Source organism: Thamnophis sirtalis, unplaced genomic scaffold (genome assembly GCF_051295495.1).
Source record: "Thamnophis sirtalis isolate CommonGarterSnake01/CBP01778 unplaced genomic scaffold, rThaSir2_p1.2 scaffold_5, whole genome shotgun sequence".
Lineage (NCBI taxonomy): Eukaryota > Metazoa > Chordata > Lepidosauria > Squamata > Natricidae > Thamnophis > Thamnophis sirtalis.
This window is the reverse complement of record NW_028261385.1, coordinates 70,965,021-71,037,109: the sequence shown is the minus strand read 5'-3', so window position 1 is coordinate 71,037,109 and position 72,089 is coordinate 70,965,021. Positions and strand designations below refer to the sequence as shown.

The window sequence follows — 72,089 nt, the reverse complement described above, 5'->3', positions numbered from 1 at the left end:
TTTTTGTTGTTAGGGTTGAATGTATATTTTTGTTTTGTTAAGAACAATATACTTTCCACCGAAGGATTCAAAAAGAGGAAGAATATTTTTTTAAAGCACTATATAGAGTTAAAATGGATGAGAGTTTTGGCAGTTTATTGATTCTCCAGTGAAAAATGCAAGCTATATAAAAAAAATTTGAAAATATTTGAAGACTATCAAGTAGCCATAGTTATTTTTCACATTCTTTAGACTCTGAAAGACAAAATTATAATTGTAAACAAACCGCTAATGGCAACAGCAGCACCAAATGTCAATATTTCTCGGTTTTTATTGCATGCTTGGATTACTGCCCCATAACCATTTTTAGGCTTTCTAGGGAAAAACAACTGGAAGAATATTTAATAGGGTACTTGTAAGAGTTCATTCAGTGCAGAATAAAATTGTTTCAATTTACCCAGAGTTAGACATTAGCTGGGCAGAACCAGCAGAGGTGATTGAGGGCCTGTCGGATGAGGCTACTTGCAATCATTTTGAGTCTCTTGGTCCTTAAAAAATAGAGCTCTTTCCGATCTCAGATTTGCCACCTGTGGATTAGATCACTGCCCCCTTACTGGTTCCCGAAAGCCTCCAGAAAGGTGGCAGGTGCTTAGGTGAGAGAAATAGTTAATGCATCCTTGGGAGATAAGCTGGGCTGTGTGTGTGAAAGAGGAATGGCCTGACTTCTCCTCAAGAAACCATTGCTCAACCAGGTGTGTTAAATAATTATTGATACCTTTCCCCTTTGGAGGAAGGTTGTTGAGCAGGAGAGTTCTGCAACTACAGGGATATCTAAACCCATCCCAGTCCTTGACTTTCAACTGGTGGCTTAGCAACAGTTCGAAGTTATGATTTACATTTTTTTCAACTATTTACAATTCGGTTTCACAGCTCTGACAGCCACCCACTCCACAGACATGTGATCCTATTTTAGACACTTGGCAACTGGTTTCCATTTATGTCCATTTACAGTGTCCCATTGACCCTGATTTTTTGTTGGTTTCCAGCATTTACTTCCAGTTTCTGGCTAAAAACATTAATTGGTTAAAATGGAATTGCTTAATGACTGTGGCACTCACTTAATGACTGTGGCTTTTAATTAATAACTGCTGTAAAAAATGCAAAAGCTTGGGCCTTGACTTATATCTGCAGTGACTTATAACTGTGATTTTGGCTTCAAGTACAATAGTACATTGTCTTTATAGTTAATGTTAGTTCACCTCTTCCAACACCAAAATATTTGCTTTGGGCCACTGTAGCACATTTCACCAACAAGGTAGATTGATGATCAACTAAGATCTCACCTGCTCCTGTTAGCTTCTTTAGAATTCCATGGGCCAGGCTGCTGTGAGTGGAGATCAAAAGCATTGGGAGTGCAACGTATTGCTTATCCTACCCTAAACTATAGTTAAGATTAATCAGAGTGGTGGATTTACACAAAAGAATAAAATATAGTTGGATGAAAATAAAAATGAACGTTTCCAAGCCTTTTCTTATCACCAGGCATGGGGAATGGGTGCTTAAAACTCACCCAAATAATGGTACATCAGGAATACTGCAAATAAGGATTAAAAATAAATAAATCATATATATTGTCACAAAATGCTGTCTTGACAGAACTTCAGAAGTTCACAAGATAGCTACAACAGCCACAAAACATTTTGCTGGAATATTAGGAGATGAGTTCAAAATTAGAAACCGGAACTTTTTACCTCCAGTTTCTATTTAGGAAATATTTGCAAATATGTAACCTCATTGTTAGTCATCTGACTTGGTCTGTAATTTGTTGAAGCCAGTGGTGGCATCAGTAGTTATAAATATGGGTATTGAAAAATATTGCTATATCAGTCAGGTGGTAAATATATGTTTAAAAACAAGTTTATGTCCAGTTGTTTGATAAACAAATATTGCCAAATGGAGAACGTGTAAATCCACTGTTGTAAATTCCTGACAGATTTCTTCTGGAACAATTCAACTTGCTACATGGCAGTCTAGGGAAAGGCAGTCCAGCTGTCTAAAAAGCTTCTCTAAAAACATTTCACAGTCTGAGTCTTCCTTTCCATCTGGGAGTAATTTAAGAATAAATGTTGGCCAAATGAACAAATCATAATACCACAAAAAGCTGCCTAGTCCCACTTAAATACTTGATCCTATGCATGGTTGCACAGAATTAAGTTATTCTGTTTGATTGGAGTTTATGCCTTAGCAGGGGTACCCGGAGCCTAGGTCACCTAGTCAATAGTTCAGATTTTTAGACAGTAGTGAATTGTACCACATAATACTGCAATTCATTTGATTTTCAACTCATTCCCAATATACTCTAAACCAGGGGTGTCCAACCTTGGTGACTTTAAACCTGTGACTGGGTAATTCTGGGAGTTGAAGTCCACAAGTCCTAAAGTTGCCAAGACTGGACACCCCTGCTCTAAACCAAACCCCCAGTTCTTCTGTTTGCTTACTGCCTTGCAGTGAAAAGAAATGAAGTAGCACACAATGAACTAGCGCAACAAGCTTGTATCAATAAACTGTAACGAATGTTGATAAACGTCTACCCAACAAACACACCTTTTTTCAAATAAGCAGTGGGTCAGAAGGAACTCCCATCTTTCTGAGGGAGGTTGCAAATTGGACCAGGAGTTCACATTTCTTGTAATTAGTATTCAACTTGACTAGCCACTGCCTGAGGCATGAGAATATACATTTACCAACCATTCATGTTTTTATTACTTCCTCCTCTAGAATTTTCAGTGCTCATTATTAAGCTAGCTGTTCCTCTTGGCCTTTCATAAAATAAGCTGAAAAAGTGATCACCCTCTTTTCCAAAGACATACATAGCAGTTCCTATGGTGTTTTTTCCCCCCAGCATGCAGGCATGAGCATTTTTCTCCCATGTTGAATGAAACATGAGCTGGGAGCCAGGAGGGTGTGGTAGGTGTTTCCAGAAACTGAATGGCATTGCAGGAAGCAAATCCCATCTGCACTTCATTCAGCTGTGAGAACCTTAGAGAATTTCTGAGAGGGGAAAGGCTGGGTATTTTTGCCATATACATTGTGCCTTCAGCCTTGTGTAACATCTGGGTATGTCTGAAGTAATGGAAGCAAGATTATTCACACTTGACATACCAAAGTATCAAAACCACGATGTGAGCCATTTTAAAGATGAATATTTTATAGTTTTCATTTGTTCTGAGGTATAGGGATCTCAAGTAGCTTTCTTAATTGTCTCTCTTGCTACATTTGTGTGAGGGTGACTGAGTTAATTTTGACTCCTTGTGACTGCCTAAATTAGTTCTTTAAGTTTTCTTCACAACACTTTTGGAAGTGGTTTGTCGTTGGCTTCTTCCTATGGCTGATACTGTGGGACTGCCCCAAAGTCACCCAGCTGTTTTTTGCCTAAGCAGGACTAGAACTTGTATAGTTTTCTGGTTTCTACCCTGATGCCTTAACAGCTAGACCAAGTTATTCTCAAAATGTGCTAGTCTTGTATGCATCTTTCTTAGGCTGGTATTGATGCCCAGCTTGTAGCCACTAAGGAATTTGAAGAAAGTTACTGAGCCCCCCAAAATCCATACTGAATTGCTTTCAGTTTATCAGAAACTCCCAAAGTGACAGTGGATAGATACCTGGAAGTGGCTAGGGATAGCTGATGGAAAGGTTCAAAAAATTCAGTTTTCCCTAAGTTTCAAGATGTGTAAATAGCACAACATCTAGAGATGGTCTGATAGCACATCTTTTCAAAGTCTGACTCAGAATTCAGTTGACTGCCAAAAATATCTGAAGTGAAGCATTATCTTTATTGTTGGCTACTCATCCTCCCTTCTTTAGATGTTGGAATAGTAAACAGTTGCAGTTCTTTTAATCTATTTTTTTAAAATACAGATAAGAGGCTCAAAAGTAAAAGTGATTATGAAATGGTAAGATTCAACCTGTTTTAAGTGTGAGCACAGAGAATATATAGGTGGAAAAAGAATAGATTTCCATACTACTACATCTTCTCACCATTTCTTCTGTGGTCTCATTACAGTTATTGCTGTTATGTTTGCTGCTGAGATTGCTGCAACTTTCCTGTCTTTTGTGTCTGACATTTGCTCGGTTCCTTCATTTGGAATAGTCTAGGGCTCTAGGCAGTTTTCCAAACTGTTTGACTACTAGAAAATACCTTGTTCTTGCTTCTCCAGTGAATGTCAAACATATTTTGTTTTCCATCTGTCAGATTGATACTGCTACCATATATTTTCCTCTCCTCAGCCTTACTTTCTAACATTTTGTCCCTGATGAAATATTGTGCTTCTTCCAGTTAAAAAAAATAATATGGACAGGATTGATGAATGTGATTGCCATGCACTTTGTTTTTATAGTCCTAATAAACAACATGTAACTGTGGAGCTATTCAATACGTTAATTTAGAATAGAATAGAATAGAATAGAATAGAATAGAATAGAATAGAATAGAATAGAATAGAATAGAATAGAATAACAAAGTTGGAAGGTACCTTGGAGATTTTTTAGTCCAACCCCTTGCTTAGGCAGGAAACCTTACACCACTTCAGACAAATGGTTATCTAATCTCTTCTTAAAAACTTCCAGTGTTGGAACATTTACAGCTTCTGGAGGCAAGTTGTTCCACTGATTAATTGTTCTAACTGTCAGGAAATTTCTTACTTCTAAGTGGCTTCTCTCCTTGATTAGTTTCCACCCATTGCTTCTTGTTATACCCTCAGGTGCTTTGGAGAATAGTTTGACTCCCTCTTTTTTGTGGCAATTCCTGAGATATCATAACACTGCTATCATGTGACCCCTAGTCTTTCTTTTCATAAGACTAGAAATATCCAGTTCCATCAGCTGTTCTTTATTTATTTTTATTTTTAAAAAGAATTTTTATTTTTTAAAGACAAAACACAAGGAAAACATATAACATAAAAACATCTTCCAGTTACATCTAGTGTGTCGGTTGGTTACAAAACTTTTGTGCTTCTTCTCCATAGTACATTATTATCATTATTAATCTTTTATTTGACTATAAATATTATTCCTTCATTTTATATGAGATATTCTAAATTCTAAATTAATTTATATTACAACAATTCATTACATTTCCTAAATCCATCCAATAATAGTACATCTTTATATTATATTCTGTGTCATTCCGTTGTCCTTGTATTGAAAAATTCTCAGTCATATTTCATTTCCATGTTCTTTTGTCTAACCATTGGTAAAATAAATCCCATATCTTATAAAATTGGTTATCTTCTTGTTCTCTAATTTCAAATGTCAATTTACACATTTCAGCACATTTCATTATTTTATAAATAACTTCCTCCTACGTTGGTGTTTTCTCATTTTTCCAGTTTTAGCAAATACAATTCTAGCTGCTGTTAACACATTTACAATCAAATATTTCAATTCTCTGCTGTATGTTTCTGGTAAAATCTCAAATAAAATATCTCTGGTTTAAAGTCAATATGTTTTTCTATTATTTTTTCCAACCATGTGCAGATTTTAGTCCAGTATTTTTTAGCTTCTGCACACGTCCACTACATATGAATGTATCTGATGGCATTTCCAACATTTTTCGAATTTATTCTTAAGCATTCTTGCAATTCTCGTTGGGGGTAAGTGCTACCTCTAAAACATCTTATACAAATTTTCTTTATATGCTGTTGACATTGTCATTTTGTAATTTTGAGACCACAATTTTTGCCATTTCTCTAAATCAAGCCCATATCCCAAAATTTTCCCCCAAGCAATCATTGTTTCTTTAACATGTTCTAGTAGTAGTAGAACAGTAGAAGTATTTACTTCTTCTAGTAAATATCCATATACTTTTAAAATTACCTTTTCATCAGTACCTGTCAGGATTTTATCTAAATCAGTCAATTTGTCATAAAAGCCTTATATTTTAAAGTCTTTATCATATCTAGAATGTATTTGCACATATGAAAACCAATTTATCCTTATACCTTGTTCTTCCAATTCTTGCATAGATTTCACACTTTGCATTTAGTATTTCACCATCTCTGTTTGTTTCTTTTTATATATTATTGGATATGAAAATGCTTCAATAGTTGATAATCATACTGGAATTTTTAAATAATTATGCCTTTTAATCTTCTCCCAGTTTAATAACAAACATCAGCTGTTCTTTATATGTTTTAGCTCCCAGTCCCCTAATCATCTTTGTTGCTCTTCTCTGCACTCTTTCTAGACCAGTGATGGGCAACCTTTTTGGCGTGGTGTGTCAAAAATCGGCAAAAAATCGAGCATAACTCGCGTTGTGTGTCACTTCAACAAAAACATAATTTTGCGCAATTTATAGTTTAAACTACAAAAATGTATAATAGCAATATATAATTGTATTTAATAAACCAAAAACAAATTATTTAACATACCTGCTTAGTAACTTCTTTGTTCATCAGTCGATTTCGTATGTTGCCCTTGATATTATTGAACTTGTTTGGGGTGCCGTGAACCAGGGCTGTGGAGTCGGCTGCTTCCAGCTCCACGTCCTCATCAACATGCCGCTCCAGCCCGCCCCTGCTATGAATATTCCTAGTGACGCGAGGGCGAAGAATATGAATATTCATAGCGGGGGCGGGCCGGAGCGGCATGTTGATGAGGACGTGGAGCTGGAAGCAGCAGACTCCACAGCCCTGCCGTGAACTGAGATAAGTGAGGGGGAGGGCGAATTCTTTAACTAACCAGGAGTAGACTCTCTATGCCGGCCTGACTGGAGAGAGGCGCGCACTGTTCCTGCGCTCCTCTCCTGCGGGTCCTCCCTCGCCGCGCTGATGACGTGTGTGCGCACAGCACGCACGCCTTACCAGCAGCCCCTGCGCTCAGAAAGGGGCGGCGGCGATACAGTAAGTGAGTGTGGGCGGGGGAGATCACATGTCCCGCCCCCCCTGTTCCTCCAGCACAGATTCTTTCATCCTCGGTGGCCGTGCAGGAGCCGAGGATGAATCGCATGAAATCCTGTGCGTGTCACCCCAAATGGCTACACGTGTCAGCACTGACACGCGTGTCATAGGTTCACCATCACTGTTCTAGAGTCTCCACATCTTTTCTACATCGTGGTGACCAAAACGGAATGCAGTATTCCAAATGTGGCCTTAACAAGGCATTATAAAATGGTATTAACACTTCACATGATCTTGATTCTATCCCTCTGTTTATGCAGCTTAGAACTGTGTTGGCTTTATTTAGTAGAAACAAGATTGTAGATACTACCAACTACTCTATATTACCAACTACTCCAGGCAGGGGGTTGGACTAGAAGACCTCCAAGGTCCCTTCCAACTTGCTACTGTGTTATTGTATAGTTACTGTGGAGAACACTATGAAAGATTGAATGTCACAGTATACCTAGAAATTTCAATATCCCATGAAATCAAGCCAGCATCCTTAGGGATAGAAATCTGCACAAGCAGATCCAAAAGTATTGATATGCTAGTTATACAGAGAGTACAATGCTTTTGAAAGTATAATGCTAGAATCATTAATTAGGATTGTTTATTAAAATTAGTATGACTTTAGTGTTATGGTTTTCATTTGCTGTCTGTTTACAAGAGTTGGAACTTTAATCTCACTTGGTTATCTAATACTTGAATGATTCTGAGTCTTTTTTTTTTGTTGCTTTGCAGTTTAGATTTCAATTTGCAACTGATTCATTTTTGGCTTTCTTACATGTTAGATCATATTTGAATCCATTCCAATGCTGCAGAAGATGATGAGAAACAAAGCAGGCTTTTTATTATTTGCAGAAAGGTGCTGGAAAAGTCTCTGTCTAGTTCAGTTCATGCTTATGTGGTGTCACGTAGAAGGCATGTATTTGTACAAGCTGTACTTTTTTATAAGACATATTGGAAGATCATCTTGGAATGGTGGCTGGTTATGAATGGTTAATAAAGGCTATCACTTAGGCAGAATATTCTGCTTTTACAACTTCACACTTTTCAATTGAACACACATCTCTGGCCACCAAAGTGTTGGAACATGCTGTACATTCTGAAATATTTCAGTTCTCTGGAAATAAGCTTTTTTAAAAATAAAAAAAACTCTCTTTAAGGTTAAATTCTTATTTCTGTGGGCATCTACAATAACTTTGGTAGACAGGCTGCATGTATGTTCCTTGGATGGCCTCCCACAGTGCCATCAATAGGGAGGAAGCTGTACTTTCCCAAAAGAAGCTATCAGTTGTAATCACCCATAAGACTAATTATTTTATTAATGCTTTGCAAACCATCACAGAAACCCACAAAAACACATGTAGGGAAGAAGGCGGGGCTTAGCAGTGAGAAGACGGAGTTTCAGGCTATTCCTGAAATTCCCCTATTCCGAAGGAAATTGGACGGTTTGTTTCAGACCCAAGCTGTCCCGGAGAGACAGTGAAAGGTTGAGGAGATCCAGTGACCTCAGAGACATTCGCAAAGTCTCTGGGGGGCTTGGAATTTAACATCCTTTGCCAGTTCCTTCTGGATTAGCTGTAAGAGAACCGAAACTGCAGGTTGCCCCTAAGAATGGTGTGAGTGTTTTCAACTGGTAAGTTGATTTTATTACTCAAAGAGACACGGTCCGCATAAAAATTTAAGCTAATTGAAACCAAAGAACAGAAGAATTTAGCGGCGAATTGATTTTTTTTTATGGGTTTATGGCCAGTGGTTACCCTATTACTTAAATGTTTTAAATGCTACTTACATGGATAAAGGAAAGATTACTTCAACATCTCCTCTGACTCTCCTTAAGTGGGCTGTAAACCAATTTACTATAATTTGGCTCCTTACAATTTGACACTTTTATTGCTTGGCTGTGTTGGTCTAAGATGAGATAAGATTGCACAGCTCCCAGCGTGTTCTTACCTGCAAGTACCTTAAAGCCTCTAAAGGGAAATATACTAGCTGCGTCACAAACATGGCATCTATGTAAGTTTCAAATGATTCATTTCAAATGATTTTCTCCGCGTTACAAAAGTTGTCTGACACGTATGATAGATTTGAAAAAAAGCTGGACTATTTGTTGTTTTTAACATCAAAATATGAAGAAAAAAGTGAGAATGTTGAATGTTTGAATGTTCCTGAAATACAAATGAAGAATGTCAGAAATGAAGTTTCTCAATTTGCTGACATTCCGGGCATCTGGTTTAAAGATTCTCAACTTGCTGATACTTCGGGCGTCTGGTTTACTTCGGAGGGAGAAAGAGATGCAACGTTTGAAAGGGGGGCAGCCATACAGAAGATTTATTTCAAAAGACAGAGCGCAGGAGGAATGAGAAGCATTAAAGAATTTATACTTTATGAAACATCATTTGCAAAATTTCCGATACCACCACTGAGAATTAAAGACAAGTTGAAAAGTGCAACAAGCGTAGGACAACGCCTAGGACATTATATGAGAGGCATCCTAAGCAAAAAGGTGCGAAGATATTCCTGTTTGGACTTGCTTATAAAGACGTTTGTAGAATTTGATCCACGAATGGTAATTGGATTAAGGAGGTTTTGTTATTGGAGAGACACAGGCAGATAGATGGAAGAATACAATTCAAAATTAACTAAACCTAATTATTTTTATTTGTAATAGACATAGCTGAATAATAATTGATATTGATAGTAATGTATATAATGTGGAGTTGATATGATAAATAATAATTGGATATGAGAAGGGAAGGTTGGAAATATTTTTGGACCATATACAAAGGTTATTAATCACAATAATTATCACTATTAAAAAATAAAATAAAACTATATACAGTTAAATGTTAACTAATATGGGGAAAATGTTATGATATACGATATAATTACATAAAGAAGGGAGAATGATAATAAACTATATGCATGGAAGATGGAATTTTTGGTATTAAATATTATGGATGTTCAGCTAAAACAGGATATGAGGATTTGATGTTAATAGAGGATTTTACAAACAAGTAAATGAAATGCTAGCATGTGGTTATGGATTAAATCTTTGGCATAGTTAAGGATGAAGGATGTTTAAATAACTGTAGTCAACTAAAAGTGGAGGTATGATGATGTCAATATGGTAAACATTTGAGTTAAGATATTTGAATTAATATGAATTAATGGAAGAGATGCACCAAAACATGTTGTAACCAGCTGATATACTTTTTTATAATATATACCTGTGGTTTTTTTCTTCTTTCTTCTTTTGTTTTTCCTTTTTTTTCCCCTGCCCTGTTTTTTGTTCTTTTTGTCTTCTCTGTGTTTTGATTTTTTCTTTTCCCACTGGTGTGGGCATGTGTTGTTTAAGTAACAAAAAAAAAAAAAAAATTAATAAAAAAAAACACATGTAAATGCATGGATTTATATGTGTGCAGAGAACCAATTCAATTAATCATTGTTAAGGTTTTTCTTCTCCATGAATTACTAGAATCTGGTGGAAACAGGATACACTTGTGCTTGAGGCAGAGAGAATGAGTATTTTCTGGCAGACATTTTCAGATAATTTGGCTGGTTGCTAATTTTGGATAAGTGGATGAAGATGTGGCCTGCAAGGATGAAAGTCTCTGCAATTTGCAGTAAGTGAGGACAATGTGATTGAAAAGCAGACTGGGGTATTAAAGGGCTTTTGGAATGAGTTATAGGTCAGATGGGTTATCACATTGTATAATTTAATAAAGAAACTCCCTGTGCATGTTTTCCAAATTTAATTCAATCCAATTTTATTAGATTCACCATCTCTTTTGGAAGCCAGGTATATTGTATGGAAAATTAATTTCTTTTATCATCCCCAAACAAGGAAATTTTATTCTTTTATTCAGCATTCTTTGTAGTTATCTTTAGCCTTGACATATTTCAGGGGATTCAGCATATTTAATAGTCATCAAGCAATTCACATTATACTGTAACTTGAATCCAACTTCCACCATCAAATTGGGAAAATACAGTTCAGAATCACAACACACTCCTGATATGTTAGATCTACCTCATCTGGCTCAAAAATCCCAAAGGAGAGAGAATCACAAGAGGTTTATGTGTGTCTTTGCTGCCATCTAGAGGTTGTCCAGAGTTTTGTGGCTCATATTTAGTATGTTTAATGTTTGCTTAATTCTGCCTTGATCATAAACTGAGTGACTGGGAAACGGAGCAGAAAGATCAATGGCATCCATTATCCTTAAAATCTGAGCAATGCAGAGGGCAGTGATTGGGTTTAAAAATCAGTTTTAAATACTGAGAATGGATGAGAATAAAAGTACAATCATATACAGCACTGAAAATACATATGTTTCATGGTTTCTGGAATTTGAAATTCTCTAAATGCAAACCTCGTTTGGCCAAGGTAAAATAATTTTCTGGCACTGGTATCAAATAGATGCATTAAACTTTGCATCCATGGCAACCCGTACACTCTCTCTGAAACTCAAGCCATTTCCCCCTCATAGAGTACAGTAGCTTAGAGCAGTGTTTCTCAACCTTGGCGACTTTAAGTCTGTGGACTTCAACTCCCAGAATTCCCCAGCCAGCGAGAGCTGGCTGGGGGATTCTGGGAGTTGAAGTCCACAGGACTTAAAGTCGCCAAGGTTGAGAAACACTGGCTTAGAGGTATAAACAGGGGTGCCTTTTGTTTCTGCAAGGCTAAAGGCATCTATTTAGACATTTGAGTCTTCACAAAAACAATCCAATTTTTTTTAACCTTATCCATTTTGTGGTCCCACGCTGAGTCAATTTGGTCTACAAAGTGGAAGAAAGTTTCCTGACATTTTTAAAAAATATTTTCTATGCAGCTGTGTGTAATATTGAGGTAATGCAGTCTATTTCAGGAGTAGGCAATCAATACATTTTTTGGGAGTGCCTTTGAATTGGTCTTGCTTCATGGCAACTACATAGATGGCTCGTGCACTTTTATTCTCTACATTTTTGGTGAGCGATTTGCCATTATCTCCTTCCTAGGGGTAAAAGAGAGTGACTGACCCCAAATCACCCATCTGGCTTTGTGGATAAGGCAGTACTCAAACTAAGTCTCCTAGCCTTTAACTGTGTGCCTTTACCACAACACTAGACTGTCTCTTAATACAGATGCAACAATGAAAAATGCTTTGATGGCTGCAATTGCACCAGTGATGGGATTCAATTTTTTTTACTACCGGTTCTGTGGGCGTGGCTTGGTGGGCATGGCAGGGGAAGGATACTGTAAAATCTTCATTCCCACCCCACTCCAGGGGAAGGTTACTGTAAAATCCCCATTTCCTCCTGGGGTGGAGCCAGTCAGAGGTGGTATTTACCGGTTCTCCAAACTACTTAAAATTTCTGCCACTGATTCTCCTGGTCAGAACCTGCTGAATACCACCTCTGATTTGCACATATGTAGGCAAATGCACATAGTTGTCCCATTAACCTACAGTGACTCAGAAATGTATTAATAGTATATACTTTGTCCTGTGTTAGGGAGAATAGTTATATTGCTGATTGCTCTTACCAAATTATTTTTATAAAAATAGTTTTTCTTTTGTTTTTATTTTGACTCTTTCGGGTGGAGGAAGATGAAGAATATATTGTACATTTGCACATACTTCCACCATCATTTCTACGTCTGTGAACAGAGAGCTTAAATCTCTTCTCTTTGCCAGCTGAGCTTGCTTGTCTTTTTGCTATCCAAGCTATGATTATTTAGCTTAGGAAAGAAATGTACAGTATAATTGAAATGTGGAAGATGGATACATTTTCCCAGACACTGCCTTCAGTTAAACTGAATACCTAAGAGACCAAAAACAACAATTTGGCAGGCTCTAGGAAGCACGACTGGGCCAAGCACAACAGAATAACACTTCTTAGTGCAGTCTTTTCCAACAAAATTGCAATAGCACTGGTGATGTAGAACAAAATCCCTGAACATCGGTATTGAGGTAACACATTGGGCAACTGACTCATGGTAGAATTATAGTCCTAGATGTCAGGATAATTGAACTCACCTATAATCACTTTTTTATTGCCACCTCATGCAAAAAGGTGCATTGGATTCTTCATCAAGTATTTTCAAAATGATTTACATGCACTCGTCCACATGTCTCTCTCTCTCTCTCTCTCTCTCCATCCCTCCCTCCCTCCCTCTGTGTGTGTGTGTGTGTGTGTGTGTATGTCAGGCCTAATCCAAGAATGATGTACTGTAACACAATCCAGCCAAAGTTCTTTATTTGTTTACAGTACATCATATAGACAGAATCTTGCTAGACTAAACCTATACTACGATAATGAACCATATATACCTATTGGGCTCCAAAACAAAAAAAATGCACACAGAGCAGTGGTGAAATTCAAATTGTTTTACTACAATTTCTGTGGGCCTGGCTTGGTGGGCATGGCAGGGTAAGGATCAGTGGTGGGTTCCCATCGAAACCGGTACGCTGCAACAGGGCCAGCGCTGTGCACGCATGTGCACCACCACCCTGCAATGCTCCACCTGCTCGGTGGAGCATCGCACAGGCGCCATACGTTGTGTGTGCGTGCACAAATACCCCTGTTGGCTCAAATAGAGATAAGGAGAGTGGGTGGGCAGGCCCTCCACAGCATCAGACCGGAACGGTGCCTGCAGCTCCCCAAAGGCATTGGTACGCCCATACCAGGGTGTACCAGCCAGAACCCACCTCTTGTAAGGATACTGCAAAATCCCCATTCCCTCCCCACTCTGGGGCCAGCCAGAGGTGTTATTTGCCGGTTCTTCGAACTACTCAAAATTTCTGCTACCGGTTCTCCAGAACCTGTCAGAATCTGCTAAATTTCACCCCAATGCAGAAGTACTTCTAAGCAGTTTCTTCTATTGTTTCTCTCCTATAAGCAGAAATCTTGCCAAATTAAAGCAACTATCTGCATCACTAATATTATACTCTGAGAACTTCTAGGGAAGAGCTATCTTGTCTTTCTCCTAACAAAACTATCTCAAATTTGCTGTCTTTAGGTCCTCTGGAATGCAGCCCCTCGCTCCTGGAAATTCAGACTACATTCCATCACAATACCCTGGGAGATTTGAGGGAATGGCTTTCTTAAATCTCTCCCACTTGCCATGATCCTGCTCTGTACTCTTTCTTGTTCCCCCACTCCTCCATGGAATGTGCTCCCTCCATTTTGCAAACCTGCTGCATTACTGTAATATATCACGACTTAGTTTAGTTTAGTTTATTTGGCTTGTATGCTGCCCTATTCCCGAGAGACTCAGGGCGGCTAACAATAAAAAGGGGAGGGTGTCCCCTTTATACATTCCTTTACTCTGTCTATGGGTGTGTTTGTATGTGTGTGCTCATTATCAACACTGCAACACCCATACTCTTTGTCTTGGATCTATTCCTTTTGCATAAATGCCAAGGAAATACTTTAAGAGCCGATCAGCTGTTACAATGATATAAGGCAGGGGATGAGTCAGCAAGGTTTTTGGGCTGATGTGACTTTAAGAGGCTGTAGTTGATGTATATAGTTGATGATTGTCTGACTTCGCCTAATACACATACATACATACATTCCTTGTAGATAAACCACTATTTGTATTTTACTCCTGGGTTGTCTCAAAATAGTCACACTGTGTGCACTCTGACAATAAATTTAAGCCTTTCCATGATGTGTACCAATCAAGAATATCATCACACTTAAGTTTTAGTGATGCCTATGATGTCATATTTGTTTTCCAGAATTAGGATCTATCACTGTACTTCCCATATTCTATGCATATATTTTTGTAAGAGATTGCTTATACATTTGATGTTTCAAGTATCATTTCTGTTATAGTGTCCTGTAGTGTCCACATCCTGTTCTTACAGTATTCTGCTTTTGTGTTCTGCTTTCTTGGCTTCATTCTTTGCTTGCATAGTTGTTTCTTCTGCACCATCCCTCTTTTTGTTCTAGCTTAACGCTCTTGTCCTGCGATTGACCTGATTTTTTCAATTAACACCTGGAAGATAAGCTGCTTAGACAAGCTAACTCTTCCTATTTATTCTTGTGAACCATGATATAATTTCCAGTGCTAACCCCAATCAGATAAACATTTTCCTCTTTTGTTATAGCAGGCACTCAGCGCCTGCTAGACACTTAATCTTCATTAGTGTGTGGAGTTATTGGCAGTCTCTGAGCTTTGTGGTTTTCTTGCAGACATTTCATTACCAAAGCAAGTAACATAACCAGTCATAATTAATTGGTATCCAATCTTCCTTTCCTGATGCCTAAATTGAACAACTCTGGGGGTGGACAGAAAAAGAGGTTGCAGGGCAGTTGTGTGTCCCTACCAGTTTGGCCAAACTGGTAGTGGCATGCCAGCCTGGGTCGTAGTACCGGCAGCGACCCAGGCTGGCCACGCCTCTGAATTGGTTCCCTGGTCGCCACAGTCACCACCGTCATCGTTTTTGAGTTCTGAGTATGCGCAGAACAATTTCTATTGAACTGTACATGTGCGTGCATTTAGTGCTATAGTATTAAATGGTTTCTCAAAGTTCTTCCCATATCTAAGACCTTCCTATAATATTTACTTGACTCATTGTCTATTCACAATTAAAATGTATTGCTTGCAACTTATACCTGCTTTATTTCAACTTTTTATTTTAGGTTAGGTGGAAATTTGTAACTTTTTTTGAATAGTTTTCTAAATTGTTTTAATTTTCCAGATACTGGTGAGTTGTTTTATGATTTCTCTCTCTTTTTAAAGAGGAAAATCATTCAGGAGAATGGATTCTGATAAATTCTGAGGAAATGTTGAGACGTTGAGACTTTAGAAAGAGTGCAGAGAAGAGCAACAAAGATGATTAGGGGCCTGGAGGCTAAAACATATGAAGAACGGTTGCAAGAACTGGGTATGTCTAGTTTAATGAAAAGAAGGACTAGGGGAGACATGATAGCAGTGTTCCAATATCTCAGGGGCTGCCACAAAGAAGAAGGAGTCAAGCTGTTCTCCAAAGTACCTGAGGGTAGGACAAGAAGCAATGGGTGGAAGCTAATCAAGGAGAGAAGCAACCTAGAACTAAGGAGAAATTTCCTGACAGTTAGAACAATTAATTAGTGGAACAACTTGCCTCCAGAAGTTGTGAATGCTCCAATACTGGAAGTTTTTAAGAAGAGATTGGATAACCATTTGTATAGAGCAGTGATGGCTAACCTTTTTCTAAAGGTGTGCCAAAAATGGTATGCTTAGGTGATATCGTGCAATTGTGCGTGCCCCACCCACCTGCACATGTGCATGTACCACCCCTCATGCATGCACGTGCAACCCACCCGGGGAGCTTTCATGGCGAAAACGGCTTCCCCAGATTCCCGGAAAGCGGAAACGGATCATTTCCGAACTTATGGTTGGCCCGTTGGGTCTGTTTTTCGCTCTCTCCAGGCTTCACAAAAGACTCTGGAGCCTGAGGAGGGCAAAAAAATGGGCCCCAAAGGCAAACTGGAAGTTCGGAAATGATCCATTTCCACCTTCTGGAGTGCCTCCAGGGGGGGCGGGAGAGCCCGTTTTTGCCTTCCCCAGGTTCCGGAGGCTTTCCTGAAGCCTAGTGAGGGTGAAAAATGGCCCAACTGGAAATTTGGGAACAAACATCTGGTTGGCCCATTGGGCCTATTTTTTGCCTTCTCTAGGCTCTGGAGACTTTCCTGAAGCCTGGGGAGGGTGAAAATGGCCTCTCCCAGCCCTCTGGAAGACCAAAAATCAGCTGACCAGCACACGCATGCGCCCCAGAGCTGAGGGCTGCCATGCCATCAAATATGGCAAATATGGCGTGCTATAGGTTCGCCATCACGGGTATAGGGATTCCTGCCTGAGTGGGGTGGGGGGATGTTGGACTAGAAGACTTCCGAGGTCCATCCCAACTCTATTATTCTATTCCAGTGATGGCGACCTTTTAGACACTGAGTGCCCAAATTGTGCGTGCATACCCAAACTGAAAGATGCATGCATGTGACCACATGCATGCATGCATGAACATGCATGTGAATATGCAGACATGCACACAGGTGTGCACAAATGTGTGCATGCACAGGCATGCACGCCTGCGCAGAGCAGAGACCCGAAGAGCAGCTGGCCGGTGGGAGATGGGACATCTCAACACTGGCAGTGTGACAAGAGGTAAGATCTTTTTCTTTCGTGAGTTTTGTCATTTGCAGGGAAACAGAAACTCACAAAAGAAATGCCATGGAGATCTGATGTGGGGCGATGGAGCGCATACCAGCAGAGAGGGCTCTGTGTGCCACCTCTGGCACGTGTGCCATAGGTTTGCCATCACAGTTCTATTTTATTCTATTCACATGAGAACAGGGAATATTGACTATTTTTTTTAGATCAACAGCAAATAATAAAAGAACATTGAAATATCTTAATTAAAAGACATTAAAAGCCACATACAGTATATATAAAATAGCAGGATTAAACTAACCAGTGGGTGCAACACTCTTACATTAAAAGTGCAACCTTGAGAAAAAAAATTGAATATAGCAGCAAATTAAGGCACCAGATAGCACTGTGTACTGTACATGTGCACCTCAAAGCATGGGATTACCAATAACAAATGTATACATCTATGTTTATATCTTACCATCTTCCTGTAATTCTTCAATTTACAAGAATTCAACAATGAAAATAATCATGGCCAACATCAAAATAATATTTAAAAAATAAACCAAATGCCTTCTGGGAGAACTTTACTGTATTTTCATCTGCTTCCAGATGGTAGTTAAAGAAGAAGATAACCTAATCTCTAATGAATGGGGTGAGGTCCACGGTAGACAGTTTAAGGCTGAAGCTGTGAGGGTTTGAGGACGTAACAATGGAGTCAGGTAGAGCATTCCAGGCATTGTCCGCTCTGTTGCTGAAGTTGTATTTTCTGCAATCGAGTTTGGAACTGTTTACTTTAGTTTGTATGTGTATTATTGTGGTTGAAGCTGAAGTTGTCCAGCCTTGGCGACTTTAAGACTTATGGACTACAATTCCTTAAGATTTTCCCAGCCATCCATGCTTACTGGGGAATTGTGGGTGTTGAAGTTCACAATTCTGAAAGTTGCCAAGGCTGGACGCCTCTATTCTAATGAGAGGCCATTCCAGAGGCATGGCACTGTTACTGAGATCCTTGCCCTTCGTCCCATGGGAAATTAGGAGCTGCTTTACTCCAGCAAGACTGAATTGGTTGAGCCAACCAATTCTAGTGGATAAATGTGCTCCTGAAGGTAGGCTGGTGCCAAGCCAACTACAGTTCAAGGCTATCTCTTTATATTGCACCCAAAAGCCATCTCCTGCACCCTCTAATGGATTCCTGCTGGCCAGTGGTGTATTATGCCTCTGGAATGGCCTCTCATTAGAATAGAGGCGTCCAGCCTTGGCAACTTTCAGAATTGTGAACTTCAACACCCACAATTCCCCAGTAAGCATGGATGGCTGGGAAAATCTTAAGGAATTGAAGTCCATAAGTCTTAAAGTCGCCAAGGCTGGACAACTTCAGCTTCAACCACAATAATACACATACAAACTAAAGTAAACAGTTCCAAACTCGATTGCAGAAAATACAACTTCAGCAACAGAGCGGACAATGCCTGGAATGCTCTACCTGACTCCATTGTTACGTCCTCAAACCCTCACAGCTTCAGCCTTAAACTGTCTACCGTGGACCTCACCCCATTCCTGAGGTCCGCAAAGGGGGCGTGCATAAGCACACCAGCGTGCCTACTGTCCCCATTTATTTGTATTCATTTCCTTTGTTCATGTCCTTGTTCATACTTGTACCTGATATCTTGTACTTGTTTGACAAAGTAATAAATAAATAAAGTCACATTTTTCAGCAATGTAAGGTTGAACGGTTACTAGGGGAACTGTTCTAAGTTGGGGACTACTTGTACAATGTTTTAGAAAGCCTGAAATGCCATATCGTGGATTTTCGCCACTTGTGACTCTAAATTTATGCCCTCTCCCCACCCGCCTCCCTCTTTTTTGCGTTGATCCATTATCAAACTGCATGTCCTGATGAAAGAAAGGGATCCCCCACAATAGATCCACCATCAAACTGCATGTTCTGATGGAAAGGGATCCCCCACAATAGATCCACCATCAAACTGCATGTCCTGATGGAAAGGGATCCCACCCCCACAATAGATCCACCATCAAACTGCATGTCCTGATGGAAAGAGATTCCCCCATAAAACTGCATGTTCTGATGGAAAGGGATCCCCCACAATAGATCCACCATCAAACTGCATGTCCTGATGGAAAGGGATCCCCCACAATAGATCCACCATCAAACTGCATGTCCTGATGGAAAGGGATCCCCCACAATAGACCCACCATCAAACTGCATGTCCTGATGGAAAGGGTTCCCACCCCCACAATAGATCCACCATCAAACTGCATGTCCTGATGGAAAGGGATCCCACCCCCACAATAGATCCACCATCAAACTGCATGTCCTGATGGAAAGGGATTCCACCCCCACAATAGATCCACCATCAAACTGCATGTCCTGATGGAAAGGGATCCCCCCACAATAGACCCACCATCAAACTGCATGTCCTGATGGAAAGGGATCCCCCACAATAGACCCACCATCAAACTGCATGTCCTGATGGAAAGGGATCCCCCACAATAGACCCACCATCAAACTGCATGTCCTGATGGAAAGGGATCCCCCACAATAGACCCACCATCAAACTGCATGTCCTGATGGAAAGGGATCCCCCAAAATAGACCCACCATCAAACTGCATGTCCTGATGGAAAGGGTTCCCACCCCCACAATAGATCCACCATCAAACTGCATGTCCTGATTGAAAGGGATCCCCCCACAATAGATCCACCATCAAACTGCATGTCCTGATTGAAAGGGATCCCACCCCCACAATAGACCCACCATCAAACTGCATGTCCTGATGGAAAGGGATCCCCCACAATAGACCCACCATCAAACTGCATGTCCTGATGGAAAGGGATCCCCCACAATAGATCCACCATCAAACTGCACGTCCTGATGGAAAGGGATCCCACCCCCACAATAGATCCACCATCAAACTGCATGTCCTGATGGAAAGGGATCCCACCCCCACAATAGACCCACCATCAAACTGCATGTCCTGATGGAAAGGGATCCCACCCCCACAATAGATCCACCATCAAACTCCATGTCCTGATGAGAGGAAGGGTAGTCATGACGAGGGTATTGCCAAAGTTCCTCAAAGTTGGCATCTGGATTCTGCTGCGGAGCATGGAAAGCAGCGGCGAAAAGGCAACCAGCCGCCTTGAGGCTCTCCTAGCAACTGGGAGCGTATATTCTTCGAGCGAGCGCCCGCGCGTCCTTGGGAGCTGTTGCCAATGGCTGAGGGAGGGGAAGATTTTACTCCATGTGGAGACTGCGGGCTTCCCTCACGGATTTTTCCTTCTTCTGTTGCTTTGAGCAGCCTCTCCCTCCCTCCCTCGGAGCTGGCTGGCTGGCTGCCTCCGAGGCTGTCCAAGCTCAGCCCCTCCCACTCTCCCCCCGGGCTGCTGCTTCGCTTCGGCTGCTCGGGCTTCTAAATTGGCATTGCGCGCAGCGCCTTCGGCTCCTCGAGACGGGGGATTGGCCGCGCGATGCTCAGCGAGCTGCTTTGTCCTCCTCGCTTCCTCACTCCCTGCGCGGCTATGATTTTGCGCTGCCTTCTCACCGTGCAAGGTAAGGCGGCGGCGGGAGGGGAGAGGAGGCGACGACTCGGTTCCTGCACCTGGAACGGTGGATGGGTGAGGGTGGCGTTGAGCTGGCTTTGCGGCGAAAACGATGGAGAGCCTCGGGGACAAATGGAATTTGAGCAGAAGCTTTACGAATCGTAGCTTGACAGATAGACAGAGAGTAATTATGAGGGAATAGTATGAACGCCCCTGTTGTTTGGGGAGGGGATTACTAGAAGAAAAAGTCCATAGAGAACTATGAAACTGAGAAAGTGGTAATTGCATAGAGAGAGGGGACCGTTCACAAAAAATGGGTGTGTCATAGAAACACACAGCGTATGTCTCACGTGGTTGATAACCTGGTCTCTATTGAATCCGAAAAAGTGTTAAGTCTCCTAATTAATTCTGTAGTGGTCTGTATTCGTGACTTCTTTGTTCTAGGATTGACATCTTGAGGTCTCCTAAGAGATGCATTAGGGAGCTGAACTGATTTTGGGATATTGCATTTTCCAGATTTTTTAAAAAAGTTTTTGATAGAGAAAGGCAGAGAGGACAGTGACAGAAGAACAGGTGCATGAAGCATGCAGTTACTGGGTCTTGTACTAGATTTTTTAGAGTAGCAAATAAGATGAAATTAGTATTGGAATCTGCTGTAATTGTGATGCATCTGTAAGACTGGGAGACAGTCTTGGTAACTATTAGGACTGCTACTGCAGTTTTCATTGCTTCTACTGCAGAAGTGCTCAGTTGATTTCCATTGAATTAAGCCAAAGGCTGCCCTGTACGTGCTTTCCTTAAATGCATATTTCTCACAGACTCCCTTTCACAGCAGATCCACTCTCTTTATGTTGCAAACTAAGTCAGCTTTGTCTTCTTTAGTTTTGCAGTTAGCCAGAGCCCTTGAATCATACTCTGCTGGCTCTTGTGCCTTTGAAGGCAAAACTTGTGGCTATGAAACGGACACCACCACTCTTCCGTGGATTTTGAATGAGGAAGGTAAGAAAAAGGTTTTTCTAGGATCATCCTAAACTTGTTTTCTTAAACCACATCTTTTCAATTAATGCTGTATTATCTGTTCCTTAGTTTTAGATGTTTAAAAGGCTGGATTTCCACCTACAAACTTAGTTGCAGGCCAAATTCCAAAAAATGCACACTCACACCTCCATACTCCACACAAACATTTTTACTGACTGACTTAATGACTTACTTGAATTTAAATTATTCCAGACATTCTGTCTGTCTATAAGTAGTTAAGCATTTTATCACTGTCTCAAGCAGAGATGCTGATATGTTTGTAGCAGACAGGATGTCTTGCATCTTTCTGGTAAAGAATATCTGTGAATAAAGAATGTTCCATATTTTTGGTATCCTGTTTAATAGATGGGGGAGGAGATGATATAATGAAACATTCTTAAACTTTCTGATCTCAGGACCCCTTCTCACTTTTAAAAATTATAGATGACCACAAAATAAATTTTGTTCTATTGTATGGATTATATGAATAATACCTTTTAAAAAATTGGCATGTACATGTAGAATATGTTCAGTATTTACTGAACTAGAAATATTAAACTCATTAGATTAATTTAAATATTTTCATGAAAAAAATCTTTATTTTTTAACAAACAGAAAAATGACAAAAATGACATTTACATTTTCTGCAGCTATCCTTAATATTTGACAAATAGTTTTGATTTCCTGAGAATGTGTTAAATGAGGGTCCTTGGGCCACACCTTAAGACGCATTGACTTAAAATATTATAAAAAGTCTAAATTCTGGAAAGCTTCCCCAGGAAGTTTTGATGATCAATATGCTTATATACTGAATTGTATATTACTTGACTTGGCTGCCTAAGTGAACCTTGCCAAGAGCAAATGGTTGTGTGTTTTGGGCCCCACTGGTCCTAGAAACACTGATGTGCTTGTAACTTGGGGGTGTTCCTTGTCTCACAGTTCCTTCATGAAAAGACCAAATGGCCTTTGCCTTGTGTCCATTTCTGGATTCAGAGAATTGCTCAGAGTCACTCCTGAGTAAAAACTCATCTCTGAAATGGATTAGAACTTACCGTGCATAAGACTTTCCTTGACTACCATTCTTAAGCTTCAGTTGGTCCAGATTTCAGTGTCATGGGTAACTATGGGTGCTTCTTGTGACACCTGTATAATAGCTTCATTCAATAAGCTAAATCTTCTCCTTATAGGCCTCTAATGCAATTGAAGTTCTTGGTTATCATCTGAAAAGCTCTCTATATGACATAAGTTATTGTGGACCACCTTCTCCCAAGGATATTTGCCTTTTCACACATTTTGACAGAGAGGATACATTCCAGATCTCTTCTCTGAAACCTTATATAACCTATAAATAACTTCTCGGTGATGGCTCCTGCCCTCTGGAACAATCTCCACCTCCAATACATAGTCAGCCCCAATTCCTGAAAGCCTTTAGAAAGACAGTTATGGTAAGACCTGGTTCTTTCTTTAGGCATGAGGATAAAGATAAGCAGAGTTCTCCTTGGGTGAGATATATTTTAGTCCTGTTCTCTGTTTAATTGTTTTAGTTTGCTTAGTGACGTCACTTTTCTTCTTGTATGTTGTTTAATTATTTTGTATGTCATCCAGACATATTGTTAAGAGTTAGGTGGCCATCTAAATGTTACAAACATTCATTCATTCATGGAACTGGTAGAATCAAAATGTAAAAGGAAGGTAATTTTATTTTTGAAGTGCATAGGAGCAGAGGATTTAAGAGCAACCCTATTGCTTTCTTTTGTCTGCTTCAGAGCCTCTTCTTAGCATCACCTATATTTACAAAACTGAAAGTGATTTTTCCATGTACTTCAGTCCACAGAAATCTCTTCTAGTTTTTGCAAATAGAAAAGGCTCCAAGGCCACATTCACCTTTTGGTGTTCTCTAGTATTTATCAAAGCTAGAAGAGACTTCTGTACAAGCAATGTATCTATGTCAAGGTAAGAAACACGGGGAAAGCTCAAACAAAGTTATTGAGGAAAGTTGTGTTATCTGTCTGTTTTGGCTCACAGAATCTTTTTGTAAAGTTCTTCAGCAAGTTGAGTCTAAGTCACTTAGCCTAGCGCCACCATTTATCCATCTATTCCTATACTGTCTATTCATCTTGCATATTGAATTTTTAAAAATACATTGCTAGGTTAGTCTATTTATCCATTTAATGTAATACAATTGCCGTATTCCATGCTCACAGGTGACTTCTTCCAGAATGGGTTTTAAAAAGCAGAGGGGAGTACCCCACATAGTAGGATCCAGATCTAGACCCTTCCTCTTCCCATCATTACCAATAGGAATCAGCCCTGGAAAAACAGCTACAAAACAGCTCCCCAAACCTCTCAGCTAATCCAGAAGCATACTATGGTCAATGTTGTTAAAGACTGCTAAGAGGTCAAGGAGCGCCAGGATGAATATACCTCCCTATCCTGAGCCAACCAGAAGTAACCAAGCACAATCAAAGTGGCTTATTACTGTATCCTAGTCTGAATTCTGACTGAAGGGGTCCAGATAATCTGCTTTCCCCAGCACACTTTGGACCTGTTGGCTAACCACCTTCTAAAAAAAAAAGTTCCCTAAAGAAGGAAGATTGGAGTCTGGATGAAAATAGTCTAGCTCTGCCTGATCCAAAGATGTTCTTTTGAGGTGAGACAAACCAGTGCCCCTTTCATAGTTTCCCACTGGAAACTCATACATGGGCTACCAGTCTGGAGGCTCAACAAACTAGGAGGGGCTTGGATCAAAAGCAAAAGTAGCCACAGAAGAGAAACATACATATTTCTTCCATCAGGTAAACTTTAAAGGATGCTCAGATTTGTTCCTAGATTTCCTCCAGTGGCTCCCTAGGCATAACTTCTGCTGCTTTATTCTGCAGAGGACCAGGGGCATAATGTGGTCTGTTGCAGGCAAGATGGTTCAATCCAATCTAAAACCTCATTGCTACCTCATTCTAAGCAGCAACCAAAGTCTCAGTATTGGGACAATCCCTTGTTCCTTCCAAGTTGGAACCAAGAGCTGCCTGGGATGAAAGGGGACTGATTGAATAGGTCTAATCTTCCTGGAGGGGTGGGTTGGAGTGCTGTGGTAAACAGAAAAGGGACTGATAGTAGTATCTCCGAACTCCATTCTAAGACAAGAACCAGGTATAGTGTATGATTCCTTCTCCTCTCTGGGCCATTTTTGTAATAATCTGGTTGTTATGGTAGCCATAATATCTTGGGTCGATTTTACAAATAGATCATTATTATTTTTTAAAAGAATGGGTCTTGTATTCAAATGTTCTGTCCATCTTGCTGGTTTTTACCATCCTCCTGCGGAAGCCACTGATTGAACGGGGCATTTAGACTATTGAATGGAATCCTGTGATCCATGCAGCAGTCCAAAGCATTCATAACATAGCTGTTCAGCTTTCTTTGCTTACACGCATCTAGTTCCCTTGGTAACCAGTTCTAATACTGAATTGTTCTTATGATTAAAATCTCTTAATATTCAACAGGAATTTGTCTTATTGCTTGGCAGCCACCAGTGTTTCTCTACTTAGAAGTTACTGACATTGCTAGTTTCTCATTTGATTTAAAATATTCATATACTTCTTCCTAGACTGAAAACAGTCTTTTAGGGATGTTCTGTTGATATTTCACAGGCCACAGACCTCGCTAATATGTAATTGTTTATTGGGCCTAGTGAGAACATATGACTCCTTCCAGAGGGACAACATTCAGAAAATGAATATGTATTGTTCTCTCACAGGAAAGGAGCCCTACATGCATATATGTACCTCCACATAGAAGGTTATCTCTTATAGATTACAAATCATTAAGGAAACATCTGACGTTCATGTTTTTATTCTGGCTTATAAAATTAAGGAAGATTTATACCTATGAAAATTAAAGCCAGTTGAAATATTCTATAAAATAAATTGAAAAATTAAAGTCAGAAGAAAAATTTGAAGAAGAGGATTAATTTGGAAAAAGCTGGACAGAAGAGGAAAGTTTTTCAATTTCTTCTGAAAAGTAACATTTTAACAACATTAATAGAGATTCTACAGAATCATATATTCTAAAATGCCAAGGCTCCTGAGAAAAGCCTAGCTCTAAATAAAAGATAATCTAGATCTCATAAAGATTCAAATCTCAGATAAATAAGAAATACATAAAGTGCTTAATATTTAAAAATAAGATACTGTTTTGCTGTTCACATTTTAAAATGGAATAATATTAAATCTTACTCTTTATATTGAGGAAGTGCTACTTTCCTTTCCAAAAATGCAAGCTACCTTGTCCAATACATTAGCTGTATAATCATTTGCTTTCATTTTATTAAAGGCAAGTGAAAGTTCAGGACAAACTAGCAGAAAGATAATGTTTGGGGAATCAGATATTCTGAATTTAGAGGGCCATAGAGTATTGAAGATTGTCCCTACTATAAATATGCAAGACCTTCAAGACCTTTCTTTCAACCCTGTTATTCTGTTAAAATCTGGATGTCTAAACTCATAAAACTATAAAGTGTAAGTGGCATGTTGCCTTATTTTTTTTAAAGACTATGTTTTGTCTTTTAAACAGTGTAGGACAATTCCTTGTGGTTTTCTGGGAGCATCTGATGGATTATTGCTAGAAATGGGATTCTACATTTGATGGAGTTTTTGTCTGAAGTGATTAAGAGGAGAAATTTTTAATGTTCTTGAAAAATTGACTCATGGTGACCTTAATGTGCTTCAGAATTGTATAATTTGATTCGCTGCCAACGAACTCTCTGGATTGTGTGGACTTCAGCTGTCTAAATTCACACAATAATCCTACTGGCTGTGGAATTCCAGGCATTGGCCCACATATATGTATGATGTTGGAGATGATTGCTGTATGTACTATATTGTGGCTGCATTAAAAATACTTCTGGCTACATTGTACCTATAATTACTTTATAGCACATGTGGGTAACTTAAGACTGTATGTTGTGTTCAGCTATTCACCATGGGTCTTACTGAATCCCAAGAGGCCTTATCTTTTTACTCAGATGCTCAGCTTCAATTGGGTGATGGTGAAGAAAGGGTAATTTTGGTAGCATTATTAACAGCAATCTAATAAGGTTTGCAGTTTATATAGCTGAAGTGAGTGTGTCACCATTACTGATAACATGTGCGTACGTAGTCCAAAACAACATGTGTAGCATACCGTAGTATATCGTGATGTTTTATGGTATAAGATGTGTATTATAGAGATGATACCCTTTTTTAGAAATAAGAGTAGCTGCCCATTTCAACTTTGAGTTTGCTCATTTAAAACAAATTTTTGGACATGCAAAAGAATAAAAATCTTATTATATATTTTTTAGAAACTATATATTTTCAATTTAGTAGTATCCTTGGTTACATAGTTTGATTTATTGCTGCTATTCTAGTGACTGACCTGAAGATTTGTGCTTGAATAGTATCAATGAATCATAGAACAGCTGTACAGTATGCGATGAATAGTACAATAATCTGGTTAAATCAACACGACATACTATTAAAAATATTTTTGTTTTGAGAAAGTAGTTTTCTGTGCTTTTGAGTAGTTTTTTGTGCTGCAGTTTTTCTGGTATTAACTGTTTTGCCTTGGTACAGTTAAGCTTCTGTTATTCACATTTTGGGGGGGGGACACGGGGGGTTGAGGGAAACTTAGAATTGGCTTATTAACCTGACTTTGATAAAACAGTTAGATTATTAATTCATTTCATAAATAAGAGCTGTCAGCATTTCTTATTATAACCATTGTTTTTCATAATTGGAACTGCCATAAATCATTCCTTGCTGCTAAAGAATTCTTGAAAACATGTGAATCAAATTGTCTTTAGATTGAAAATCACTTTGAGGAGAATATTTATCTTCTGAACTGAATATACAGAAAACTTATTTTTATTTTTTCAATGAAAGATTCCTGCGTCACTCTGGACATCTATTGGAGTTCATAAGAACAATAAAAATACTTAGGAATAGCATAATAGGAACCCACTTTTATAAGATTCTGAAGTCTTCTAAAATTTTGTATTACCTAATTCTAAATCAATTACACGTGGTGATTGTGTTCGTCTTCATTAATTTACTTATGTCTTATATTTAGCCAGTGAACATATACAATATATCTGAAAGCCTTTCTCCTTCTCAACAATTCATATGCTGAATGGAATTATACTGTTTAAACCTGTGCTACATTAGGTCAGTGAAATCGCCGAGTGCAGTTTGGCTCAGTTTATACAACTTTGTTCTGTTTTCCTTTTTAGGTAGTAGTTTTATTTGGTAGATGCCAATCTGATCTAGATGCTAAGTAAGTGCTGCAGAATAGATTTTGTGGCCATATCATATTTATTTCTTAAAAGTTAATAAGTAGTGAAATGTTTAAGATGTTAGTATGCCAACACTTATGGCATTAATTTATGGCTCTATTTGGGAATATACTTTAGGAACTATGCAAAAAATTAACAAATACAGGACAAACAGTAAAATAAAAACACTGCTCAATAAAAATGAGTCTTAGTATCTTTTTTATATCATGGTGACCAAAATTGGATGAAGTGTTCCAAGTATGATCTTACAAAAACAGTATATTGCAGTACTAATACTTCATGTGATCTTGTTAATATTTCTCTGTTGATGCAGCCTAGGTCTGTATTGGCTTATTTGGCAACTGCAGTACACTGCTGGCTCATACGTAAGTGGTTATTCACTTAAATCCTTCTCATTATTACTGTTCTCAAGCCAGGTGCCACCTATTCTATAGGTGTTTTGGGGGTTTTCTTGTCTAAGTATAAAACTTTACTTTTCTTGCCACTGAATAGAATTTTATTGGCTAAGGCCTATTGTTCAAATCTGTTTAAATCCTTTTTGATCTTGGGCCTAGTTTCTAAAGTATTGGCTTTTCCTCATAGCTTGGTGTCATTTGCAAATTTGATGTTTTCCCCTTTTGTGCCCTCATCTTCATAGATTATGAAGATGTTGAAGAGTACTGGACATAAGACAGAGCGTTAGAGTACCCCACTGCATACTTTTCTCCATGTAAATGTAGTTCCATGGAGGACTACACATTGAATGTGATTTGTCAGCCAGTTATGAATCCATTTGGTGGTGATGCTGTCCATCCCACATTTTTCTATCTTACCAAGAAGGTTGTGATCTACTTTAACAAATGTCTTTGGTCACATTGACCGATGATCTCTGGAGGGCCAGAGATGGAGGCTATGCGTCCATCCTGGTTCTCCTTGACCTCTCAGCGGCTTTCGATACCATCGACCATGGTATCCTTCTGCGACGACTGCGGGAGGTGGGGGTGGGAGGCACTGTTTTGCAGTGGTTCTCCTCCTACCTCTCGGACAGGTCGCAGTCGGTGTTGGTCGGGGGGCAGAGATCGTCCCTGAGGCCCCTAACATGCGGGGTGCCACAGGGTTCAGTCTTATCCCCCCTACTATTTAACATATACATGAAACCACTGGGCGAGATCATTCGGAGGCACGGGATGAAATACCACCAATATGCGGACGATACGCAACTGTATCTGTCCGCCCCGTGCCAACTCAATGAAGCAGTGGACGTGATGAACCAGGGTCTTGAGGCCGTTAAGAACTGGATGAGCGCTAACAAACTGGTACTCAACCCGGACAAGACCGAGTGGCTGTTGTGTTTCCCTCCCAACAATTTGGCCAATGTTCCAACACTTAGGCTGGGGGGTCAAATTTTATACCCCTCAGATAGGGTCCGCAACCTAGGAGTCCTCCTGGATCCACAGCTGACTTTTGACCACCAGTTGTCAGCTGTGACCAGGGGGGCATTTGCCCAGGTTCGCCTGGTCCGTCAGTTACGGCCCTACCTAAACCGGGAGGCTCTCGCAACAGTCACTCGAGCCTTTGTGATCTCTAGGCTGGAATACTGCAATGGGCTCTACATGGGGTTGCCCTTGAAGTGCATCCGGCGACTGCAGTTAGTCCAGAATGCAGCCGCGCGAGTGATAGTGGGCGCACCGCGGTTCGCCAACGTTACACCCATCCTCTGCGAGCTGCACTGGCTACCTGTCGATCTCCGGGTGCGCTTCAGGGTACTGATGACCACCTTTAAAGCACTCCATGGCAGTGGATCTGGGTACTTGAGAGACCGCCTTCTGCCGATTACCTCCGACCGATTAGATCGCACAGACTGGGCCTCCTCCGAATTCCATCTGCCAGTCAATGTCGACTGGCGACTACACGGAGGAGAGCCTTTTCTGTTGCAGCTCCGACCCTGTGGAACGACCTCCCCGTCGAGATCCGTACCCTCACCACCATCCAGACCTTCCGCGCAGCCCTCAAGACCTGGCTCTCCCATCAGGCCTGGGGATAGGTTCCCAATTTACCCGCCCGAGTGTTGACTGTTGAATGAAAGTTGTGTTTTATTATTTTCTTTTGTTCGCACATTGTTTGTCTTCTGATATTGCACCCCCTTCCCTGTGATTGTAAGCCGCCCTGAGTCCCCTCAGGGAAAAGGGCGGCCTATAAATCTTAATAAAATGTCTTTAAAAAAATGTCTTAAATGTCTTACTGATTCCAATTATAATATGTGTGCACAATATTTTGTTTGTCCACTAAATAGAGGTGTATGACAGGTTATCAGAATAGGCCTTTTTGCTGCATTTTACATTGTTGAAAGCTATGTCAGATTCATATTGAGTCAAAAGAACTTGCCCAGACAGTCTTACAATTTTGGTCCTATATTTGCAACAATACTTTAGGATTAGCATATTTTCATGAGCTTAGTGTAAGAGTAAAAATCTGTTTGGAAATCTTAACAGTTATCTTTGTAGAAAGCAGCATGATCTGGTAGAAAAGAGAATTTCCCATGTACAGTATTATAACTGCCTCTGGAACCCTTCACTGTTTGCCTATATTACCATGAATGCATACTGTCAGCTTTTTAAAAATATTTTTCTTTAGGAGTGTGCAGTTATTTTTTAACATGTTTGCTTTGGCAAATTGTAGACTAGAAAGATTTAAATGGATTACTTCAGAGGCAGAGCAACTGCCTTTTCTCACCAAATTTGCTGTCTTATGCTGATAAATCTTTATGTAATCCCCGATCTTCTGTAAGTGATTTGGTATATCAGGAAATTCATAAATCATAAAAGTTATGATTTCCATTTGCAACAGTTTAGTAAAAATTAATGGTTCTTTAAAATATATAGTTCTGCATTGCTAAAATAAAAGCAACTTGAGTGTTGCCTTTAGCTTCTTCAGGAATATTTTGGAATATGTAATTTTCTTTTTAGTAAAAATATTCTAAAGTAGTGGAAGAAAAAAAAACTGGGGAGGTGGGAATCCGTATTTGTGCCTAACACAATTTCCATAAGTAGTTACTATGGTGGAAGAAATGAGGACACTGCATCACAGAGCTTTTTAGCGATGATATTTTAGCTGTGATGATGTTAATGAATTAGAAATAATTACATTATTGTGTCTAGTTACAATTCTTCTGAAAGGATAATATTTAGTTGGGACTTTTGCTTTGGAAATTTATGAATGTATGATGAGAGCAGGAAACCAGCATGATCCTGCTAATGGAGCTGACAAGGGGAATAAGGGTTTTATTTTATAAAGAGGTAGAGCTGATTTCAGTCTTTTTCAGAAGAAAACATTTTTCAAGTTTTAGGACTTCTACCAAACCTGATTGGCAGCTTTTGATATTTTTACATTGAATCTGGGCAATAGAATTAGATCAGGAAGGCAATGTAATTAAAAAAAAAAAAACCCACTGTAGTTCACATTGCCAAAATTCTGTACATGTCATTTTATTCCGAGTAGTGTTACACTTCTCTTTATGGAGATGCATTAATCCAGTTGACTATGTCATCCATCACCTTTTGAAAAGCAGATGTGTTATCTAAATTATGAAACAAATAATTCCTGCAATAATTTTGTGAGGGGTGGGCCAATAGAGAAAGATGGCATTTCCTTATTATACATTCCTATTATGAATAGAAGAAAGTTTGACTTTACTTTTGACATTGATTGCCCTGAGGGTAGTCTCTCACCCATCAGAAATCACACACATGGTTTTGATTAGTTTTGACCTTGTAAGGGTTCTGTGAGAATCCAACCATTGGGTTCAGCTTATTGTGTGAACTGAGAAACGTGGTCAATCCAGTAAATCCAAATTAAAATGATCATGTTGTTCTGACCTAGGCTTCCCAAGAGCATGAAGCAAACTGCTTGCCCCGACAAAAACCCCTTTTATTAATTTACTGTGAATACTGCTCATTCACATCCAGCAAAGTCTTTCAAGGGAGGATTTACAGTCACAGGCCTTATATGGCTTAGAGAGCTGCCAGATCGATATCTGCAAAATTTGGCAAGGAGTCTCAGAGTCACGAACCAATTAAGTGAACTAATTGTCTCCTGCAAACTCCACTCCCCTTTCGCTCCTCTTTTACTTGCTCTGGGAGGGGTCATTCATCTTCCCCTGTGGCCTTACTCCCAAGTCGACCCCTGTTCTTTAGCTGTTTCCTTCATCTGCCAACTCTGTGCATGTGCACACTGGGAACAGGCTCCAGCTGTTCGTCTGCCTCACTGATGTCTGACTCTGAAGGCAGCTGATAACTGGCATATGGCTCTGCCCCCTCTCTGCCTCCGACACAGCGCCCTCATCAGAGCCATCAGGGCGGCATACAAATAAAGTAAATTGAAATTGAATTGAAATTGAAATTGAAATTCCCCAGACTCGAGGGCTGGCCCATGTTCCTCCTCAACTTCCTCACTGTCTAAATCTGCTGTTAGCTCTGCAGGCAGCCGGTGGGCCACAACACATATTTAATGTGTTGTGCAAATGCAGACAATAACTGTATTCGCACAGCACACTACTAAGTCCATCCTCCTAGCAGATGAAGCTAGAAGGAAAACCAAGCCCTTGAAAAGAATCTCTCAGCTACTGGCCCTGGTCCAGTGTTGGCAATTCTGTAGGAAAAAGTTGTCAACCAGTTCAGATGAATCAAACTAAATTGGCTGGTGCAAGCCCTAAGCCAGGTTACTGTACTGGTAAATCAGACATGGCAGCTGTAAACAGAAATAAGATTAGAAAAAGGAAAAGGTACAAATGCTCCACTTAAAGCTGTGCAGTAAATGCTGACAAGACTACCAACTAGTAAAAAAAAACCCAAGTTCTAGTTCTAAATATAAAACCTAGACACATTTTATTCAGTTATGGAGTTAGTGTTTAAAAGAAGAATTTTTCTTTTTGTTTGGCAACTATCACATAGATGCAGAGGATGGTTTCCCATGTGAATTTTTAGGCTGTTTCTGTTACTCCTGATATGGAGATAATTGTGTCATAATTTTCTTAGAAGCATCAAATTAGTCATTGAGCACTGTTCTTTTCAATCTAATAATTTATATTGATTCATTGTAGAACATTCACATGGAAGTTACAAGTAGAAAACTTTATTTTAATGTATTTTATCTATTTTATTTTTAGTGTTTATAAGCTTTGCTATATAACCTAATTGCCAAATCAGCATATAACAGTAGCTATCAGGGGATGTTTATTTCTACATATGAAAATTAAAAGACCCTTAGTAGCATCAAAGTTACTTCCAGTAGACAAGATCGCTACTTGAAAGTATCCCAGAATTGAAAGGAGTACAATGGGAGTTAGATTTTCTAATAGAATAGAAATACAAAATAATTCCAGAAGAAAATGCTATGTATATTTTTCTTTGAGACTGGTGTGTGATAGGTTTGACAAAGCACATTGAGTATGTTCTTGCCAGATGCATCTTTCGTTGCCAGATGCTTAGGAAGAGGAAAATATTTATGATTATAAAATATTTTTCTCCCAAACTTCAGAGTTTAAATAGATTAATCAAGGTTTTATTTAAAGAGGCAAAGCTGGTAAAGATGATAAAATATATATTTCCTTGACCGAATCATCTGAAAGCAAGTAATTTAACAATTCCATTTTGAATATATTTGCATGATATAAAATATTTTGGTATGTACTCTGAGAAAAGAATTCCATTACATATAGATTTTTAATGGCTGGAATATCTACACATTGAACACAACAATCTCAGCACTCTCTATTCTAGCCGTTAACCAAGGTTTATGGCTTGTAAAATGTGTACCAACCCCAATATAAGCTATTGCACGCTTGGTCCTCTCAGCCATGAGCTTCAGTAAAGAAAGGGACTGCATCCAACTCTCCACCCACCCAACTATTCTCCCCTCCCATCTCTTCCCCTTTGACTTTTTTCCACTCTGAAGCATGGGGCTCTGGGCCTGCTTGCCACATCCCAGGAAGCTGACATCTCGTGACCTCACTGACTTAAGCAATCCCATTCCCAATTGCAAGCTGAAAACTATTTGATTAGCAGTCCCATTTGCTTCTGTAAATAGATGGAGAGGTATGCCATATTGTATTTTGCCTCAGTAAGATGTTTCAGGTCTGGATCCTAAACATATAAACAAGAGTTCTACTTATATACCAGGTTAAATTAGAACTCATATGTTACAAGCCATAATGGTAGGTTTATGCAATACTCTAAGCTTGTTTATGATCATAAGAAAGTTGGATCATAAGAAAGGCTGAGTGCCAAAGAATGGAGGCCTTTGAATTATGGTGCTGGAGAAGACTCCTACAAGTCCCTTGGACTGCAAGGCGATCAAACCGGTCAGTCCTAGAGGAGATCAACCCTGACTGCTGTTTGGAAGGCCAGATCCTGAAGTTGAAACTCAATACTTTGGCCACCTAATGAGAAGGAAGGACTCACTGGAGAAGAGCCTAATTGAGGGCAAAAGAAGAAGGGGACGACAGAGAATGAGGTGGCTGGGTGGTGTCATTGAAGCAGTATGTGTGAGCTTAAATGGACTCCAGAGGATGGTAGAGGACAGGAAGGCCTGAGATCACGATGGGTCGAACATGACTTCACAACTAACAACAACAACAAAGCTTGTTTATTCATGTCAGAAGCATCACAATTAAAATAAAGCATACTTAAGGCTACCATGAGGTCCTCAAGTGTACACTGATCAAGGGCACAAGGGGCGTGTGTGTGTGTGTGTGTGTGTGTGTGTGTGTGTATGTATGTATGTATGTATGTATGTATGTATGTATTGTCTGCCTGTCACCACAGTTTCAAAGAGCAGGAGCAACCGGAGAGCCCCATTTGTTCAGAGTGTCTCTGGATCTTGTTGTGAAATGTGCTGTTCTATCTGTAATATCACCAATGCTCAGAACTTCTAGCTTGAGTGCCAGCAATAACGTGCCCAGAGTTCTAGGCATATTAGATACAGTACATAAATGCTCACCTAATGAATTCATAAATATATCTGTGGAGTTCATAATATGGTTACTTAGAAATAAATCAGACAGACTTTATTGGGGATTACTCCTAAACAATTGTGCACAGATGTGCTGCTTTGCAATAGCATGCAACTTTTAGTGATTCATAGATTGTTCTCATACAACTTCTTTTCTTTAGAAATTGTACATTTTGTTCCTTCACTTTTTTCAGATCGTAAGATCTGTCCGATGAAGTTCATTGTTTATGTTACTCCATTAACTGTTTAGAAAACTTGATTTGTGTTGTATGGTGCCTTCATTGCAACTCATTTCTGGCTAATAGTAATGCCTCAGCTATACTAAAAGCACTGCAATGTAGAAGTAAAAACATATGCTATGAGAAATAGTACATTTAAAAATGCAAAATTTGAACTTAAAGTAAATCTCATTATGTCCAAGGTAAGTTGCTCTATTTTGAGCAAAGCCACTACTGTATAATCTGTGATTTAACTTAGTTACTGTTTTCTTAGAGCTCTTTCTCACTGCTGCATTAAAAGCGCTATTGACCTGTCCTTCAATGAGCAAAAATTTATGATGGTATAAATTGTGCTGCCCCCATTGCTGATTCATGTTCTGCTACTGTAATAAGTTAGCAAAATATGGTAACTTTACATACTCATTGTAGGCCAAATAAAGAAAAGAGATTGGTGGATTCCCTGTTTTTATTATCCTTCCAACTTGCTGTTGGTGGGAAAATAACTATCAATCACTATACGAAACATAGATAGTGGGTTGGGTGAGTTTAGGCAGATAGTTAGAATAGCAGCTTAGTTACTTCTGACTTGCTTAATAAGTTTTCAGAATGGGGTGGAATGTGGTATTTATTTATTTATTTAGCCCATACATGGACCCATAATAGTTCAAATGTTAATGTCCAGTCCACCTAGCCATTTAAGGACAGGGTGGTCTATGTTGAAAAAAATCAGACATTGGGCTGGTGTAAGCTCTTGATGGACATTCAGATACAATGTGGTGGATATTTTGTCAATGAGCACCACAATCACACTGAGGGGTAGAGACAAGACCCTCATTTAAACAATAAGTCCTAGCAGACACCATGTGGGGTACAGATCCTGTTCAGAGTTCTATTATTATAGAATAAAAGAATTGGAAGGGACCTTGGAGGTCTTCTAGTCCAACACCCTGCCCAGGCAGAACAGCTTATACCAGTGATGGTGAACCTTTTTGTGTAGGCAGGCCAAAATTGTGGGCGCGTGCACTATTGCACACCTGTGCATGCCCATACTCACAATTCAATGTGCCCCACCTACCTGCGCATGCGTGCATGACCCCTGCCGCACGAGGGGGGAATTTTTGCCGTTTCCGGGCTCCGGAGGCTTTCCTGAAGCCTAGGGAGGGCGAAAAAGGGCTCCCCCAGGCCCCCGGAGGCCTCTGGAAGCCCAGAAACAGATCGTTTCTGAACTTCTGGTTGGCCTATTGCTCTCCCCAAGCTCCGGAGGCCTCCCCCAGCCCTCCGGAAAGCCAAACATCAGCTGGCCGTCGCGCACATGCATGCCAGAGCTGACAGCTTGCGTGCTGGCAAATATAGTTCCGCGTGCCACAGGTTCGCCTCATGGCCCTATACCATTTCAGACAAATGGTTATCCAACATCTTCTTAAAAACTTCCAGTGTTGGAGCATCAACAGCTTCTGGAGTCAAGTTGTTCCACTGATTAATTGCTCTGTCAGGAATTTCTCCTCAGTTCTATGTTGCTTCTCTCCTTGATTAATTTCCACCCATTGCTTCTTCTACCCTCAGGTGCTCTGGAGATTAGTTTGACTCCCTCTTCTTTGACCCCTGAGATATTGGAACACTGCTATCATGTCTCCCCTAGTCTTTCTTTTCATTAAACTAGACATATACCCAGTTCATGCAACCGTTCTTCATATGTTTTAGTCTCCAGTCCCCTAATCATCTTTGTTGCTCTGCACTCTTTCTAGAGTCTCCACATCTTTTTTACATTGTGGAGACCAAAACTGAATGCAGTATTCCAAGTGCGGCCTTACCAAGGCATTATAAAGTGGTATTAACACTTCACATTATCTTGATTCTATCCCTCTGTTTATGTAGCTTAGAAGTGTGTTGGCTTTTTTGGCAGCTGCTGCACACTGCTGGCTCATATTTAAATGGTTGTCCATTAGGATTCCAAGATCCCTCTCATAGTCACTACTACTGAGCATGGTACCACCTATACTGTACCTGTGCATTTTGTTTTTCTTGCCTAAATGTAGAATCTTACTTTTTCACCATTGAATTTCATTTTATTAGATAGTGCCCAATGTTCATGTTTGTCAAGAGCCTTCTGTATCTTAAGCCTATCTTCTGGAGTGTTGGCTATTCCTGCCACCTTGATGTCATCTGCAAATTTGATGAGTTCCCCATCCAGATCATTGATGAAGATGTTGAAGAGTACTGGACCTAAAACAGAGCCTTGGGGTACTCCACTACATATATCCCTCCATGTAGATGCAGTTCCATTGAGGACTACGTGTTGAGTGCGGTTGGTCAGCCAGTTACGAATCCATCTGGTGGTGATGCTGTCTACCCTACTGCTGACTACTGCTAACCAACCGCTAACCCAGTTGACCAATGCTGGTGGGGAAGGTCAAAACCTGGCACCTTTTGTGTAGGGTCATCTACGTAACTGCTTGTATATGGGCGTTCAGCAGCCCATTTCACTTTCTGCTGTGTGTTGATGTCAAAAGTTGTTAGACAGCTGTTGAGCGAGTGCCAGACAGAACTTCCTGGATTTAAACCTGCCAACTGATAGAATTGGAAGAAGATCAGCGTGCACAGGAAGAAGTGGGTTTCTCATAATTTTATTATACTCCTTCACTAAGACTTCCTGCCTTCGTAAGGGCTGGTGGTGCAATGTGGCTCAAGACGGGGAGCCTGCAAATAGGAGTAGATTTTGTGTTCTGCTTATGATCCTCATTGTATCATTTAGTTTAGCATCGATCTTGCTGGTGTGACAGCTATTAAGCCAAACATAGGCGCAGTATTCAGCTGGAGTAGACCAAGCCTAGTGCTGATATTCTGAGAGTAGAGGCCAAGACTCCCCATCTTGATCTTCTTAGTTTCTGAAGTAAGTTGTTCCTGGTATTGATTTTAGCAAACATGTTCTCTAGGTGTTTTTTTATAGGAGAAGGTCCGAGCCAAAGTTTGTCTGAGGTATTTGGGGTGGGAATCATAAGCGAGTAGGTTGTTATTCAGTAGGCCTTTGGGGTGGCATTGGTGAGTTTGTTGTTCAGATGGAAACAAGTGGTCACCATTTTTCTGACACTGGGTATGAGTCTCCAGTCAGCAAAGAATTTACCCAGGGACTTCAGGTCCTCAGAGAGGAGGCAGTTAGATTTGCTAAGCCCTTCAACATTAATTTGGCATATTCTGACAATGTCCCCAATCTGTCTTGACCTTTGGGCCTGAAAAGGCCCGTTTTGTTTATCCGTTGCCTTGTATTTAGAGAGCCAGGAGTTGTACAAAGATATCTTGCTGCCAACTGTTGTTAACTGCCAATTCTTCAATGTAGTCTGGCTGCCACTTGTTGCTAGTCGTTTGGTTCACACTACCGTGCTATCCAGGGTGCACAATGAGGAGGCGAACTAGCATCACATCCCAGAATGGGGTAAAAAAGGAGGGAACCCTGCATTCTTTCCTGTCTGCTGTGACCTATCAATTGGGTTAACCTGTGTCTAGTGCTCTTCTGAAAAGATGTATGACCAAGGATAAGTCAACTGACAGACTGCAAGTGCAGAGGAAGGAAAGTGTCATGAATATTTGGGTAGTTCCTCCGACTTTAACTTGTGTTCCTCCTGTATCCTCTGGTACATTAGTTGGGCAGTTTATGAAGATGCATCCAAGAATATTTCAATAGAATATTAAATCTGTGTTCCAAAAACAGGTACAACCTTGTGTCTAAATCAGGGGTCCCAAACCCCCAGTCCATGGACTGGCACCAGGCTGCAGCATGCCAGAAACCACACCATGCAAACAAGCAAAGCCCCATCCACAGGATACAGGTAGCATGCAAAATCACACCTTCTCTTGTCCACAGAAAAGCCTCTCTCCATGGAACTGGTGCCCAAAAGGTTGGGGGCTGCTGGTCTAAAGGACAGACCTGAGAAGCATTTTGGAAAGGACTGTTTGGACTATGTGCAGATGGATGTCTCTGTAGAAGTTGACTGTCCCGGCCTTGTAAAGGAATTATCTGTAAAGAGTAAGGAATATGACCTTGATGAAGATATGCAAGATCTGTTACAAGGGTGAAAAACATTTTAAGTCCTCCACAGACAGCTAGCATTTGTAAGCAGTCAGATAGATATCTTCCTCATTCACTGAAGTATAAGGAGTATATGATAAATTAGACTTGCAAGAATCTTTTCTGGGATTGTTTTAGCCATTGTGTGTTAATTTCTTCAGCTGGTCTATGTATTTGATCTGGTCTCTGAGTCTGAAAATAAAATTTGGGTGTTTCTAAAAGATTGTAAAATAAGAACAGAGACATTTATTTGGTATTAAATAAGTAGTTAGCATCCTCCCCTTAAACCAAAACTTGGTAAGTAAACAGATCAAAGGCAACAGGGAGGTCCTGCTTTAACATGCACAAAGACAAGGGCTAAGGAACGCATAGTTACTTTCCAAGGTTATATAGCCTAACTGCTTGCTCATTGCAATAAATTTACCTACTTTAAATCCAAAAGAATTTTGTTTTCTTATGAGTGGAGCAAGCATTCATAGGAAATTTTGTGTTACAAGTAAAGGGAAACCAGCACAATTGTTTGACCTGAAATACCTGAGATGTAGAGGAAGGATGAAAGCTTTTTATTTATGTTGATTTACATCCTATCTCTCCCCCTCCACGCCCTAACTACCACTCTTTGTGAGGTGGGTTGAGGCGAGAGTGACTGGCCCAAGTCTTCCAGTGAGCATCTGTGGGTTAAAACCTGGGCATTTTTAATGCCAGTACAACATTGTGGCAACTGTACCATTCCTGGCATGTTCATATCATGATTAGGACAAATGAACAAAACTCCATAGAAAGCAGTGTTAGAAAGGAAAGACCTCAGACATTTTATAAATCTGTGTGTCTGAAAATGAGAACATTAGAAATTCTGCCACCCACGTATGAACATATGCAAAATGATGAATAAGCAGTTAGAATAAAAAAGCTTTGAAAACAGACCGCTGTTATACAATTTCCACCATACAGTACTGTTACTCTTCTCATCATGGCCATATAAGACAATTGTAACAAAATGTCCTTTTTAAAATAGAATTTATTATCATAACAATTCTGACTTAACACTTGATATAAAGTAAATGTTAACTATATCAACTGGCAATCTGTAACTTTTATTTTCTTAAATGTTCTCATGTTTCCACTTAGGAAACATACACATTACACTTAAGAGAAATTATGTACCTGCATAATAATTCCCAACTTTCCATTAATATAATGATGATGGAACAACTATTATTTGTAACCCCCTTATTTTACAGCGCCATTCATCAACTGGCTTAACTGGATTTAAATAATTGAATCTAAGCTGTTTTACATAAAATTATAGTGATTTAAATGGAAAATTCATCTAGTCATAATTTTCATGATTTAAAAAATATTTTCACTTTTATTGTAAACTCACTTCTTTAAATAAGCAAGTGCTTTAGAAAGTTGATGTTATCCATTCCATCTGCAGCTAAAAATAATTTTAATTGTTCTGATGTGAAATTGAGTATGAAAAATCATCGCAGAGCCAGTGAACATAAGCCAGAGAACAAGAGATTTTGAAACTCTACTGTTATGAAATGACTAAAAACTTCCAGAATTAGGATTTAGTGGAAATCAGTTTATATTAAGTAAGAATCATATAATGATATAAACCACTTAGTATTGAAGAATGTAGTAGGTATATGGAGATTTCCGAAGTTTCAATATTTTGCTGAACATTATTCAGATAACTTTATGGCACTTTATTGGACACTTCTCTGGCTATATGAAAATGTGTAGGATCTTGCATAATAAAAGGACATTGGATAACTGAGTAATGTGCAAATTTTTTTAGCTAAAGTGATTAAATTAGAGGGGTGTCAAACTGGTGGCCCAGAGGCCAGATGCGTCACATGTGGGATGCGCCCACCCCAGCTCTATGAAGGTAAGAAACGTCACGATACATCGTGTGACATCAATGTGACACGGCAAGTTTGACACCCATAAGTTAGATCCATAGGCTGAAGAAAAGATGAGGAAAAGATACCAATGCTTCCATTTTAGTTTGGTAAAAAGTCAAGTAAAATTTTATTATGCAGTTAGAGCAAATGGACAGAGAAATTTACTGGTTTGACTAAGTACTGCAGTCCAGCACCATCCAATTAAGTTAAATCTTGGGGATTCAAAACACAAATGCTACATAATATAAAGTTAAACAGTAAAATTTCTTACCACAAAATATAATTATGGCCACCAACTTATGTTAAAAATATCGGGATAGTTTTTTGTTATAATTTTCTTCCTTTAGGAGAAGTAAATGCCAGTTTCTGAAGAACCTGAGTAGGCAGGATGATTTACTCACTTATCCTGTCTGTGGCCACTGTGGGGAAAAAACTGCTGAAGTAAACGAATCTTCTGCTTAGTCTTTCACAATTCTTTTACTGTCATGTTTTATTTTGACTATCCACCATTTTCAGGAACCTGCTTAATAAAATTATAGTTAGACCACAAGATACTGTGGTTTCTGGCTTCTGAGATTAACATAAACATAAACCATAAACATGGTATTTAAATAGCTAATTTTTTAACATACATTAAATATAAGTGCAGAGATAGGTAACCTTTTGCAGTTGAGAGAACAGCTGGAAGTTTGGCAGTATGTGGTGAGTAAATTCCTAAAAAGAGAATGACTGGAGCCTTGCCTCTTCACAAGATGGCTGCCATAGTGGCATGGCAAATAATAAAACTCATTTATTATCCCTAATGGACTTTCGTGGGCCCCAAAAGCATTGCTGCAAAGGTAAAAACATTTCCTCTCCTTTTCTTCAAAGCTATTAATATTTTTTTATTTCTTTGTCTATTTAATTCTACCTTTATTATTTTTACAAATAATTCAAGGCAGTGAACATATCCAATACACCTTCAACACCTTCCTCCTTCTATTTTCCCTACATTAATCATGTGAGATGGGTTGGTCTGACAGAGAATGACTGGTCCAAAGTCACCCAGTTGGCTTTTATGGATAAGGTGGGACTTCAATTCATGGTTTCCCACTTTCTAGCCTGGTGCCTTAACCACTAACTTCTGTGTTTGAAGAGTATAGGATCAGGACCTGGTCTTTGTGGCATCGAGCTTGATCTCCTTCCAAGGACCTACTGATAGATATTTTTAGAGGATGATTTTCAGCCAGCATTGCATCTATTTAATTGTCATGCCACCTTGTGCCCATTTATTCAGATTGCTAATCAACATGGTATAGAGAACTTTGTTAAATGTATTGTTGAAGTCTTAATATAGTCTAATAAGGAAGTTTAAATAAATGAGATATGGCTAGTCTGTCAAATTGCTTTTGACAAATCAATCCTGAGTTTGTGATAATTAGTACATTTTTTTTCAAAATTTGTATCTTTATTATTTGCGTTTTTTCAGTATTGTGTCAAATTGCCTAGACAGTAATTTGTCCCTTTTTGAAGAAGAAATGTGTTTTTTCTATTTCTTCAGTGTACAAGTCACCTCAAATAACTCTATAAAGTATAGAATGTATTAAAACAATAACCTGCATGTATAAGGTGACCAGATTTTCAGATTGGTAAAGAGGGACACCATTGACTGGGGGGGGGGGGGGCTTGATTAAAAAAATTATATTTTGTCAAAAGGTTACCCCAGGACACTGAAACCAGCATAAATATGAATCTGTTGCTAAACAAAATTTTGATCACGTGACCATGAGGATGCTGCAACGGTTGCTAAGTGTGAAAAATGGTCGCAACCATTGACTTATAAATAGACTAATGTTCTGAAAACCTGACCTAAATTACTATATATTTTAAATAGCTGGGTATTGTGGTAAAGGTATTGTGATAAATTCAGTAAAAAGAAGGGAATTCTTCATGAATTTAAGGAGAAATGAGAGTATTGGATAGTCAATGGACAAATAAAATTACCAATCAAAGAGAATATTTGCACCTCAGGGTTGAAATGAGATGTTCTCTCCTACTCTTTCCACTTCCTCTCTTCTCTCATCCTCTTTCTCTTTGTCTCTATTCTCTTTCTCCTCCTTTTCCATTCTTCTATCACTTTCTCTCTCCTTCTCCCTTCTCTCTCCTCTTTGTCTCTTTCTCTCTCTCTTACCCTCTTTCTCTTTTTCTTTCTTTCTCTCTCCTTCTTTCCCACTCTTCTGTCACTTTCTCTCTCCTCTGTCTCTTTCTGTCTCTCTCCCCTCTTTTTTCTTCCTCTCTCCCACTCTTTTATCACTTTCTCTCTACCACCTAACCTGTCCCCATACTTATCTTCGACTGATCATGTTTGCAATAATTTACCTTTTCTAAATAGGCGCAGTTCCCTTACCAGATCCCTCGCTCAATCAAACACACACACACACATAGACACACACACACACACAAAACCATTTTTCTCCAAACTTTGGTCACAGCATGGTTCTGACTTCGGCTGGTGGGAACAGCTTTCCCCTTTCCCCATCCAGTTTGGCAGCGAGTCTAGCGGAGAACTGTCCCCATCCCTGATGACCGGGGCAGAGCGGGGGTAGCAAGAAGGCAGGCCCGGCTCTTCTTGGCTTCTGCCTCTCCTTGCAGCATACAAGAAACCCCGCGATCTCCGGTCTCTTTTAAGATACGGAAAATAAGCCCGGCGCCTGATACAGACGTCACAAAGGAAACTTCCAATAGGAACGGCTCGTGGTCACAGATCAAAAGAGGAGATCGCGATGGAGAAAGAGCATCCATTAGCGCTGCCCTCCCTCCCTTCCCTATTTCTGCGCATCTCGAGACCACCGCGTAGACAGAATTTGCCCTGTAGTTTTTCCCGCGGACAATGAGCTCTTCCTCAGACCTTTTACGCACGCGAAAGATTAAAAAGCTACATTTACTGCCACGCATGCCTGGAACGCCTGCAAAGAAAGAAGGAGAATGTGGGCAAATGTGTGAAGAAGAAAGAGCAAAAACCAACCTGTCCTTGCGCCATTCCGACGATACAGCCATGCGCTGCCAGAGTCCAAATAAGTTCTAACTAAGTCGTCTGTCCGCCCAGACCCATCATTTTCTCTGTGGAGCAACCTGGTCAAGCAAAAACTTCTTGAGTTAGGTGGCTGGATCTGGGGTGAACAGGAGGCTGGGGGTGGGCATGGAGGCGTGGGCGGCCTGGACGGTTGCAGCCCCGACTTGCCTCGCCCAGCGGCAGCCCGGACTAGTTTCCCCTCCCGCCTCGGACGCACCCCGCTCACCATCTGCCGGTGGGCATCTCCGGCAATCCCCCGCTGACGGCGAAAAAAAGGCCCAACACCACGCGGAGGTCGGAGAAGAGCAGCGCCATCGTCACCTTCGCTCTTTCTCCCGCCTTTCCCTCCCGTTGGCCGCCTCCCGGAGGAGGTGGAACCAGGGCGGGGGCACAGAAAGGAGGCTGGAAAAGCCACCCGGGACGGCTTTCTCGCACACAGGATGGGCGCAACCTGGGAGACACAGGGAAAGGCACCCACTCGCCAGTTTCCCTGTGTCTCCCAGATCGCGCCCGTCCTGTGTGCGAGAAACTCCGCAGGGCGCGAAGGAAGCAGCGCGCAGTGGCGGCGCTGGGAAGGTGCTGCCCCTGGAGCCCAAGGGTCAGCAGGCTGGTGAGCGGGCGCCTTTCTCGCACACAGGGAAGGGGAGGAGGGCGGTGGTGGCTGTTTCATTAACCCCGCGCAGGTTACTAAAGGCCCTCAGCAGCAGCCGCCACCGCCGACCTCACACAGCAGTCCTTGGGGGCGCTGCAGAAGCCCTGTCAAAGCGTCCCTTTCCCGGCTCGGAGCGGGATGAGCAGTGAGCGGAGTCTTGTTTAAAATGATGGCCGTGGCCGCTTGTTTGCTCCGCCGCTCTTGCGTGGAGGTCTGAGGAGGCAGAGGGGTGGGAGGGGCATGAAGGAACCAGCGTGGTGGCGCTGGGAAGGTGCTGACCCCGGAGCCCAAGGGTGGGCGGGGTGGTGAGCAGGCGCCTTTCTCGCACACAGGGAAGGGGAGGAGGGCGGCGGCGGCTGTTTCACTAACCCCGCGCAGGTTACTAATTCCTGGTTACTCACCAGTGAAGCAGCAAAACAAAGCAAACGGCCGCGAAGGCGAAATGAAATTGAGACTCCTGCGACTCATGCGGCGTGCTAAGCAGACTCCAGCCGCGGCATGCTCAAAGTTTTCCATCCCAGCCAGCTCACTGATTGGCTGGAGTCCAGGCCAATCAGTGAGCGGCAGGCTGGGCTGGCTTAGATTTTTAGAAATAGATGGGGGAACTAACGAGCGAGCTAGCAGCAGCTGATGGGTGGGGGAGCGAGCAAGCCCCAAAATAAAGCGGGGGTTTTCTAGAACGGCCCGGGACACAGGAAAAATTATGAAAAGGCGTGCCTATCCCGCCAGATGCGGGACGTCTGGTCACCCTATGCATGTATGCTTTATGTACGTATGCATGCATGCATGTATGTATATGTGAAAGAGAAAATGCACCCTCTTTGAGTTCTATGGTTTTACATATAGGACATAGTACAAATTATCTGATCCTTAACAGTTCTTAAAAGTAGATAAATGTAACCTCTGATGAACAAGAACACATGGCATATTACACATGGCATCATTTATTTTACAATAATAAAGCCAAAATGAAGACTACCTCCTTCCCCCTTCTCTTTTCCCTCCCTCCCTGCCTTTTTTGTAGCCACAGTGGTATTTTTTTCTATTGTCCATTTTTTTCTAACTGGAATTGTTTGGAATTTTATTTTTGGCACCTCCTTTAGGAACCCATATCTACCCTGAACTACTTTTCTCATTAGATTTTGGTGAAATGGCATCCTACCTATTATAGTTTTATGTTTATTATAATCCTCCTTTGATGTCTAACTACACTTAATATTTTTTAAAATTTGATGCTATAACATTTACATCATCACTTCTCCAGTAATGTTCCTGATATTTCCACTTCTTCAATCAATTGTTTTCCTGCTATTTATTTGCTTAAATTTAAAGAATATTTAAAAACAAGTCAAATGAGTATAGAATACACAGGAAAAGACAAGTCATGAATACATATTTTCTATATAAAGTACAAATCCCCCCCCCTTCAGGTTACATAAGATGCTTGTTTCAGTTTTGTACCATTTGTTTCAGGTCAGATTCAAGGTTAATTTTGATTTATTCTTACAAATTTATATACCACAGTGAATTTATTTTGCAAAGAAATAGAATATTTGTCCTCAGAAGCTTTCCCAGAAATAGATGCAGTATGCTTTTCTTTGCATCTGAAAGACCACAGATCCCCTAACCATTGAAAGTAAGCTATTGCTTTTCTCAAAATCTATTTCTAGTTACTATTTGAAATTAATATATTTGACAATTTGTTGACGTGAATAACAGTTGGCACAACAATTTTAAAACATACATATAGGCTTCCTGTCAACCTATGTATCTTTCTTTCATATTTGCAAATACAGACATACAGCATGTTCACATCCGCAACCGACACAAGCACATTTTAAAACACTAATATGAAGTAACACTAATATGAAGTAAAGATAAGTGCACATATTTCTGTGATCTGCCTACATTTTGTAGAAACAGAAAATTGCTGGGTTGTTATAAACAGTTATATACTGCTGGGTAATGCTATTTGAGAGGCAAGTATGCATTTGTGCAACTTTTGTGTTATTATTTTCATCTTTTGTGATTTTAAGTTTATTGGGAGCTGCTTTGAAAAGGTTTGGTCTGGAGACCAAGAATTTTTCATTTGTCATTATAATTATATCATGGCAATCAGGAGATACTTCATGTCAAGTATACATTGATATTTAATAAATAACAAAAAAGGATAATATTGTCAAAAACCAATTTGCACTCCAGAATTTAAAAAAACCTTACTAGTTCAGCATTATGCAAACAGATCCTCATACCTAGCCCTGTGAAATAAACCTAAATCTTACTCACATATTCAAAAGCTGTAAAATAATTTACTTTCAAATTGATAAACTTATAATGCATGATAAATGTATAAGCAATTTTAATCCTATAGGTTGTTTATGAAAAACATATAGTTACTAAATATTATTTCTTTAAATCTTACTTATTATTATTTTAAATAATAATAAATTAAAAAGCAGCTCATAAATCTATTTAGTTTTACAGAGAATGGACGGGTATTGCAAACTATATTTCAATCATCCACCCTTCTCCAATATGGTAATTTTCAGATATTTTGGATTTCTATATAACCTTCATCTGAACCAAAAGAACAAGAGGCAATTTCCCTTCAATTACTGGCCATGTTGGGTGAGGTTGATTGCACTTAAGAGTGCTAAACATCAGTAAGGCATGTTTTCTTATTCAAATCCAATCATTGTACATTTTCAGGTCATTACATTTCTGTGGATACCTCACGAGGAACAAGTGGTGACACAGCTGTATTGCTCAGCCCAGAACTATACACAGGAGAGTGGAGTTGTATTCGACTTATATATCAGATTTCATCATCTTCAGAATTGCCACTAGGTTCTATTACCCTAAACCTATATATAAGAGTGGAAGGTGAAAGCTTTGATCATTTGCTTTGGACAACCACAGAACATTCAGAGAGCTGGCTCATAGCCAGTGTAGATGTAAAAAATAGGACAGACAGATTCAAGGTAAGCATCTGAAACAAGTCCTTGCATTCGTTCCCAGTTATTACACACTACATACATATACAACTGTAGATGAATCGAAAGAACTACAGAACTTTTCATAAATGTTTATCTATTTTCTTATGAAACAAATATTTGGAACAATTTTAACTATTTGTGAAAGGATACTGAACATCCACACATCCATTTTGATAACATATCAGATGTTCTAATTAATGTGTAAATTGAAGGGGAACCTGCTGTCCTTATGGATACTATAAAACATGTCAGAAAAGAAAATTGCTCTATTTTAGACTTTTCTTAGCAAAACCAGAAAATTGTACTAATTTTCAAAGAAAAAATAATGGAAAATAGTTTATTATCTAGAGTACAATGTTCGTTTTCACTTTGATCTTTCTTCATATAGTTTTGTAAACAGACAAATCTATTACCCTTTTGAAAACAGCAATGTTATTAAAAGTGGGGAAAAAGTAATGAAAATATTAAGATAAGGGAAAAGCAAATATAGCAAATATGTTTGGTTTGCACCAAATCCAGACACTATACATTATATTTAAATCCTTTCTGTCCTTGCAAATCATCTTTGCTTCCCCTGCATCCATATAACACTTCATACATTTAAAACATTAAAACTTTTCACCTTTATATTTTTGAATATTTCATTAATTTCATCAACTCATTACTTTCTTAGTTTTCATAGGGAGAGCCAGTTTGCTGTGATTAAGACATCAGGCTAGAAATCCGGAGACTGTGTTTTAGTCTCACCTTAGGCATGAAAGCTGACTTGTGACTTTGGGCCAATTATTTTCTGATGCCCATGGATGGCATCAGTCTCCGGCAAAAAACTGGTCATTTCCTATTGACAACCAATGGATCAATGGTCAGTTGATCGGGGACAGTGGGGCAGCTGATCCTGCATGTGCAGGAAAATGAAAAAGAATCTATAGTCATTCTCTATTTATGACCAAATCTTGTCAATGAACTTATTTTGTATTGGGTATTCAGTTTTATGCTCGGTCTACATTCATTCAGCAATCATATATTCATGATTCTATCTCTTTTCTATCATTGCATGTATTTCATAACCCATTCCAATGCATCATTTATTGTTCCTGACATACTCTTATTTTCATATGACAAAGTAGGCATAACTACTTTTTCTCTCTCAATCTGAACATATATTTAGAGACATTTTCTACTAACATAGACATGAAGCACTGCTCTGAAAGACTGATGTTCAAGAGATTATTGTAAGAAGGGTAAGAGAAAGGTAACCCAAAACCAGTGATTTGTGGCACAATTACACTGGTCTACCAATTTTGGGAAATTATCGACCTCAGAGATAAAATGTGTTGATTTTATATATTTTGATTAGATGAATTAGAAAACAGATGATAAAGATGCTGGTTGGCTAAAGTTTTCAAGATATTTCATTATAAAGATTTATACACAGGCAAGTATATTTGCCTACAAAGGAGGAAGGTGTTTAATGATCATGATGCCTTGTAACTTATTGACAAAGTACAATAAAAGAATGAAAATGGTACCACGTGGAAGGGTATAAATTTATCTTCACTTTGAGAATAGCAAGTCTGATGACTGAAAAACATGTGGAAAATTTGCTTAGGTCCTAAAAAGCACTTGCTGTAAACATGTCACTGAAAATTCACTTCTTATACTCACATTTAGACTTTCTCTTTGAACTGTGGGGCAGTGAGTGATCAGCATGGGGAGAGATTCCATCAGGATATTGTAGGCATGGAGAAAAGATGCCAAGGGAAATAGAGTCCATTCATGCTTGTTGATTACTGCTGGAATCTCCCCAAGGATGATCCTACTGCAGTTCACAAGAGAAAAGCCAAAAAGCGCAATTTAGAATAAAGATGGAACCTTGTCGTTTAAACTAATATTGGAGCTTGTCAGTTTTTTTATGCAAAAAGCATGAAAATGTTAGATGAAAAACCAATAAATGAATGGAAAGTTATGTTATTGGTATCAATAAAATGATAAATTTATAATGATTGGTTGGTACCATTCTCATTGCTATATCACATTTTGCAGAAAAGTTATGGAGCAAAATCCACATCTCCCTCGTAAATTTGAATTATTTTGATACAATTTTGACCTGAAGCTGTATCTTGGAACCTGGAGCCAATTAATATTCAGGACTTAATTTTCCTTTATTAGTGACTCAATTCTGGTAAAATTAAGCTACTTTCATTTTCTAACGCTTTTTCCTTGTAGACCAGTGTTATTTAAACTATTTATTTTCTAAAACCAGTTTATTAAAACACAGTGTTTACTCTCACTCTACTTTTATGCTTATTTTATAGATTGTACTGGAAGGTATACTGGGAACAGAAACTTTTGCCAGCATAGCAATTTTTGAAATCAAAATTTCAACTGGCTACTGCATAGGTAAGTAGCTATTGTAGTAATTGCATATAAAAAGCATGACAATGTAATATTTAATTGGGAATCTATTATCATAAAAGTATTAGTTAAGAGAAATTCAATATTATATTGAAATATTTTATTAATCCTAACCTGACAAGTGGTGTATTTGTGAATAATTATAGTAGACTAATTATGATGTTCTGCCCAGGCTTCCAAATCTTTAGAAATCTTTGTTTCTCAGTTAGAACTTAAGATAAAAAACAGCTGTGAAAAAGAACATGTTGCCTCAGGACTGGTTTGTAGCTATTCAGATTAAAATGAATTAACATTGAAACCTGCTTTTTAGGTTCTGTAACATCTTTTGTATAGTTGTTAATATCTTCTATGTCATTGAATGTAAGGCTGTGAGGACTTAGCCAAGAGAAACCCAGAGTTCTGCAGGACATCACTGGTCCTCAGAAAGGTCCAAAGACAGGCAACATGCTTGGGGTACATAATTCAGTTGTTGGAGAATATTCTTGGGATATTATTCTGCAGACACTTCTGCTTTGCTTAGAATGATGACATTCCCGTCAAGGACATTCCACAAGTATTGAATTTTAATTCTAATTTCTGGAAGCCATAGACTTTATGGAGGGTGTGGTTTCAGATGTTACCTGGATCATGTGTCTGCATGGATGGGGCTTCACTCACTTCAGTGGCCCAGTGGTGCCAGTCTCCGGTTCCACCACAAATGCGCACACAACAAAAGCGCGCCTGACTAAACCGCGGCGTCTAAAGCGCGGTGACAAAGCCGCGTGATGAATTAGCGACTAATTAGCCCTAAAGCGCGCCGACAAAAGCGCGCCGACAGAAGTGCGCTGTAACGTAACCCTCAACCTAACCCTAAACCTAACCCTAAACCTAGCCCTAAACCTAACCCTAAACCTAACTGTAAATCTTACCTTAAATGAAATCGCGCTTCGGTCGGTGCGCTGTTGTCGGTGCGCTGTTGTCGGCGCGCTGTTGTCGGCGCGCTTTTGAAATCGCGGTTTTAGCGCCGCAGTGTTGTCGGTGCGCTTATGATGTTCGCGCTTTTGACGGGTCACACCAGTCTCCAGCCTGGGGATTAGAGACCTTCGATTTAACATATCATAAAAGTTCACCAATTCCTGCTTTACGCTTCCCTTTCTTGTTCTTTTTAATGGCATGCTGGATGATGATAGTAACACATATGTAGGATTAAAGCTTATATTATTCTGAACATTCACAGTACATTTTAAATAGAACACTGAACTGATTATAATAGTATATTATAATAATAACTGATTGAAATAGTCATGGGTGCCAAACCACAAATATTTATGTGCTTTAATATTCTTTTCAACTGCAGAATGTGATTTTGAAGAAAATCATCTTTGTGGTTTTATGAACCGCTGGAATCCGAATGTTAATTGGTTTGTTGGTGGTGGAAACATAGGAAATTCACAATCTATACTTCCAAAAGATCATACCTTTAGGAGTGAATTTGGTAAGCAAGAAAGAATTATTTATTTTGAAAGAGAGCAGGATAGCAGATATCTATAACTTTTAATTACAAATAATTCCAAATTCTCTCATTTGTGTTCTCAATGCTGTTTTCCAAGTTCTCTCATTAGAATACAATAGCACCATGAATGAATGTTTTATAATCATGTAGTTTTAAAAAATGCATGTTTTAAAAATAGATGAGGCGGGGGGACGACGACTGCAAATTGAATTTGGTAATGGCAATTTTGACATAAATGGGGCATTCTTTGTGTGTGTTGAGGGAGAAAGGGAGTTGGAAAACACAAAGGTTCAGCTTTTCATAACTGTTTTCCCATATAAAGTATAACCATATTTTGGTCAAAACAAATTATGACCTACATTTTTGCACTAAGTGCTTTCAGGCTTGCTTTTATATTTCATTTATAGTATTCAGTTTACAATACATTTGTATGGTGTGAATTATTTATTAAATTAAATCCAGGCATTGTTCCAAGAATAATTTCTCTATAGTTTTCTCAGCTATGCTCACATAGAAAATCTAGAGAAAGAAATTAATAAAACTTCATACCAGCTCTTGAACATCCAGATCATTAAAAAAATTTTTTTACTTTGTTACCTTATTGATTTTTTTGTAAAATTGTTTAAGCTTATCTATCTATTCTGGCATAAACATATTTGAATTATCTTTTTGAGTCCTGTGGAAATCAGTTAGAAATAATTTTCTTCTTTTTGTATCACACAATTCTTTGTCTCCAGCCTAAATATCAGAGATGTAAGTTTTTCAAAAACAAAGTTTGATTCAATTTTTTTGAGTGACCTGATTTTTTTAAAATAAAACTTTAAAATAAATTGTCATCTGCTGGAAAAGTTTCCTTATTTGGTGAGATGTGAGATAAATAAATAGCTCTGAGGTTTTTACCCAAACTTTCTTTGAATAATTTTCCAGTGCTGGAAGAGAAAAAATATATTCATGAATTCATGCATTTCCCAGAACTATGGTCAGACCCTATTTTGAAGCAGTAGATACCTTCTGGAGAAGATTGAGACTAGAGGGGCTACCAAAGAAAAATCATTAAAAAGTATATTTCTCCCCCACCCCCTTTAATGGGAGTTTTCAGAAGATCCATTTTTACGAAGGGCACATCCATATCCAGTTATGAGATATATGTTTTATTATAACATAGAATAAAAGGAAGAAACAATAGAAATAATTCTTTTTGGAGAATTAAAATACATCTAATTCATTTGGTTCTTAGAAGTACTAAAACAATGTATGTTTTTGGGATTATACCAAGATCACAATGATGATTGAAATAAACTGATGGAACCTGTATAAAAGTAAAATGCAAAACAACTTCTTCAAATCTTGTAATATTCAAGGATAGTAGACTACAACTAAGTTGGAAAACTAAGATCTCCATGGATATTTTCTAATGTAAGAATGTCCCAGAGTAGAAACAAATACTCAGAAAAGGAATGAAAGAAAACTTTTGAATAACAAAGAAGTTATAATTCTGGTAAAAATCCAATTTAGAGTTTTGGGGTTTGTTTGTTTTTTGCAAATTGGATGAGTTGAGTTCTTAACTTTTAAATTAGAGACCTTTGAGAAGATGTTAAACCACAATGTGTTATATTTGTGCACTGGAAAAGCTGAGTGCAACAGATGCATTTAGCTCTAAAAGTAGAGCAGCTGTGCAAGGCAAGGATTAATTTTCTTCATTCAACAGACATTGCTCATTCCATATGGTGTTTTGAGTTTGATAAAAAAAAAAGTTAGTTCATCTCTGATTACATGGGGGGGGGGTGTTTCTGGAAAATTGGAGAGGCCAGGATCCAACCTGTGTACCATAGAATTTGGGAGCATTTTAAAAACAAGCAAAATCTTCATATCATTTTAGAATAATTATATTAATAACTCATAAGAGCCAATGTAGAAAAGAAGAAGGGTTAAAAGCCCGTAGAAATGCATTTATATATTTCTGCATTACTGAAATTACTTTACTAAGAATAGGTCACAAAATGATATCAGTATAGATGAGGGAATAATTCTGGATTGTCTTCTGATGGTCTAGTATGGAAAAGTCCAAGATGGAGTATTCACAGCTTCTGAAATATTTTCAAGGGATCAAATAAACAAACACAATTTGCAGATAATTATAATTTCTATAGTTAAGATCTCATTAAAACAAAGTCTATTTCCCTGGACTTTTTCAAGTTACCTGGAAATTAATAGCTGTTTTCCATAAACTGAGTAGATTCTATTCCTGGCATGGACTTTTCAGTTATATCAACAAATGAAGTGGTATTGTGATGTACTCCTTAAAACTAGAAATATGTGAAAGAATGTTGTTGGTCAAGTGGTCTGTTGGTTTGAGTTGTGATATCAGTATGTGGATGATACCTAGCTCTATATCTCTACCCCAAGCCTCTTGAGTGATGCCATGGACGTCCTATCCCAGAGCTGTTGGGAACTAGATGGGGTGAAACAGACTCCGACTCAATCCTTGCAAGACAGAGTGATTGTGAATATTTGGATCCCCCAGACAAGGATTTTCCATCTTTGGTTCTGGATGGGGCCAATTTATTTATAAAAATAAATAAAATAAGCTCACCCACTTTTTCTAAAAAGAACTTATTACTAACATAAAAGTTGCAGCTTTTACGGTGGTTCTCCTCTTACCTCTCCGGTAGGTCGGAGTCGGTGTTGGTCGGGGGACAGAGGCCAATCCCTAGGCCCCTCAAGTGTGGGGTGCCGCAGGGTTCGGTCCTGTCCCCCCTCCTATTTAACATCTACATGAAACCGCTGGGTGAGATCATATGATGGCATGGGATAAAATACCATCAATATGCAGATGATACGCAATTGTATTTATCTGCCCTGTGCCAGCTCAGTGTAGCGGCGGACGTGATGTGCCGATGCCTGGAAGCTGTCAGGATCTGGATGGGGATGAACAAATTGGTGCTCAATCCCGATAAGACCGAGTGGCTTTGGATGTTACCCCCGAAGGACAGTTCAGACAGTCCGTCCTTGATCCTGGGAGGTGAAGATTTACACCCCTCAGAGAGGGCCCGCAATTTGGGGGTCCTCCTGGATTCACAGCTGACACTGGAACACCATCTGTCGGCTGTGACCAGAGGGGTCTTTGCCCAGGTTCGCCTGAGGCACCAATTGCGGCCCTACTTGGACCGGGGGGCCCTTCAAACGGTCACTCACGCCCTTGTCACTTCAAGGCTGGATTATTGCAATGCGCTCTACATGGGGCTATCCTTGAAAAGCATTCAGAGACTACAACTAGTCCAGAATGCAGCCGCGCGAGCGATTTTGGGTGTACAGAGATACACCCATATTACACCTGTCCTCTGCGAGCAGCACTGGCTGCCAGTTGGTCTCCGGACGCAATTCAAGGTGTTGGTTGAATACCCACTCTCATGGCCTTCAGAAAAGCTGTTAAAAGCTGGCTGTTCCGGCAGGCCTAGGGCTGTTGACCTTATTGTTAAGGTCCAGTCCCGATCAGAAATGTATGCGTGCTGGGAATTTTAAATTATTCTTTTATTTCGTTTTTCTTTTTCTTTCTTTGTAAGCCGCCCGGAGTCTTCCGGGATTGGGCGGCCTATAAATTTAATAAATAAATAATTTTTTTAGTAATTTTTTTTTATTTTTGCATATTTGGAATCCAGAAATTTCTAAATATTCTTTAGGTTAACTTTAAATAAGGGTTAACATATGTATTGTCCCATATAATTTTGCTTAGGCTTTAGGCTGATTGCTAGTTCTAAAAGAGGAGAACAAAGATGTACTGAACAAATTACAGTAAACATAAAATCTGTGCTGGGCGTTCATGGGAAATCAGAAATTTGCCAGAACCATAAAAGGGCACCAGATATCAAGCCAATAGTTTTTCATAATCCAAATGGGAAAAGACCAATCTGTGAAGCTAGTGGTTTGAAAAACATCAGCCAACATCAGCTCTTGTTACTATTGTGGAATTTCTGCTTGGCATTAAACATCATAAACCAACACAAAAACAATGAAGCATCATCTTCTTTGTATTCTGTCATACCCCTTTTTAATATGTATTACTTTGATATTTTTTCCCTCTTCATGTCAAGCTGACTGATTTTTTGGTATTTTACTCTGCTTGAGATGTAAAATATGAAAGGAGTTTTGTTACATATGCTGCAATTTGAAAGATATTGGACATGCAGTTTCAGTACTGATTTGGCTGCAGTAAAACACTAAACGTGAATTAGAATTAACATATGCATCTTGATCTATGTGTTTTATGTAATTATAATAAATTTAGGTTTACTACGGTATTCTATTCATTTATTTAGGAGTAAATATTATATAACTGACTGAGATATCCTTTAATGTTATATTGCCTACCAGTCAACTTTTTTTTTGGCTATCCACTTCATTAGAACATACTGTATAGCTTTGGCTGGAAGATTTAGATTTAGTCTAATTTCAAAACTCTACATTTATTTATTAAAACCTTTTTCTCTTTGAATATGCTGGTTCTTATACTATAAGCTAAACAGAATATATTTTAATACTGTGATGTGTTCATATCAAGCAACCGGGGTAAAGCAGATAATCCAAGTGCTGAGAGTTGCAGACACACTGATTCTAAATATATTAAATCAGAGTAGCAAATATTCTGAGAATATAGCTTCTGAGCTCATTGTTGTCATGTCTTTGTACATAATTTTATGAAACTACAATTATGTTATTTTCACAAATATATTTCTCTTGTAGGTCATTACATGTATGTGGATTCCCTCTACGTCAAGCATTTTCAGGAAGTAGCTCAACTGGTTTCACCTAAGACACTAACTCCAATGTCAGGCTGTTTATCTTTTTATTATCAAGTACAGCAGGAAACTGGCATTGTTTTTACTATTTATACAAGAGATGTAAATGGCTTTTATGAGGAGCTTTGGAAAGCAGACAGACCAACAAGTAATGATTGGCTGTTAGGTGAAGTTGACTTCAGCGCACCATATCCAATGGAGGTAAGGGAATTAAAACAACAGACCTGTATCTTTGCATATTACAGCTAGTTTGTGACTTCTGACAATTGAGCCCAGAATTATGGTCATAAATTGTTGCTGTCGTTAAGCAAGCTGTTGCTGAGGAGTGGAAAAAGCCCTGGGTTGCTGTTTAACTGTTTATTAAATTTATAGGCCGCCCAATCCTGGAGGACTCTGGGCGGCTTACAGAAACAGAGATTAAGAGAAATTAAAAACAGATAAAACACAACAAATTTAAAAAGACACAACATGCACCCAATCTAAGCGGGACTGGACCTCAATCCAGAGGTCAACAGCCCCAGGCCTACCGGAATAGCCAGGTCTTAATAGCTTTTCGGAAGGCCATGAGAGTGGGTAGGGTCTGGATCTCTGGGGGTAGCTCATTCCATAGGGCCGGAGCGGCAACAGAGAAGGCCCTATTCCGAGGCGTCGCCAGCCAGCATTGTCCAGCTGATGGCACCTGGAGAAGGCCCATCCTGTGTGATCTTATCGGTCTTAGGGAGGTGTGCGGCAGAAAACGGTCTCGAAGATATCCGGTCCTAAGCCATGTAGGGCTTTAAAGGTGACAACCAGCACCTTGAATCGTGCTCAGAGACCAATGGGAAGCCAGTGTAACTCGTGGAGTATAGGTGTAATGTGGGTGTACCTAGGTACACCCAGTATCGCTCACGCAGCTGCATTCTGGACTAATTGTAGTCTCCGAACACTTTTCAGGGACAGCCCCATGTAGAGCGCATTACAGTAATCCAGTCTTGAGGTGACGAGGGCACGAGTGACTGTTTGCAGTGCCTCCCGGTCCAAATAGGGCTGCAACTGGTACACCAGGCAAACCTGGGTAAAGGCCCCCCTGGTCACAGCTGACAGATGATGTTCCAACATCAGCTGCGGATCCAGGAGGACCCCAAAGTTGCAGACCCTCTCTGAGGGGAGCAGATTTTCTCCTCCCAGGTTAAGGGACGGACTAGCTGGACTGTCCTTAGGAGGCAGCATCCACAGCCACTCAGTCTTGTCAGGATTGAGTGCAAGCTTGTTCACTCCCATCCAGACCCTAACAGCTTCCAGGCACTGGCACATCACTTCCACCGCTACGCTGAGTTGGCACGGGGCAGACAAATACAACTGTGTATCGTCCGCATACTGATGGTATTTAATCCCGTGCCGGCGAATGAGCTCACCCAGTGGCTTCATGTAGATATTAAATAGGAGGGGGGACAGGACCGACCCCTGCGGCACCCCATAATTAAGGGGCCTAGGAGTCGACCACTGCCCTCTGACCAACACCGACTACGACCTATCGGAGAGGTAGGAGAACCACCGTAAAACGGTGTCTCCCACTCCCACCTCTTCCAGCCGTCACAGAAGGATACCATGGTCGATGGTATCGAAGGCCGCTGAGAGGTCAAGGAGCACTAGGATAGAGGAATGTCCTCTATCCCTGGCCCACCAGAGATCATTGGTCAGTGTGACCAAAGCGGTTTCCGTGCTGTAACCAGGCCTGAAACCAGCCTGAAAAGGGAGGGCCACTACCTTCTCAACAATCTTCCCTAAAAAAGGGAGGTTGGAGACTGGACGGTAGTTGTTAAGAATAGCTGGATCCAGAGAAGGCTTCTTGAGGAGGGGTCTCACTATCGCCTCCTTCAGAGGTTGTGGAAAAGAGCCCTCCTCTAACAAAGTGTTCGTAATTCTCTGGAGCCAGCCTCGTCTTACCTCTCTGCTGGTCGAAACCAGCCAGGAGGGACACGGATCCAGCAAGCAGGTAGAGGCACTCATCGCTCCCATGGCCTTGTCCCTTCATCAGGGGTTACAAGCTGGAACTCATTCTAGGAAATCTGAACAAGACCCTCCCCTGGCATCTCCGCTGGTTCTGTCCAAGTGGAGTCAAGGTCTGTCCGAATCTGAGCGATTTTGTCCAACAGAAACTGAACAAACTCCTCAGCCCGCCCCTGTAAGGCATCCCCCGCTTCCCCCACTTTCAGGAGGGAGCGGGTTATCCTAAACAGGGCAGCTGGGTGAATGAATGAACATAAATCCAGGACTACATGTATAGAATTTGTAATGTTATACTAGAGCCTCCTCTTCAATATGATAGGGCTTAACTTTATTTTATTTAAGAATGGCATGGAGTAATGATTTTTTTCTTTATAAATTATTTCCTTTAATTAAACTCCCTTGAGGATTCTTATAAGATGCCACTCCTTCTTTTAAAAAAAGATTCATATCTGACATAGGAAAATGGCATGTGAGGCAATGCACATTTTTTTGACAAATAAAGATATGTGTTGCCAATCACTGTTTCTTATTTGTAGATAGTGGAAAATAGATAGATCTATGGTTCTTTTGGAACTCAAATCTAGTTTGCCCAGCTAGACTTTGAGTTTGGCATGTAAACATGAATGTATGTATTGGTCAGCAAGTGAAAAATAAGGGTTGTAAATTTGAGTTTGGTTCTGCACACCCCAAGTTTCTGGGACAAGGTCAAGTAACAGCAGAGATATTATAAAGCTTCCCCCTTATGATATGATATTAAAGTTACAATCATGTGTCCCTAGGTAAGTGAGCACAATTGAAACTTTAATAACAAACACATGTTTTTTTAATTCTTTTTTCTCCCCTTGCTAATATTTTAATTTTAATCAAATTATTTGAGTCAGAAACAGTAAATGATTTGAGAAAAATATGACTTCAAGCTTTTTCCTATGTATATAAATAAGGGTTAGCTGGGAATGATTGTATTTGCTTCTTCAAGGCATCTGATCACCAAAATAACAATTTGTATAATAATAATCTAACTATGCTTGGATATTTTTGCAGGTTATTTTTGAAGTTGCTTTCAGCAGTGGCAAAGGAGGATATTTGGCTCTTGATGACATTTCTTTCTCCCCAGTTTTCTGTAGCAATCAAACAGGTACAGGTTTCCCACATTAATTTATATTTTAAGTGAACATGAATATGTTCTATAATACACATTTTTTTTGTCAAATTGTAGTTTAGTTGCTATTACATATTAAGACAACCCAATATATTATCAAGCATTCATAATCTTCCTCATATGATATAGTCAATTTAACGTGAGATGGGTAGCATACAAGATAGACAGATGGAAAGACAGATAGATATTATGACATTAATTGTTATTGAGTAAGAAGAGTTCTGCCCACATACAGGACTTTATCAATAAAAATATGTTCTGCACATATTTTTCCATTACTGGTGAAAAACATAGGAAAGATCCATAAGAAAAAAACATCCCATAAATAACAAGGGACAATCATACAACACAAGCTTTATCTGAACAATTTATAATTATTGATGAACTTTTTTGAGTGGATATAGCCACTCATAAACTGTATATCTAGCCATCTGTATGTTGCAGTCTTCTTTGCAGTCCACAATTCTGTTTCAGTATACATACATAGATTGTATAGGTTTAACGGACCTACTTATGCCTCATCTTTTTACTGGAATTGAGTAGATGTTGAAGAAAGAGATATATTTTAAAGCAAAATGATGCAATTCACAAAATGGAGGTCATTACAGTGTAAACAAATGTATAATTCATAGTGTTTTTATCTCAGAAATTACAATTAAAATACTTTGCATCTCACAAATGATGAATAAAGATATCTGTATTTGGGTAATGTTGAATATGTACAAAAATGAACAAGTTGTGCAGCAGATACATATGTTAAGGAAAGTATTTTTAAATTTTGTTTTTCTTTTAATTAAACAATTGAACATTACTGGTGGAAATATTATTACTGAGGTAATAACAGATACTGAATATAGATTCATTGTACATCTTCTATGGTTATATTATCCAACTTTCCTTTTTATTTGATATAAATTATTTCCACTAGAGAATGCAAGGTACTTTAACTGAAAATAGGATTATCAGAGACATTTCCTTTTCTGGCCTTGTATTTATGTGTGAATATGTGGGTAAAAATAAATCTTTTGGTTCTATGGGAATCCTTAATTCTCTTTTGGATACATTTTATTCAGTGTTACTATCCATAATGGACAAACAGTGCTATTAATGGACAGCTTTTCCGTTTTACTGATTTTATTAGTGTTTATCAGCTTACTCTTTCAACTATACAGTTTCAATTCTCTTCCATTTGATCTGTTATCCCTTAGGCACTTCCTTCAATCCCTTACAGGCAAGTTGCACTTTTGAGGATAATTTTTGCCATTTTTATCAAGATTACAAGGATGGTCCTGGTTGGAGCAGGATAAAAGTAAAGCCTAATGCATATAGACCGGGTGATCACACTACTGGCACGGGTAAGTAAACATACTTTATTGGAAGATACATAGGGTGGGTAAATTAACTTCCTCAACATGCTGAATTCAACCCTGAAGCGCTGAGGGAAATCTGGACATTTCTGCAATTTCTTGACAGGCTTCAGCCACTACAGGATGTGGAAAAAAATCTTGTTATGAGAGTCTTAAAGAAAGAGCCTTAAACAAAATACTTCAAGTAAGAATCCTGGGATGTATTCAATTGTTCTTTGGTATAAGACTATGTATGTGACTTCAGATCATACGAAGAGCTGCAGCAATAAGTATAACTTTGCAAACATAATGAAACTTGGATCACCTAGTGCTGGGATGGCCAACCTATGGCACACGGAACCATATCAGTGGGCACATGAGCTCAGCTCCAGTGCACGCCCACCAGCTGATTTTTGGGCCTTTTGGGCCCCCCAGAAATTGGGAAACAGAGAGTTTTCGGCCTCCAGTGGGGTGGGGAAGGCCCCCTTAGAAAGGCCTTGGAGCCTGGGGAGAACTAAAAATGGACCTTCTGGTCTGACCGGAAGTTAGCAAATGAGCCGTTTCCGGCTTCCAGAAGGGAGGCCGTGTTTGCCCTCCCCAGGCTCCTAGAAAGGGTCTCAAGCCTGAGGAGGGCGAAAATTGGGTCCACTGTGCGATCGCGTGCCAAAAGCAGGGGAACGTGAGGTGGTGTCATGGGCGCTTCCATGGGAGAGGTCGCATAGAATTATAGGTGTGGACATGCGCGTGTACGACCCCCCCTGCACTCCCCTCACTTTTGGCACGTGATGACAAAAAGATTAGCATCACTGACCTAGTGCGAGCTTCACATAGATTTAGATATGAAGTATTATTTCAGAAATCTCAAAAGCAAGATCTCAGGTTAAAGAATTTTCACACATGGGGTCTCCCTTCCTACTAACAATGATTAGATGCTGACAAATAGGGAAGGAGTGGGGGAGGGAATGATATAAGCCTGCTGTATAAGTTAACGGAGGAAAGAGCTGCTGATCAAACTCCGAAGTCTGATGTTCCAGTTCACCTCCAAAATAGCTTTTCTATTAAAAGAACAATTGTGAATTACTTCATTTCAAATCAAGGCATTAATCACTAATATAATAAATGACATAGCAGTATTATATGAAACAGGTAAGCTATTTTAAAAAGCTTTTTTTAATGGTCTGCTCATTGAAAAATTCAGGGAGGAAAATTAAATTACAGACAGTCTTTGACTACCCATCAGTCATTCAGTCATTTGAAGTTACACCACCACTAGAAAAGGGGATTTATGATAGTTTTCACACTTATGACCATTATGCATCCCCATGGTGAAAAGGTAAAGATTTCTCTCAATCTAATTCTGGGGTGCTCATCTCAGTTTCTTGGCTGAGGGCACCAGTGTTGTCAGAAGACAATTTCCACTGTCATGTGGCCAGCATGGTTATAGCCAAAGGCACAAGTAACATTGTTACCTTCCCAAGGTAGTGGTATCTATTAATCCAGTGTTTTTCAACCTTTTTTGTGCAAAGGCACACTTTTTTCATGAAAAAAATCACGAGGCACACCACCATTAGAAAATGTTAAAAAAAATTAACTCTGTGCCTATATTGACTATATATAAAGTAATTTTCCCACGGCACACCTTACACTATGTGTGCCGCGGCACAGTGGTTGAAAAACACTGTATTAATCTACTTACATTTGGGTGCTTTTGAACTGATGGGTGGGCAGGAGCTGGGGCAAGTAATGAGGAGCTCACCCCATTGTGCGGCGTTTGAGTCTTGAATCTGGGCTGCCAACTCTCCAGTTGACAAGCTCAGCATCTTTAACTGCTGAACCATCATTCCATAGTCACAAAATTTAGGTGCTTGGCAACTTGGCATATTATGAAAGCTGCACTGTACCCAGACAGGTGATCACCATTTGTAACCTTTTCAGCTAGTTTCTGACAAGCAAAGTCAATGGGGGAAACCAGATTTGCTTAATGACTGCATAATAACTGTAGTGATTCACTTAACAACTGTGGCAAAGGGCCATGGAATGGGACAAAAATCACATCAGTGCTTTGTTTAGCAGCAAAAATGTTGGCCTCAATTGTGGTCATAAGCTAAGGACTACCTGTATATGTAACCTAATTACATAATTACCATTCCTAAAGTTATGGCAAAGTAGCTTTAGAACAAAATTAGTCTTAAAAGTTGAGTAAAAAATGTTTGTTTTTTTTAACTGTAAAAATAACATGTATTAATCTCTGTAACAACTGGAAAATAGCAACTAAAATATCCAAGCCTGGAAAGATTATTTAAGAAATTTTTGTATGAAATAGCTCTTTAGAGACATGGTCTTACTGTATATAGCAGCCCTAATTTGCAGACATGCTAGTGGAAGTCCAATATAGTACCTAGAAATATCCCAGGAGGAGTAAATTGTTTGAAATGATTTAAACATTGCATTGCATTACAGGTTTCTATTTGCTGGCAAATACAAAGTTTACATCGCAACCTGGATATATTGGCCGCTTATATAGTCCAACTCTGCCAGAAAACTTACAGTATTGTCTGAGATTTTATTATGCTTTGTTTGGCTTTTTCAAAATGAGAGATTCCCTGGCTGTTTATATCTTTGAAGAAAACCATATTGTTCAAGAAAAAATCTGGTCTGTATCAGAAACTCCCCAGAGAGTCTGGACACAAGCTGAAATCACCTTCAAAAAGCCCATGCCTTGCAAGGTAACAACCAATGTTTTCTGCCTCTGAAACTGTTTATATTCAGTTTCTCCTAAATGAGTCATAATGACGACTCTGTGAAAAAAGGGCAAAAGGATTTGTTCATCTTCTGACTTTTCCAGTAAAAGAGAGTAAAATATCCTGACAGATGGGAATGTGACCACAGATAGAAGGGCAATCACTATATGGTTTGTGTGGCAGGAAGTTGTGCATGGAAAAAAGCAATTAATCAAATAAAAATGCAAGTTTTAATTTTTCTGGTGTTATCAATTTCTGGAAAGAAGAGTTCTAGCATTGTTTGTTTAGATTCATTTAGTTAGAGCTTGAATCCTACTAATAGTTTGTATGACAAAAATATCAGTGGAAATGCTGCACCCAGCTACCGAATGGTATGCAATACTAAAATCACATTATGATTATTTTTGATGACATACATTGCCTACCTATTCACACCAGGTGTATTTGAAACTTTTAATCATTAACAAGAGTGTATGTAATTTGGGACCATGTATTATAAATGGAAATTTAGAAGGTAACCTCATGTAGCCATATATCACACTTACTTCACCTGAAGTTCAGTTCATATGCAGTTCAGAACATACTGAAGATATTAGTAGGTTTATGACATTTTTAAACTGTACCGAGAGAAGATTTAAAACATCTTGCTTTAATAATTTTGACCGAAATAGAAAGCAAATTTAAAATATTAATGCCAATTACTGTATGACAAATGTATTAATAATGTGCTTTGTGTGCATAGAGAGTCAAATGAATATCTACTTCCATGGCTGCCAATGCAATGTTTGCTTATATTATTTGGGAATATACATTGCAAATCAAAAGATTCTAAGTTTAAAATATTTATAGCAGTACACTGTAAATTCTGGTAGATCACAACCAGCATTTACTTCCATCTTCCCTGCAGTTGATTTTATGCAACTTTGATTTTTCCTTTCCAACTGTCTATGGAAATAGTAAACACCCTCAGCAGCCAAGTTGAATCTTGGCCATCCTTGAATGTCACATAGCACAAGAGAACCAGATCTTTCCATTGCTTCCTTTTACAGCTTCTCCAATTTAAAAATTTCAGCCATCAGATAATATTTTTGATAATGTATTTTACTTTGCATTTTTTGTCAAATAAGAAATTTAATGAAAGATTTTAATGCTTAGTATAAAATAGCACACTCCTTGCCATTATGTGCTTTTATAGAATTCAGGATTTTTTTCCCCTAGAAAGCAAGTATAAAAAGGACATTAAATCATTGAAATACTGAGTTGCTTATGAAATTTCAGCCATCGGTAGAAGAGAATATTTGTATCTAGGAGTTAAACTGTAGGGTCCTTGGTGATTTTCTTGTGGGCATTTCATTACCAAACTAGGTACCTGGTGTCTAATTTAGTAATGAAATGTCTAAGAAAACCAAGTTCGGAAATCACCAAGGACCCAATAATTTCAGCCATGTTTGAACAATGTGTCTTTCTGCAGAAACAATAATATAATCATAATAAAGTTGTGAAACAATTTTACAAACTTTTGTAAAAGAACTTATAAAATATCATTTCCATATACAGTTCTGACTGGAAACCAATTTGTTTCCATAATGCTTTTAACCAAATAAATTTGCTATTGTAATTGCTTTTAGTGGTGTTTTAACAATATTTAAAACATTTCTTTGTAAGTTTAGGTTTGAGAGAGAAAGAGAGAGACAGAAGAGGTAAATTTGTCATCTGCTATGGGGGACCTTATGAGTGCAACTCTTTCCTGAAGAAGCCCCTTCCTTATAGGAAGCAGATTATCTAGATTCTAGACCAGTAAGGATTCTGAACTAGTCATGGAATGGAAATAGCATTGGTTACTCTGATTGAAGGTTATTATTGGACCTAGATGGTAGGGAATTGAAAGATCCTTCTGGCAATACCCAGAAAACTACCTACATAAAATTTCATTAGCTGCCATTTGAAAAGAAAAACAAAACAAAATTACTTACCGTACTCAAGTAATGAAACATCTGTAAACAAACAGTCAAGCTCAGAGAGTATCAAGGATTCCACGGATCATTATTGTGTTCTTGGAAGAAAATATCAAATTCCTGAATATTATTTCTACTCCAATTGTTTGTATACTTATTTCATCTACAGAACAAATATAATTTGAAATAATAACCGCAAATATAAATATTCATTGCTATATTACATGTTTCAAGTTCTAGTAATACCATAGAATTAGCTAGGAATTTCTTAGCTGTTTCATAAATGAAAAATCTGGATAAGCCCAATTGTTGTTTAATTCAGATTTGTGTTAAAATAGAAGTAACCAGAAACATAGCGAGTTAGCAATCTTTTATACTTATATTTTTTATATATATAACTGACAAAATGAAGCAAGAAATACAAATTGATTGCTCCATGTGTTCAGAGCATTAGATAGATTGTAAATTATTTATAGTAAGCAAAACATTTTCCCCACGAATATTGGGAAAACTTTAGCTTCAAGATTTGTCCCTAACTCTCTGTGATATGTACATAGATCGAGAACATTTTGTTTGAGATCATGAATAAAGTGAATGCATGCCCATATGTACTGACATCCTTTGAAACAACTTTCAAAGTATGTTGGATCAGTTCAAGGAATATGTGTTCAAATATTTAATATGCTTTATGAAGCATCTCTTTCAAATGATTTATAGAATTCAACTGATTAAGAGCATTTTGAGGGGAATGGGCTTGGAAAATTTTTGAGGGGAATGGGCTTGGAAAAATTAAGATTGACTGTATTTTTATGCAAATTTCAGGTGGTGTTTCTGAGCTGGTGTAGAAACTTTTGGGATTGTGGAATAGTGGCACTAGATGATATATCAGTGAATTTGGGAAGCTGTCATAGTGCTGGTAAAATTAATTACATTTCAAATCCGTAGTATGTATATTTATTGCAATTGATGTATACTTTCTGATATTAGTGATCTATACAACTTTTCCATATATATATATATATATATATATATATATATATATATATATATATATATATATATATATATATATATATATATATATATATATATATATATATATATATATATATATATTTGTTTCAGGTTATATACCATTCCATATTGGATGGAGACATAAATTTAAGTTTAAAAACTATGTTTTTCTTCATTTTAATGGCGTGGATGCAAATTCACAATTTATTCATGTTTATGTATGCATTGGAACTAATAAGAGTACAAAGAGTGTTCGGTATGCTCAGTGTTCAAGAAATTCCTATAAAGAAACAGAATTTCTTTTATCAAATTCCAAAACACTCCTATACTTGCTCTTAGAAAAAAAAGGGGAGAGATCTTCATTTAAATTGGGATTTACATACAGGGGAAATGAGTACCTTCCATAAGTACAAATGTCCATTGTGTCTACGTCTGTCTGTCTCCATATATACAAACCAAGAATCCAACCTACTGTAGGAATTGTCCTGAATAATTGACAGTTAAATGTTCTGCATTTCTGAAAGTAACAGATGCTCCAGAAAGATGCTCCTCATAGTAGTGGTAGTCCCCCAAAATCAGGCTAGTGCTATCTCTGATTAGCTTTAGCAAAATACCAAAAATTTAGTTATTTAATGTAGAATTAGCTGTTAATGCACATATTGTTTCAATATGATAGTTCATGCTTTTGTTCCATTATTATGTGATTTAACTGATTTAAGCCATTTTAGACTTACTATGAATGCTTTAGTTATTCTCTATATACTTTGTAAATTGCTAGTCACATTTGCCTGTCATAAGACATAATGACATAAATTAATAAATCATGAGTAAACTCAAGTGATTGCAGTGAAATTTGAATTAACTACTAAACCATGAATAGTTACATGGTTTTCTTGTAACTAGCTCTTATCTTAGCGATGTCAAGCCAAATTGTAAAACATGCAATTAAATAAATGTTATTATTTATAAAGTCTATTTTAAATGAAAAATCATATTTACTTAAAAGAGTAATATTTGCCTGGAATTTTTAGAAATCAGAAAATGTAATGTGGTATTGGGTGTTTTTTTTAAAAAAAAATAATGAGTAAAGGAATAAATTTAACAAATTAAAAATAGAAAAAGTTTCTATACAGTAAGTTCAGTTGAATAAAACTGGTAGCCTTATCCATATTAGGAGTTTTACACAGGTCAATTAGATACATTTAAGTATACTTAAACATAATTGCATTTTACTGTATGTGTTTGGTAGATATACCACCTGATTTTCCTGGAGAATGTACCTTTGAAAAAAATGAGTGTGCATTTACTCTGCATCCAAGAAATCGGCATGGTTGGCATAGGAGGAGAAGTCCAACTCCTACATCTTATACTGGTCCAACAGGAGACCACACTACTGGGGTAGGTAAGTTATAGTTTAAATGGTGATAAGTAACCTAAACAATATAATGAAATATCAAATAAGAGTAATATTCCAAGATAGTTTTTTAATCTAAATGAAAACACTTGATGCTTATTCTTTTCTATTAAATATATAGATCGGGATCTCCATGCTTAAAAATAGACAAAATTATTCCTTCATTTTTTAATTTTTACGCTAATAAAATCTTATCCTGAATAAGTAAGACAATTGTTAGACTTCACCGATAATCTTGTATAAGATTTGAGAGACGTTAATTCATATTGGAAAAGATCAATAACTGCCAAGATAGATAAATCATAAAATAATAAATGTTGGAAATACATGTACTTTTGAGGTGTAAAAAAACCTCTCAAAAGTGATAGAAAGGAGACTGTTGTTTCTAGTAAAATTCAGACATCTAAATCACTCTATATGAATGATAAAATCTCTTAAAATATACTTTCATATATTTTCTTTTTGAAGGACATTACATGTATATAGAAGCTTCTAATATGATCTATGGACAGAAGGCACAACTTATTTCAAGGTTATTACGAAAGACATTTGGACATCAGTGCCTTACATTTTTTTATCATATGTATGGACGCGGGACCGGACTGTTAAATGTTTATTTGAAAATGCATGGTTCTAAAAAGGAGATCCTTATCTGGAGAAGACGTGGTGAACAAAGCATCTCATGGTTAAGGGGCCTAATAGAATATACATGTGATAAATCTCACCAGGTAAGATAACAAGCCCTTTATAGGAATCAGTATCTGTTGAACTTATGGCTCAGAAAATTTGGGGAGATAATTTTCCAGTTGACAAGTTTGTTAAATGCCGGTAACAGTCATAAATTACCAATGACCTGTAAGGAAAAAATGAGATTGAAGCATGCCAATTTAAAATAGCACTGGGTAGTCTTGAATTAATTCAGTCTGAAATTGATTGTATAAGCAACTAAAATAAGCCTGCCTGTCATTAAAAATCATAGCTGTATCAGATATTATGCACATAAATTCTCATGTATTTCCCCCCCTAAAGTTCTTATTTAATTTGATGGAGAATTTGCTTCAGAAATTAATAATATTTTTGTAGATATTCTCATGCTATGCAATGCTTTTGCCCTTACTTAGGAAGGTGATACGGAAGGAGAGGATTATGAAATGCTCCACCCTTCACTTTATAACCATTTCCCAAGTAGTCTAAAAATTATTTTTTACAAATAAAAAAGGAGAAATTCGATAAATTATTTATCCTTTACAGTTCACAAATCTAGCAAACAATTTCAATTGGTTACTTGCTCATAGTACTAACTATATCTCTATCCAGTTTTAGATAATTTAAATGTGTAGATCTAATGTTGTACAGTTTGGATTTCAGTTACATGCAATAGTATGAAGGAAGAGATGCAGGAATATAAATATCAAAGCAACAGTTAGGTACATTTCTTTGAGAAAACTGCCAAAGTGGTTGAGCCCAAATGTATACAGATCTGTTTTCATGAACTGTCTTTCAACTCCCCAGAATAGATTTAAGAAGGACACAAAGGATACACAATTCTTGCCTCTTAGGAGAATCTGAGATAGGAGGAAAGAGGCCCAAATAGCACAAAAGTATTAATGGAGCAAATTTAATATTTTAACAGTAAATTTTGAAGAGATTCACATTTTTATTTCCCTTCCCATGTTACTATTCCTAAGGATCGCCAAACTTTCCAGAACATGCATGGAGAGGGTAGGAGAGATTATTCATTTAACAGAGCTTTCTTCTACTTCAGTTAGTTATAACCAAGCAATGATAATTTACTGTTTTTTTGAGAGACAGCAAAAATTTACATACTTATATGGGAATTACTATCTTGCGCGTACAGTACTTTTCTACATTTCTATAAAATCAAACTATTAATAAATTGTTTTTTTTTAAATGCAGATTATATTTGAAGCAATCCGTGGAATATCAATAAGAAGTGATATTGCTATAGATGACATTTCATTTCAGAGAGGACCTTGTAAAGGTAACTTACTTTGATTGAATTTGCCACACACACACACACAAAATAAAAGAGACAACTGTTCAAGCAAGCGTTTCTTCATAGATTTACAAAAGCATTATTGTTACATTTATCAGAAGTCCTATAACATCATTCTTGAGCTAAAGCTCTTTCATTATTTCTACTTTAATACTCATGAAAGAAAGGATAGATAGGCTTCAGACTATCCTTCACTGCATTTTAGCACAGTCAAAATGACTGTAAAGTAATATGCAGATGTTTCTAATATTCTTTCTGTCCTCTTAGAAATGGAAGAAACTATACTACAGTCATCAGGATATTCTGCTGATTTCAATGAAATAGAGTACTGAACTCTGCAGAAGCCGATGGAATACCAGTGCCTTCTCTACGTTATAAACTGCACAAACTTGTTCATATTCTCAAATGTAAAGATAACTACTGGATTATTTTGTAAAAGACACAAAGGCACAGGATTTGCTGAGGAAAGATTTAGTGCCTTGCTTATGAAGTTATTGACTCAGGGTTTTTCTCACTTTGTTTAATGCATTTTTATGCATGTGACATCAATTATTCTAAAGAGCTATTGAATTTGCACCAAATTTTAAATAATCAATATAGATTTTTTTAAAAGAATTTTCAGCCATACATATAAAGTAAAATGGACACAATCTGTCATTGTGTTAACAAAATCTGCATTCAATGAATGCCTTGTTGGCAAATAATGGATTTGGTTAAAAATTCTGAAATAACAAAGACATTTATAAAGACTATTAACATTTTATATGTTGTTTGCAAATGTTTCTATTATTGTTTAGGAAGACTAATATCTGTTAGAACCTTTTTGGTTGAGCCAAATATCATGGAATCCTATGCATGTCCACTCAAAAATTCATGGCACTGAGCTCAATGACAATGACTCCCAGATGATGTGCATAGATTTGCTATTTAAGGGTCTCACCAATAAGGTATTTTAATTATTGTGCTGTTTTTTGCTAATAATTATAATGAATCCATTTATCCAGGCTGAAGCTGATAGATAAAATCTATGTAAGAGTTCTATAAAATATAATGCAGTACACAATATTGAACAACATACATATGAAGAAACTGTTTGGAATGCAATTTTATTTTTTAATATATTACTGGTTTGATAAGACTTGTCAAGAACAACTTTAAGTTAGATTTAACCACAAAATATTATGTTCCTGTTTGAAACATTTGAATGCTGAGTGTGTGATAGGTATAGAAGAATATGCATTTTATATATGTATATGTGTAAACAAATGATTTTTCTATAATTTTAATTGATCTAATAAAGTGTGTTTTAAATTCACTTTAACTCCACCTGTGATCAGAAATGTACTATTTTTAAAAAATAAAATTGATGTTTTTTCCACAATCATTCTATAGTGAAAACAGCCAGACCAGACTGCTTTAATTAGCTAGCTATGAAATGTATTTGAAAAAAAAGGTCTGTAATGTAACATAACTTGCCAATTGCTATAGAAAACAATTCTGTTAATATTATGTACCTTGCTTTCTGTTGCCATTCATATGAAATCCAAATAAAAGTAATTTACAGCCACAATTGGGACTGGAACCTCGTCATTAAATAAAGAAATAATTAAACAAAACATCCACATAATCACTTTGCTCAATGGTCACAATATTGGCTTTCATAGTAGTGGCCGTTAAGTAATCTGATGGAATATTAACTGGAGCATGGAATACCTTGCAATGTGGGAGGCTTGTGGAGCTTAGTGTCCAGAGGTGTGTGGAAACCTGTTGCAGGCTGGAGGTCTAGGCCTTCTCCACCATCTCGTGACAAATTACCTGAACCCTTCCCTACCCACTACGCCTGGGTCCATTTATCTTTGTGTTGTTTTTCTGACAGGCATGCTCAGCTGATACAAGGTGTGGCCTTCTACAGAGATCACCTCATG

General features: G+C 38.5%; 1 protein-coding gene across 2 annotated transcripts; it reads left to right on the top strand.

The window, feature by feature from the left end:
• The first annotated feature begins 20,494 nt into the window (after positions 1-20,494).
• On the top strand, positions 20,495-71,511 carry MAMDC2 (MAM domain containing 2). Of its 2 annotated transcripts, XM_087715998.1 has the most exons (14): positions 20,495-20,613; positions 21,486-21,602; positions 47,540-47,811; positions 50,142-50,226; positions 51,578-51,715; positions 56,474-56,730; positions 59,560-59,653; positions 60,886-61,032; positions 63,484-63,749; positions 66,542-66,635; positions 67,983-68,135; positions 68,616-68,875; positions 70,065-70,149; positions 70,432-71,511. In XM_087715998.1, the coding sequence occupies exons 1-14, from the start codon at positions 20,532-20,534 to the stop codon at positions 70,494-70,496; spliced, it is 2,115 nt and encodes a 704-aa protein (XP_087572124.1). In that variant the 5' UTR covers positions 20,495-20,531; the 3' UTR covers positions 70,497-71,511. The 2 variants fall into 2 exon arrangements, with proteins under 2 accessions (XP_087572124.1, XP_087572125.1); XM_087715999.1 differs by lacking the exons at positions 70,065-70,149; positions 70,432-71,511 and having other exon boundaries at positions 67,983-68,131; positions 68,616-68,758.
• The last annotated feature ends 578 nt before the right edge of the window (positions 71,512-72,089 follow it).

Bases quoted from the DNA above. Each gene is read 5' to 3' on its own strand.
- MAMDC2 (XM_087715998.1), top strand. From the start codon at position 20,532: ATGCTCAGCGAGCTGCTTTGTCCTCCTCGCTTCCTCACTCCCTGCGCG. The intron at 61,033-63,483 runs GTAAGTAAACAT...ATTGCATTACAG, and splicing joins TGATCACACTACTGGCACGG to GTTTCTATTTGCTGGCAAAT. The intron at 68,136-68,615 runs GTAAGTTATAGT...TTCTTTTTGAAG, and splicing joins AGACCACACTACTGGGGTAG to GACATTACATGTATATAGAA.